The sequence below is a fragment of the Protopterus annectens genome, chromosome 2.part1 (assembly GCF_019279795.1).
Source record: "Protopterus annectens isolate FY-2018-M chromosome 2.part1, PAN1.0, whole genome shotgun sequence".
In the NCBI taxonomy this organism is placed as follows: Eukaryota; Metazoa; Chordata; order Ceratodontiformes; family Protopteridae; genus Protopterus; species Protopterus annectens.
The window spans coordinates 1,333,189,075-1,333,261,163 of NC_056729.1; positions in this window are offsets into that span (position 1 = coordinate 1,333,189,075).

Genomic DNA, 72,089 nt, shown 5'->3' on the forward strand with positions numbered 1-72,089 from the left:
TAGCTTTATAGGATATTCAAGCTAATATTCTAATTCTAGTTTCCATTTATTGATAAATGGTAATGTGTCACAAGTAGGTGCAACAGTAGAGGAAAAATGGCAGGACTGCCTCAGGTTTATGCATGATAAAAGTGGTGGAAATGGCATATGGGAGGGCTGAGGAGATGTTACTGTTCTGTAGGCCTGAGCAGGCACAACCTTGAGACACACACTTCATAGCCCATGCAGCCTGTTTGTTTTCAGCTCAGGAGCAAGTGAGTAGGGCTAAATATTCCTTCACTGAGGTGCAGACTGCTGGCTCCAGACCTGATCTGTTCCACTCTGCAATGCCAGCAAGTGCATCTCCTAACATCCTCAAAATGGAGGTGGGCCCTCATTATTCTGGAGTACTCCTGTAAAAGGGACCCTCTGACTGTGTGTCACACCAGAGATTCTGCCCTGGTGTGAGAACTACAAAGGGTGAGACTATATTCACCTAGCATAGAAGGACTTTGAAGTCAAGAGTGGGTGGGATGAAAAAATATAACAAAAATAAAATAAATGGGATCACAGGAAAGTCAAAGGATTTCACAAGGGCAAGAGACAGTTTCCTGAGAATGGAGGTCAAGTTCTGAGATCAGTTACTGCAAGATCTTCAATCAACACCTTAAGACACTAGAGAACCATGAAATTGTGCACAAGTCAGAGTGAAGCTGTGCTGAAACCAGCATTAGTAGTAGCCAGGCAGTAGCCATTCATGCGACTCTCCTCTTTTCATCATTCTTGACAAGCTAATTATTTTTCAGTAATTACTGCTTGATTTCTTCCTAACTTTAGAATATCTGCCTAAATACTTCATCCTTAAATTTTCAGAGTCCACGTATTAGTTTCCCCTTAAGTGTTTGGCAGTGCTCTGTACAGACTCAGACAATCTGAGTGACACTTTTCCTGTAAAAAGCTTTAGTACTTAATATATTGAGCTCATATTCAGGCATGTCTAAAGGTCAGTTCCCTGTGCTTACTCCTGTTAACCTGGTGAACTTGGGCATCCTGAGGCAATGTACCAACTGCCTCATGTACACAGACAACCCTCTCCTCTTACCTCCCAACACTATTACTTGTAAGAGATGCACATATATAGCCAAATTGGAAGCCAAGCACTCTCCACCCAAGACTGCATTAGCCAGTCAGGAGGAGAAGGTTAATACCTGCACCACACCACATTCAACACACAGCCCTCCAGAACTTACACCACCACAACCCTCACATAGTAACACAAAACACACACCTACTTTCATGGAGGCTCTCAATAAAAATCTGCCCAAACAACAGAGACCTCAGAGGCAGAAACACAAATAACCACCACATCCCAGCACAAACCATAGACACATAGCTCACATAAACAGTGTGCCACTCAACCAGAGCCCATAAGGCAAAACAACTTACCCAATACACTAGTCATAGGTGACTCAATCGTAAGGCACACTGATGTACCACTCACTAGGTTCAGTGAGGAGAAAGTTACGGTCGGCTGCCTGTCTGGTGCCAGGATCTGCCACATAATGCACGCACTTAGGTCACTCCACAACAGGTACAAATATGACTCTGTCATTGTCCATGTTGGTGTGAATGACCTGAGATGTACCTCCCTGAACTACATGAAAAGAGACATAGAGGAGCTCTCAGATCTTGTAGCCCAGGCAGGTATGACTCTAGCTCTGAGTAGCGTCCTACTGTCACCCAGAATTATACCACAGTACAAGCAGAAAATGACTGACTTCAACAATTGGCTAAGTTTCTGGTGTCATTCTAAGGGGATCCAGGATCTGCCTGGGAAGACATGATCGACAGACCTTGATGCTCCGCCAGAGATGGCCTGCACCTGTCACCCCAGGGATTCCAAATACTGGCCAAGGCTCTTGCTACCCCTATAGTGCCTTTTTAGGCAATGCACTGAAGACAAAATTACCACCATAACAGCTACAAGCAAATTAAATTTGGGGGTTATGCTACTCAACGCTAGAAGACTAAATCTCAAAATGCACTCGCTCGAAGCACTCCTTAAAATGGAGAACATTGACATCTGTGCAGTGACCATGACCTGGTTCAAGGCTCCAGAGAGCACTCCAGCACTACCCAGCTATAATTCATACCACATCTTTTGGCCCCTAAACCTGGACCGAAGCACCAAAGGTGGTGGTGTCTCCATATTCATACAGGATATGCACACCTCCAGACTAGTAGCACAACATAACACATCAGAGATACTTCAGATACAACTAACACTGGGTAAAACTGCAATCCAGGTTGTAGTCTGCTACAGATCCCCCATCATGTCCCAAGACTCCCACTTCACATTCCTAAACACACTGGAAAATATTAGGGTACAACCTAATAACCTTATACTAGGAGATTTTAACTACCCCTCCATTAACTGGGAAAATTACTCATGTACCAACACACTTGCTCAATGTTTTCTGGAATTCATTAATTCCAATGCCCTGGACCAACTCATTCTTACCCCCACCAGGGATAGAAACATCCTTGACCTGGTCATTACTAACATGGGCGACCGTTGCTCTACACCATTAATCATCTCCTCTGTGGTCAGATCTGACCACAAGCTAATCACAATGGATGTCCACATCCCACCCTCACCCCCCCCCAAAGGAAACCACAGTAAAAAAAATTCTCCAAAGCCAATTTTGGACTTCTAAAAACAGAGGTGGCTAACTTTACAACACCCATGCAAATGGAAAATAGGTGCATGACTGCTGTCATACACCAATGCACTGTATGAGCACATACACAAGTGCATGGAATGGGCCATACCAAACAGAACCAAGATGTTCTCCTCCAAAAAAAGGAAGTCAATCTGGTGGTCCCCCACCTTAAACAAACTACAACAGAAGGAAAAAAACTGTTGCAGAAAAGGGTGAAATCCCAAGACTGGAAAAACTCCCTTGTTATCCTCAGCAAAAAACTGAGATCCATCATCAAACCCTCTAAAGTTAGCTACGAAAATAAAATTGCTGCATATTCTAAAGACAACCACAAGGCATTCTATAGCTATGTCAAGAATCTACATGGCAAAACTCAGATCTTCTCTGAGGTACAGCACAATGATAATACATATACAGAACCAAATGATATTGCCAACATATTGGCCAGCAGGTTCAGTGTGAACTTTTCCCCCATTTTACCCCCTAAAGGGCCTAGCACAATACCTGAGGAATGCCAATTCTCCATTATCACAACTACCCAGGTAAAAACCACACTGTCCAAAACCAAGAATATAGCTTCCATGGGACCTGATAATATCTCTGGCTGTGTTCTACATGAATTACAAAGTGAACTGGCACCACATCTGAGTACCCTGTTCAATCATAGCCTCATTTCAGGCTTTGTTCCTACCGAATGATGCACTGCTATAGTCATCCCACTCCACAAAGGGAGAGCAACTACAGACACTGGGAACTACCGCCCCATTAGTCTGATGAGTCTGATATGTAAGGCTATCGAGCACATTCATGGACCTTATAAATAAGGACATAGGGAATCTCCAAACTCTGGACCCCATGCAGTTTGGGTTTGTCAAAGGTAGATCATGCCTGTGCAACCTGATAGACTACTTCGAGTTTCTCACCAGAGCTGTGGATGAGGGCAAGGTAGTTCACACAGCCTACCTAGATCTTGCCAAGGCCTTCGACAGCATCCCTCACTCAGGAATCATAGATAGACTCACTAAACTAGGCATAAACCCCTATGTCATAAGATGAGTAGTCAACTGGCTCAGTGCTAGAACCCGCACTGTGAAAGTAGAGGACTCCAAATCTGACTACCGACCAGTTACAAGTGGTATCCCACAGGGATCGGTCCTAGGTCCTCTCCTGTTTGGCATCTACTTCTCTGAAGTTCAAGCCAACACAAAGGGACTCTGGCTGACCAAGTTCACAGATGATTGCAAACTGGGAGCCATTATTGATTCTCCAACTGATGTAGACATTCTACAAAAAGGCCTCACTGACACCAGTGACTGGTGCCAGAACCATGGCCTTAAGCTCAGTGCCAAAAAGTGCATTGTCATTCCCTTTGGGAAAAATTTGGTGCCCATGAACTACCACATAGGTGGTAGTCCATTAAACACTGAAGGTGTGATAAGAGATCTGGGGACACAGGTTGACAGCAACCTCTCCTTTGATAACCACATTGACACTGTGGTCAGAAAGTCCTTCTATTTGGCACATCTCACTGCAAAAGGTTTCTCATCCAGGAAGAGAGAGGTCAGAATCCCTCTCTACTCGCCCCTCATTAGACCTTTTATAGAATACAACACCCCATTTGGTATGTACCTCACTAGACACCTAAAACAACTGGAAAGGCCACAAAAATACCTCACTAAGAGGATCTTAGGCCTTAGACACATGCCCTATATGGACAGACTCAAAAAACTCCAGCTATAATCTGCTCTTATCGCCTACTTAGAGGCAATTTCTGCTTGACCTACAAAGCAATGTCTGACTCAGAGCTGCTTTATATGTTATACCTAAAGAAATCCTAGTCCCTCCATACCACATGCTCTAGGGACCTAAACATCATTATCACAATGCACAGAACATGCTGGAGGGACAGGTTCCTAACCCAGAGACTTCCCATACTCTGAAACAAACTTCCCATTCACGTCAAGCAGAGCACTTCACTGGCCCCTCTAACAGAAATCTTGACAAGTGGATGGGCAATAGGAAGTTCACCCCGGGTGTGAAGGCTGCCAGCCTAGCCAGATAGAATTTGGTATACGAGTCTGTCATTTGTAAATATGAATGGAAACTACAAGCTTGTTTTCTTAAATGAAAGAATATACTGTGAAATGTTGAACTTAAAACAATGTAGCAACATTGCTCTCTGCCGTAAAGAAAGCTAAGTCAAGCATTTCTTGCCTGTCCTTTGAAGTTAGAATTATAGTCGATGAGTCTGGAGTGAAGCATCTTGCCTATTGTTTTAACTTAAGGAATAATTACTAGAGTTTACATGTGGAATGTCTTTTATTGATGTTTCCTGCAGGTGCAAGATAATAATTATGTAGTTTCTGTTAGCCTAGGAATACCAGGAAAGTGTGAAATGATGTAATGGGAACAAGGACTGAAAAAGCAATGTAAACAGAATCAGAAGGCATTAAGCATTTTTGTCTTGACCATCCAACTCACAGCACTGTCTTGCTCATATGTAAGTTATCTTAAACTTGTGTTTTTTTAGAAATAGCTAAAAACTAGAAAGATTACACTAAGTGTTTTTCTGTGATGTCAGAACTGTACTACTGAATTATTTTAAGTATTTCTCTGTGATCTCTGAACTCTTGACTAGCACTGTGTAGTAAGTAATATTGTCATGTGTTTTTGTCATTTATTATTAAATATTTTAAAACCTTTCAACTGTGGCTGTTTTGTGTAGAGATAATTTAAGCTCTAGGGTACATTGCATATTTATAGAGTTTACTGTATCAAGTCACTCTAATAAGCCTTGACTGTTTTAGTTATACTACCAATTGGATAATAATATTGCCCAGTAATAATTGGACACCCTTTTAAGGGCCTTTGAATAGCTGATAAATATTAGCTGGGTGGTGGCAGGGATTTCTACCGTATAGTCTGGGTAAAAGGGGAACAGTTGGAGAACCTGTGCCAGCCTTTCCCAGGAGTGTCCGTGTGGTTGTATAAACTTATCTTAAAGTGTGTGTGTGTGTGTGTGTGTGTGTGTGTGTGAGCTATTGAGCAGGCATACGAAGCCCTGGTTAGACAGAGAGGGTGCTGGAGATTTTGGCTTGACCAGCTGGCTGAGATCAGGACCTTATAGCTGTGCCAGTGGGGAGCCTTATTGGAGACCTGGAGAGCAAGGGAGTGACCAGCCCCAGACTGACTGTGATCTCTGTGTGCTCTTAAGGGAAATTGCACTTTACTGTGTGTATTTGTTATCCTTTCCTCATATATGAGACGCCCTCTCATGTTAGTGGTGAGGATTGAGGCTCCTTGATTGCTGGGCCAGGGCAGAGGCATCACACCGGGGATAACTTCAGTGGCCTTGCTTCACAGGGGCACTGGGAACTAACTTTGGGCAGCATGATGCCAAGGAATCTTCTTGGGCTAGGCTTGTATAGGCTCCAGGGCCGTTAGCCTAGTACACACCTATGAACCTACAAGTTACCAAGCTCCCAGTGGTAAGCATGTAAACAGCTAAATGAGATACAGTAAAATACTTAACCTTTTAAGAATATTAACAGTAATACGGGCCCTTTGAAGAAATGAGCTGGCATAAAGAAGGGTGGGAAAAACTGCATTTATCAAGGTATGTGTTTAAAAAGAGAGCAATCTATGTCTAGTGGCCTTTATTGAGTTAGTTAGTTGTGGAGGAGGGTAGAAATTTCTAAGACTAAATGATATGACATTTCAAAAAAGGTAAAATGGTTTAGGGGATAGCCCAAAGTCTGGGGTTAGCAAAGGAAAATTTTTCACTGCTGATATCGTACCCCTAAGAGGAGATTTAGAGATGGAAGGAAATCTAATGGCACATATTGGAGATGTTGACATGCAGATCCAGGGCTCTTCATATGACTTAGTATTATACAACACTGAGAAGGTATTGGTAGAAAAGGAGCAAAAAAAAAACAGATTACTGTCCACCCATGTCCAGTAATCTGGCCTGCTCCATAATGCCCAACTTTCACTGGGGATCAGAGGGCTGATGGGGGGTCCCAGGCAGAAACAAATGATCCATAGGGATCTCACATGGCCCAGGAATACCCAGTTCCCATTCTGCTAGAACCAACAGACCAATTCACAGAATGAAGAAGAGGAATCTGTAAGGTCTCAAAGGGGAGCAAAAAAAAACTGTTTCCACCCCTACAACATGGAAATCTTATCTTTTTGGTCTAAAGGATTGCAGTGTAGGTTGTGGAAGTAGGCAGTCTAACAAAGTAATCGAAAATGAGCATCACTATTCCATTACTACAACAGTGCACAACTTGTCGGAAATGTGCAGGTACAAAATTAATCAATTTGAAGGTTGATGCAGCAGAAAGTGACAGGGCAAAGTCTTTTCAAGTTATTGGTGTAAAGATATCATTAGGCTGTAATTTTACCTTATAAAGTAAGTGTTTCTCACTATAAGATGAGATTTACTCTTTACTTCAGTAATAAATACAGAATGTATAGTGTTCTCTAGGAACGCTGGATAAGCAACGTTATTAAAGATGGCTGAAATCATGCCATCTATCTTGGTTTACTAAGGAACATTAAATTTGTTACATAAGCTTTTATGACCTTATTAAGAGAGTGAGTTCACTATTTCCACTAAGGTCAGGGATGGGCAAAATGGCTAAGGTGTTTACCTCATAAAGTTTGACACTCACTTTTGTTCACTGTCTGGTTATTGGCTAGGCATATAATAGTTACAGACTAACTGTCATGTATTTACACCTATCTGTGTGACACAAGCTGCAAATATATTGAGTTGGGAGCAACAGCAGAGATTAGGGTGGTTTCAAATTTAGATTAGTAGATAGGTTTGGCATAATGTTCAAGGTTTTCACCTTACAGGCACAAGGTACACAATTTACATCAAACCTCCGGTTAGTGGCTAGACTTAAAATGGCCCTTCATGGCAGTTAGCCTAGACTTCACTTATAAAATGATGTAATGTGTAGGTCTCCACTGTGATGATGAAGTAGTTGACTTTAACAGACTATCTATATAATGCATTGTTTATCTTTGGTTAACTATGCTAGATTGTTCATAGAAAACCGTAAGTTGTATTGTGACAACTTACACCTACGATGCATGTACATTCTGAATGCTTCACACATCCTTACCTTGTACATCAAGTTAGATTACTGCAAATATCTTTGTGTTTCAGACTGTATGCCATTTAACTGCATCATTGCTAAACTTATAAGCTGATCATAACTGTAGTGTTTGTACCTGGGTCATGGCTGAAAAGAATGAATATACAGGTCCGCCCACCTGGTTATGAAATCATAAAATAAATAAAAAAAATATTTGTTTGCTTGTTTAACTTGTTTTCTAAGAATTGTTCATGATTAAATGTAACTTATATTAGTTTCTTTAACTTGTTTTCTTAAAAATTAATAAAAACTGAAAAAAAAACGACACCAAAAACTAAATTAATCAGTGAAAATCAAATGAGAAAGGTTATGTATGGTGGAAATAAATTCTCTTACCTTAGAATAAACTTTCCTTAATGTCTTCGTCAATTAAATAATATTTCTTTCAAAATTCTGCCATAACTGAGTTTAAAAACCTGAGTTATTTTTGCAGGGTGTTAGAAGATGGTGTTTAATCAACAAATAACCAAAAGGCAGGATTTTTCATTTTTTTCTCACATGCACTGTCATCAGATCCAGCAGTACTCCAGGAACTGATATCCATTTTGAGATAAACAGATTGATTCAGGAACCTTTACAGAAAATAATACGTATACCATGAACTATGCAAGACACAAACCTTTGTATTAAACAGATTCCTTGTTAGTTTCTGAATGTGATACCTTCAGTAAACACAACAGGGGCACACACACAGGACACCACATGGTCACTCTCCAATTCTGCTGGACATCCAGTAATTGCTTTCCATCTCAGCATCTAGACTCTGGTACGTACATGAACCTGTTTTTAGCAGAGCTGTAACAAGGCAATTTGCTGTCAATGTAACATACTTCTGTTAGCCCCTCCCACCCTTGCTGACTAAGTGATTGTGCGCTTTATGACAACTTGCACAAATTGTTATACTTTTTAAGGTAGCAGCAATTATGTTGCTAAATTAATAGACACACTTTTTATAGTAATATATACACTTTCTGTAAACTACCTCTGCTGTTATTAAGCATGACAGCATAGACAACTAAGAGAAATATATTTATTATGCAACAATTTAATGCGTCATTGTTACTTTTGAAGAAAAAAAATGCAAACTGTAAAACTGTTCAGTTTCTAGGCTGCCAAACCCTTCTTTTTTATTATGGTTCAGATATAAATTAGCACACTCTACAAGCTGACAATCAATACACCTATTCTCTTCCCCACCCACCCTTTCTACAGCTGTGGTGTACAGTAATGAGTTTTCAAAATGAGGCTGAAGTAATCATTAAAGAAATGTTTAATTACCCTAGGAGCTCAGGCACCCTTCAATACAAATGCAGCAAAACTAAGCAGTGGCCTTTAAATATTACATTTATCCTTGAGTAAGACACCAAAAACACTGACCATTGCATATAAAGAAGTAGGGTGATCCAGATGCCCATATGTTCAGAACAGATACTAAGGGAGAAACAAGCTGAAACTACAACTCTCCGTACTGGCAGCTTATATCATCATGAGAGTAAAGTAACAGCACTTTTCTCCCACAAAGGCCTAAAATCCCATCCAAACCCTCTCAAAAATGAGACGATAATCATCAAACTTCGGAAGAAGAAACGGTAACTGTAAATTTGCAATGTAATAGATATCCATAACAGAAATCCTGCAGGTCTCTTTAGAACTGTCTAGGTCTTCCAGTTATCTCTAGTTTAGTAGAACAATGTCTCAGTAACCTTCATCCTTTTTCTCAAAAGAAAAAAAAACCTTAATGCCAATTTCACCAGCTGACTTCCACAAAATCTATAGGGAAACAGAAAAACAACTAAAGCACCTGGGCTACAAAGGCTTTCTTATTCCTTCTACAAAATGTTCATCTCCTTACTAAGTGATATTCTTCTCAAATTATTTAATTTCTTCCTAAATAGTCAATTTATACATTTATCCCCGGGAATCAATAACACCTACACTACGTATACACAAGTGTTCACCATTCTGAGTCGTCAGCACAGGCATAACTCACACCTTCTTCCTCCTATGTTTAGTTTTCCTAGTGATCTTCTTGCAGCTTTAAATACTGAGAGAGATTCATAAAGGTTACCACAAAGTCTTAGACTACATGTGCACTTAGTGTAATCTTTCTGAATGACTAGAAAGCACAAAACATGTGGTAGGGATGTTTTTGAATACATCTTGTATACGAATATATGCATTTATTCCTCCTTATTAATTGGCTCCATGGTGCATGGGATGGATCCCTTACTGTAACCCAGACTATCTACCTTTGACTGGCAGACTTAGTCCCTGTGGAATTAGACAGGAATAGTAATGAGTATTAATGTTGCCCGTTTTTGCATCCTCAGGAGGAAACTGTATTGCTCATGGTGGAATTAAGGGAGGTTCCAAGCTTGTTGCATGAATTGGGGAACACACTGGATGACTGCTGTGGCTGGACTGGATGGATATTATTGCATGTGGACAGCACACTGTCTCCAGTCTGTATCACAGTTACCCCAGCCAGTGACAAAGCAAATGGGTTAAAAAATGAGTGGTTGGGGCTTAATTGTCTGGATTCTAAGGATAAAAAATGTTTTGCCTTACCCATGAAGGAAATATACACTATCAATAGTGTATTAACCTATAAGATAAGCTTTAAAATTCAACTATCTTCTCCCATGGTATGTCCAGTAGCTAAACATTCTTAAATAATGGGAGATGTTAGGAAGTTCACAAACTCTATTGAACTTAAGATTCAAATATAGCAATGATTCGGCCAGCTCTGTGATATACATGTGATCTGACTACTGCTTGAGACCTTGTTGGCCATTTCTGTGATAGTTCGCTGTTTAAATTCTGCCTTCGTTTATTTTACTAACTCAGAACATCAAGAGTTCATTATTTTCTAATCTACAGGCAGCTAGATTTATTTATATGGCTTTGGTAGACATTTTCTTTTAATAGTCTTGACTGTATGACTGTTCTTTGTCTTTCTCTGTGCAGCACTCTGACCTCTGTGTAGTTAATCTGTACCAATAATATTTTCTTTATTAACTAAAGTTTTAATTATTCACTTCTAAACTCTTGTGGCTGGTATTTACTGTTTATATAGGATTACTTATTTGCTGTTTGAAAAGGGGGTTTTGAATATTGCAGGTCAGAAGCTGAGACATCCATCTTAATTTAACTAAATCACTTGAGCCTACTACTACTAGTGAAAAACACTACTGTTATAATTCATATTTAAATAAAGCAAGAGTTGTCCAGTGAGAGGTGGTCTTTGTTCAGTGGCAGTGCTATACTGACAGGAAGAAAGATGTTGGGAACTGGACAATTTTATCAGTCTTCCCTGGGAATTGTGTGCGTATGTGTGTCTGCAAAAAGAACCGTCATACAAGGAAACAGTCTAGTTTAAAAAACAGTACCAAATAACTTTAGCAGTTAGGAAGGTCTAATTTCTCAGAATATTATATTAATTTAATAAAACTGTGCTCAGCTACTGATAATCTTCACAGGTATCTGTCAGAACTTAAAGCAGGTCAATGTATTGTCTCTGATTCCCTCTGTTGTCTAAACCTCAGCCTGTGAAACATGATTATCTAGCACTAATGTATTCTAAGGTATTATCTTATTCTCTTGGTAATCATAATACATCACTATGACCTGGTCATTATGATTTACTATTAAGACAGAGAAAAGCATTTCTTGTTTTCCTTTTCTGGATTTATACAACTTTCCGACACTTCTTTTTATTGAGATTATTTTCTATTAAATGTCAACGTAGTTAACTTGAGCTGTTTGCTTCCTTTTGGAAGGCCACAACCAGGTTTTCTAAAGTTTTAGATGTTCTCCCTTTCTCTCTCCCTCACACACACACACACACACAGAGTTTGTCTGAGGTATAGCTGTCATATCAAACATTCAAGATATACATATGTTTGCTTGCTGGCATTTTCAAGTATATTTTTAGTCAGTGAGAAAAAAATTAAGTACTTCCTTTTGTAGACACAAGTGGATATTATAGCACAGTATATAACATCAGCAACATTATAACTCTCACTCTAAGACTTGTGCTAACCCAAAAGCTTAAGTGACTGTCAAAGTTATGTTGATTCAATAAAAGGGCACTATGGTGTTCCAGTGGGTTTTTTTTTTTTTACAGTGTGTAACACATTCAGACAGTAGCCGACTGCTGACCGTCAGTGGTGGAAGGCCAACTAACTCTCAATCTCTCGTTCCCTTCCCTTCCTTTCTCTTACTTTATATGGATTAAAGTCAGCAGAAGCACATGCATATCACATGACATACAAAGTAAGTAACACTCTATCCCAGACACCATTACCTGACCTTCACCATGGGACAACAACAAAGTAGTGGGGCAAACTATTTCTACATGACCACAGCACTAAATCAGGAAGTTCAACTATCTCCTCTGCCTGAAATTGCCTGGCAACCTTAAAGTGCTCCTTACTCTACGTCACAGGGTGTGCTATGAGACATCACATATTACACCTGAGACATCAATATTACTCAAGCACCCTACATAGGCATTCTTAACTGATCTACTATTGTACTTAAGAAAGGGAGGGTTTGACATGATGGTTAAGGTCTTTACCTCACAAATACAAGATACAGGGTTTGTTTCTAACCTCAGGTTCTTGGCTAGGCTTGTAATAATCTGCAGACTGATAGCCTAGTATTTACCTGTGTCTTTGAAGAATTTTCATGTCAACTTGTTTTATGAAACTGTTGACTTTTGCTATACTATATTATTGTATTCTTTTTTGCTCCTATCACTCATACCAGTCCATGGGGCAAGTATTGCAATGACAAATACTGCCATTCATTCCCTCTGTGGGGCAATAGATGAGTGGCTGGCACCCAGGAACAGCAAAGTAAAATAGTTAGATGTTTGATGGAATACTGGCTGTTCTCACTACTCACCTCACAGCTACAAGGATGTAAAAGCAAAATTGCAAACTGGGTGCACACGTTTTACCACACATGTGCCTTTCTCCCACAGTTTGACTTACACTGCTTTTTGTTGCTGTGAAGTCCATATGAGCTCTTTCACCCACCATCTCCACAGGAAGAAACAAAAGTTCACTCTTGGTTACTCCCTCCTACAACTGTCCCTGTAGCACCTGGGCCCCTGAAAGAACTCAGGACTCTGGCATGATGTACATACACACTACTGCAGCAGTCACTGGACGCTTGCATGTTTGTGATCCTACATCTACTTTTCTGCCCGAATTCACATTTAGAAACAAACTACGGTTCAATGTGTTTCATTAAGTAACAAAATGTCAAAATAAGTCTTACTTCAAAGTAAGGGACTTTTCTGCAGTTACTGTATCTATTTTGTTCCTCTATGATGCAACTTTAGAGCTTCAAAAATTGTTACATAAAAGTCTAACTCTCAAACTGCTCATTACAAAGTCTCTAAAGAATGTGTAACACTGTAGCTTAAGAATGCATTCAGTACAATGTGGAAATAGTGCTACTTGCATCATTAGCATTTGTAAGACTACAAGGTACAGAAAAGTCAAATGGTTCAAATTTTACTGTTTTTTTAATTGGTCTTTCCTAACCAAAACCCAGGCTACCAGTGACCAATTGTTCCCTTATTGTTTCACCCTTTATCTCTTCATATACTTTTCCAGTCAGAATGCGTCCTTCTGTGCCTTGTAAAGTCATCAGGCAGTGTGAGCAATAGTTGTCATCCACAGCTGCCTTGGCTTTCTGCTTAGCCCACATGAACCCCTATAGATGCAACCTTTCTTTCATGGCAAGGTGTATAAAACCAGATCTCTGGATTAATCCTTCACAGATCAGCTACAACACAGAACTTCCTCACTGCTGGGCATAACAGAGCAACTGCATACTGTCCAGTTCCTTATTGCATGAAGTGCTATTTAGCTTCCACTTGGCAGCACTCAAGCAGTGGGTCTAAATGTTATGAACCCCTTAGATGGATGGATGGATGAGCACAAGTGCTACTCAAATCAAGGCTTTACAGCTGCAGTCAAGACTCCATAGCACTCATCCTCTTCATTCAAAAAGAGTAAGGGACAAAGCCTAAAATAATATGGGTCAAAGGTCCAAAATGAGAGAAATTTTGATTTATAGGTATTATTCATAGGTAGGTACTAGGCTATTAGCCCTAGGGTCTATATAAGCCTAGTCAAAAGGTACCCTGGCTTTCACCACCCAAGAAAATTATTTTCCTGTGCCACTGTCGAGCAAAGCCACAGAGTGCTAATGAGGAGCTTTGTTTGATATAGATAGGTAGTTTGTTCCAGAGTACGAGAAGTCTCTGGGACAGGAATCTATATCTCCAGCATGTTCTGTTTATTGTGGTGACAAGATTTAGGTCCATAGAGCATGTAGCTCAGAGAGATTGGGATTTCTTTAAGTGGAGCATGTCCAAAAGCTCTGGGTTTAACATAGCTTTATATGTTAGGTAGAGATCGCCTCTGGGTAGGCGATATGTGACGGAGTAAGGCTGCAGTTTTTTTGAGATGGTCTGCGTAGGGTATCTGTTTGAGGCCAGTAATCCTCTTTGTGAGGTATTTCTGCAGCCTTTCTAGTTGCTGTAGATGTATTGCGAGGTACATACCAAAGGGGCATTGTACTCTATAATGGGTCTAATGAGTGATGAGTAGAGTGGAACAATGACCTCCTTTTTCCTGGATGAGAAACCTTTTGTGATGAGGTGTGTCACATAGAAGGATTTCCTGACTACTGTGGCGATGTGATTATCAAAGGAGAGACTACTGTCCACCTGTGTCCCAAGGTCTCATCACACTTTCGGTGTTATGTAGACTACCGCCTATGTGGTAGTTCATGGGTACAGAGTTTTTACCAAAAGGGATGACAATGCACTTTTTGGCATTGAGCTTGAGGCCATGGCTTTGACACCAGGCATCTGTCTCAGCGAGGCCCTTTTGTAGGATGTCCACATCTTTTGGAGTTTTGATTATGGCTCCAAGTTCACAGTCATCTGTGAACTTCATTAGCCCAAAGACCTTCTGTGTTAGCCTCTACTTCAGAGAAGTAGATACCAAACAGGAGAGGACCCAGGACCGAACTCTGTGGTACTCCACTTGTCACTGGTCTGAAGTTGGATCTGGAGTCTGCTACTTTCACAGTGTGGGTTCTGTCAGTGAGCCAGTTGGCAACCCATCTTGTGACATAGGGATTTATACCTAGTTTAGTGAGTTTATCTATAATTCCAGAGTGGGGGATGGTGTCAAAAGCCTTGGCGAGATCTAGATAGGCTGTGTGAACCACCTTAACCTCATCTACAGCTTTGGTCATCACTTCAAAGTCTATCAGGTTTAGGAGACATGATCTGCCATTTATAAACCCAAACTGGGTGGGTCTAGAGTTTGGAGATGACCAATGTCATTGTTTATAAGTTCCATGATGATACGTTCCATAGCCTTGCAGACCAGGCTCCCCCTTTGTGGAGTGGGATAACCATTGCTGTACGCCATTCAGTGGGCACATAGTCTGAGGTGAGGCTATGATTGAACATGGTACTTAGGTGGGGTGCCAGTTCATTCTGTAGTTCATGTAGAATGCAGCCTGGGATGTTGTCAGGTCCCATGGATGCTGTGTTCTTGGCTTTGGAGAGTGTGGTTTTCACCTGTGCAGCCATGATTACAGGAACTTTGCTTTTTTCCGGTATAGAGATGGACCCTTTAGGGGATGAGAGGGGGGGTAAAGTTAGCACTGAGCCTATCTGCCAGGATGTTGGCAATATCAGCTGGTTCTGTATATTAAGTGCCATTGTGCTATAACTTAGAGCAGATCTGAGCGTTGCCATTGAGATTCTTGACATAGCTATAGAATGCTTTGTGGCTGTTTTTAGAGTCAGTGGCGATTTTGTTTTCGTAACTAGCTTTGGAGGATTTTATGAGGGATCGCAGCTTCTTACTGAGGCTGACCAGGGAGTTCCTCCAATCATAGAATTTCTTCTATTGCAGAGTTTGTTTATGGCAGGGGACCACCTGATTGGCTTCATTTTTTGGAGGATAGCATCTTGGTTTTGTTAGGGATTGCACGATCCATGCACTTGTGTAAGTGCTTATAAAGTGCATTTGTGGCGAAAGCCACATAACTATGGGCTAGGCTTACAAATGCCCTTGGGCAGATAGCCTAGTATGAACCTATGAACCTATGAACCTATTTGTGTAGAATTCAGCAGTCATACCTCTATTTTCTGTCAGCATGGGTGTCATGAAGTTTGCTGCTTCTGTCTTAAGAAGCATGAAGTTGGCTTTGGAGAAATTTTTTACGGTGGTTTCCCTAATGGAGGGTGGGGGAGGGATGTGGATGTCTAGGATGATTAGCTTGTGGTCAGATCTGACCAACGAGAAATTGACCTCTGCTGTGGAGCACCGGTTGCCCATGTTGGTAATGACCAGGTCTAGGATACTGCTGCCCCTGGTGGGGATGTGGATAAGTTGATAGAAGGCATTGGAATTCATAAATTCCAGAAAACGCTGAGCACAAGAGTTAGTACATGAGTAGTTTTCACAGTTAATGGTGGGGTAGTTGAAATTGCCCATTATTAGGGTGTTAGGTTGTACCCTAATATTTTCCAGTGTATCAAGAAATGAGGAGTGGGAATCTTGGGGCATGGTGGGGGATCTGTAGCAAGCTAAATTTGGATTGCGGTCTTGCCCAGAGTTAGTTGCACTTGGATAATCTCGGATGCATTATGCTGAGCAACTAGCCTGGAGGTGTGGATATCCTTAATGAATATGGACACACCTCCGCCTTTAGTGTTTCGGTCCAGGTTAAGTGGCCAAAAGGTGTGGTATGAATTATAGCCTGGTAATGCAGGAGTAACTCTCTGGATCCTTGTATAAGGTCTATGTCACTGCACAGATGTCGATATTCTCCATTTTAAGGAGTGTCTCGAGTGAGTGCATTTTGAAGTTTAGACTTCTAGCACTGAGTAGCAATACCCTCAGATTTTGCTTGCTTGTACCTGTTACAGTGGTGAATTTGTCATTTGAACCTTGCCTAAAAAAGGCACTATAGTGGTGGCTACATCCTTAGCCAGTATCCAGAATCCCAGGGGTGACAGGAGTAGGCCATCTCTGGCAAAGCATTGTGGTTTGTTGATCATGACATCTCAGGCAGAGAGATACTGGATCCCCTTAGAATGACACCAGAAGCTTAGCCAATTGTTGAAGTCAATCATTTTGTCCTTGCACTGTGGATTCGTTCTGGGTGATGACAGGATACTCAGGGCTAGGGTCATACCTGCCTGGGCTACAAGATTGAATAGCTCCTCCATGTCCCTTTTCATGTAGTCCAGGGAGGTACGTCTCAGGTCATTCACACCAACATGGACAATGACAGAGTCATATTTGTACTTGCTGTGGAGTGACCCGAGTGCATGCGTTATGTGGCAGATCCTGGCACCCGACAGGCAGCTGACAGTAACATTCTCCTCGTTTAGGCTGGTGAGTGGAACATCAGTGTGCCTGACTATAGAGTCACCTATGAGTAGAGTGTTGGGTACATGGTTATGTCTTATGGGCTGTGGTGGAGAGGCACACTGAGTTTGTGGGCTTTGTGTCATTTGGGTTGTGTTGGGGGGGGTGGAGGTTGCTTGTGTTTCTGCTTTGGAGGTCCCTGTTGCTTGTGCAGATTTTTACTGAGAGCTTCCGTGAATGTAGGTGTGTGTTTTGTGTTTCTGTGGGTGTGTTTTGGTGGTGTAGGTTTTGAGGGACTATGTGATGAGTGTGGTGTGGTGCAAGTGTTTACCTTCTCCTCTTGACTGTCTAGTCCAATCTTGGGTGAAGAGAGTTTTGCTTCCAGTTTGGTTATATCAGTGCATCTCTCACAGGTTATAGTGTTGGGTGGTAGGAGGAGAGGGTTGTCTGTGTACATGAGGCAATTGTTGCATTGCCCCAAGATGCCCAGATTCATCAGGTAGACAGGAGAAAACACCCTTAGAGCTGACCCTTAGACATGCCTAGATAGGTGCTTATTTATTAAGTACTAGAAACGGTTTTCCTCTAGACAAATGAGGAAAGTTGAGTGCTGTAGTAATTTTCCAGCTTATTTAGTGCTTACAATGAGTTCTAAACAAGTGCTGAGCTCAAAGAAACAGACTTAAGTGCAGAAACTAAAAAAATGGCTAATTCTAAGAAACAAAATTAAGCTAGAAATCTTCCCTCCAACACAGAAAGGCTTGGGGGCTCAGAAGCCCAAAACAGTCCTGGACACAGCAAATCTGTATCCGGACTAGACTACCCACAGGAAAGGCAGGAAACAAGCTTAGAATTTTTTTTTTTTTAAGTGGAAAGAGAGAAAGGAGGAGCAGAAACTAAGTGGATTGGCCTTCTCAAATGTTCTCCCTGTATTAGGTAAATGAGGTAATAACAGTACTTCATTTAAGAAAGCTGTTAAAATGTGTGAATTTCCATTACTCTGCATTTTGTGAAGAACAAAAAGCCTCTAAATAAAATTATTCATGTTATGTAGTGATCGTATTTATTTATTTATTTGTTTTATTTCCAGTTTGATGACCGGGAAAGTCCACTGGGCCAAGCAGAGCCTATTTTCAGTATAGGCCAGGGGAGAAAAGCTCCAAAAGCAGTTAACAGAATATAACACAAGTAAAGTATAGAATATGCAGTATACAAATGCATAAATATACAATTTAAAATACAAATACAAAATCAGGGAGTATACATTTAAAAAACACAAATGTTAAAATATAAAGTCAAAATAATACAGATAATATAATTAAAAGTCCATGTCAAAGTGTTTATACAAGTTTAGTGTTTATTCTAACAATGTTAGTGATCAGAGGTGATAGCAGATGAGATTGAAGGGAAATTTGATGGGAGGATTTCTCACTGTTTTGCTACCAAATCATACATTTTATGAGAGGCAGAGCAAACTCTTTCTCTTTCATCCGCACAACTGGTCCTCCAACTAACCTACATCCTTAACCCACTCCTACAAATGCCTCCTCCTTACTCACCCCATCATCTTATCTATCTACTGGTATCTCAACCTCTCTTCTCTCGGAATGTTTTCTTCTTATGTTTTTCTTGATTATTTCTGCTAATACCCTTTCACCTCCTCTATTTTCTGTTCCTTCTCTAATGACATCCTACCTCAGAAATGTACATGTACGGATCCCTATGTGCATTATCGCTGCTCTTGTATCTTCAGCTATTACATGTTGACAAGTCTTTGACTTATGTAAAATAACATAACTTCTAAAGTATACTATAAACGTCTTTACTATTTGTCAAATATGCAAAGTAACGATTAGAATGTTTCATTTTTATTGTTGTTCATTGTAAACATGTAATTTATGTAGAGCTTTTCTCCCTTTCCTCCATTTAAAATGGGACTTGTGACCAGTCAGACAAGTAAACAAAAGAAAATAAAAAGATAAATAAAATTCAGGGATATCCTTAAAAATCAAGTACAGCTGATGTACCTACCTGTCCCATGAAGTCAGAATGGCTCAGATACTTACGGACAGTATTCACCATTATTACGGATGGTATTCACTGTTATTATACTTGCACATAAAGGCAATCCATGCAGGTCAAGCCGGAGTGCAGTTATGGCACGATTCATAGAGGCCAGATGCACTTAAATATAGTATCCTTTAATGAATGTATGTAAATGAAGAGTTAATTAGATTCAAGTGAGAAACAGTGTAGAACGTCCTGTGCTAATAAGCTCTCTTTCTGCCTGGATCAGACTCACAGCTGTTTTTTAATGCTTTTCAGAGCTGTGCATACAGGCGTTACTAAAGGTAAAATCAAACCTTTTCTACAAACTTTGCATTTGGTGAAGATTCTTGCTGTTGCTGCCAACCTTGTTTTTTCCCAGTCGGGAGATACTTTTCTTCCCTGAGCCAAAACCACTTGCATCCAGTGTCATTCACCAGTCAAGAAGGTGCAGATATAGACTAAGAATAATTCATTATAACTTTGATAATCAAGGAGTATGTTATTTATATATTTAACATTTATTTACCGCAAAAGTCCAACTTGGAACGAGCCAATTTTCAGTGGAGGCTTGGGGAGAAACACTCCAGATGCATGCGTTTGTAACGTGGGAAGAAACCGAACCACCCAGAGGAAACCCACACAAATGCAGTGAGAACCTCTTGCTGTCAGGTGACAATGCAAACCACTGCTCCATCCATTGTAAGGGCTTGAGTGAGTATGTATAGCCCACAAACAGGAACTGGGGGAGGTGGGTGCATGGCCTACCTATAGCTGTGGATACTAAGGAATGTATAAGCCCTCACTATACTTGACAAAGGAGCCTTCCAGAGACATTCTGGGGACCTGCTGAGTAAACCTCCGACTTCTGCCTCCAGGATATATCAGTAGTTTCCTGATATACCTCTGGTATGTATAGATCAGTATAATTATTATCTAGTGTCACTGCTGAATCAAGCCAGCACCATGACTGCCTTCTATGGGTTAGCACATTTCCCTGAGGTTTTTGGTGTAATAGATTGTGCCCTAGTTGTCATTAGGGCCCATCAGGACCACGGAGGAAGTGGTACCAAAACAGGAAGGGCCACCATTATATCAACTGTCAGGTAATTTGTGATGCATGGGGTTCATCACCAATACATGTAGGAGAAGCTCTCATTCGAGGTCTTGGTCACACAGCAACAGGTTGGCCAACATCCTGGCTCTGTCCATGCTTCTCATAGCTGGTACACAAGCTCTCTTTAAGCTGTTGTACTATTTAACTGAGCTTGAAGTAATTGTGAATATTTAACCATGTACTGTTGCTGCATCCACCTTGCAGCTTTCAGAAGGTACTCCTTTCCACCAGAATGGTAAACTGTATAACATTTCTGGAGGTGTGTTCTAATGCTTCTCTACTTTTTTCTGATAAATTAAGACATTTTTTTCTCTTAAGTTGCTGCACATCACATTAATTAATTTTGCCATGCACACCAACCCTTGTGTCATCAGAGGTAATATCAGTCATTTGTCCAGTGCAGAGGGCAGAGTGATAACAGGCTAGTATTGATGGCGGTGTTAGTGTTACTCACGTAATCATTTGTTCCTGCTGTATGTTAGCCCCTTTATAGTGCTATGTTTTGCAGTGTGCTACTCCCCTTCACCTTTTTAAAAATTTTTGTAATTATTTTCCGTTATTGTAAACATTAGCATTAATCAATTAAAAAATATGCTGCTGAACTGTCCCTTAATAAGGTTCTACATTTCAATCTTCAGATCCCCACAACCTTTTTTTTTTTTCACATTTCCTTTCACTTTAACCAGTGACAGTAGTGTACTGACACACATGCTGGTGAAGTTTCACATGCGATACTTTCAATAGTTGCACTGTCCACCATGACTTACAGTAGGTCAAATGTGTCACACAAAATGCCCCCTACGGACAGTGGGGTTGATGGTGTCTGTGATCATGAGGAAGTGCCAGCATGTGAGCTTAATGATGACTTGCTGCAATGACATGTCCTACTAGATGCAGATGATCCTACAGATAGTGATGTCACAGTGCTGTGTGACCAAGACCTCAAAGGAGTGCTTCTTGTACACATAGATAAATGCTATGAGGCTTACCTGACTTCTTTTGTGTTATGCCCCCCTCCCCCCAATTTTTTCCAGTACTTTCCTGGGAAACACAGAGTGTGCAACCTACTATGTCTCCATGTGTCTGGACAGTACGTCATCCTCATCTCCAGCCATCATTATTTCTTACATGAGGCAGGTAAGTCCTGACTAGTGTATGCATGAGGGTAGAGATAAATGCTGTGTGCGCCACCATACTGCACATGAGTGTGACTATGGCATTATCCCTACACTCTCCACCATTTCCATTTACTGGTGGACATTCTCATATACATCCTGCAGTACTCTGACCATATCTAGCTTCTCGATCAAAATTTGCAAACCAACTTCAAAACCAAGACAGCAAGCGTATAAAAATGTTGGTACCTCTTCAATCACAAGCCAGCATATGAATAAAAAACTTTTTATTGTTAGCGCTTTCGAAGGGATCTGTGAATATTGTTTGACAATATCAATGTGACAAGTTTTTTTGTATTTATTTATTATATATGTTTCATGTGTGTTTAACTAATTTCCATTATAAAGAGCATGAATAAGCACAACTATACCTTACATAAGGGGTTTACAAAATTAAAAAATGTGTGTGTTGTTTACATTCAGTTTTGGATTAGTTAAACACAGTTATAGAATTAGTAACAGGTAGCTTTTGTGTATATAGGGTGAAAAATATTTTCACATTTTAAGCAATGCAGTTTTACTTTTAATACTGATTTTTAGGTGATATAATTAATGTTTTATTTATTGCATAATTGGACACTTATATCCAATTAGGGTGCATATATAAGGTGTGTTTTAACGATTGTAACTTTGTCTGATGAAGTTGGGACACAGATCCTTTCGAAAGCGCTAACAATAAAAAGTTTTTTATTCATATGCTGGCTTGTGATTGAAGAGGTACCAACATTTTTATACGCATATCTAGCTTCTGCTCTGTTGCAGTAGACTGAGCCTGAGCAATATCCTGGTCCATTTGCTGTTGGGCAGCTGATGGCTTTCATGTTTATGGAGGTAGTTGTGACATGTGCATGTACCTGACACCCCTGTGCACTGGTATTACACTCGACACTGCTACCTCTGAGATTGTACTGTCCACCAGATACATGGGGCCTCTCTCCCTGTAGATCCTGCAATGTAATGTCATCTACTTGACTTCATAATCCAGTGTCACCTTCTGAAGAGTTATGTATCTGCTGTGGGGTGTGTGATCTTACCATTACATTTGGTGACTATGTGCCACTGTCCTCAGACTGTATCGTAAATATTACTGTTATGTTGTCATTGTCAAAAGCCATTCTGCTATTGACATCTTGTTTCTGCTGCCAACCCTGTGTAGGAATAAATGATGACATTAATACCGTGTCCTTGAAGCTCACCATAAGATGTGGTGGACACTTAACATGCACACTCAGACCACCTTCCTGATGGATATAAACTGAGGGCTCACCTGTAGATAAGCATTGTCATGTGTTACTTGTAGATAACCTCTGCTGTAACCTTCAATGTGTGAATTTGTCAAGGGGGATGCACTAACCTTCCCGACTGGATGACTGCGGTTGTTGCTGCGGTGGGTAACTGCCACAGTCAACACCACCTCTGACTATGGTTATCACAATTATGGTTATTATTATCTGCACTGGTGTCACAGTCATCTCTCCATACAGAGAGGAGGTTATTCCAATTGGGTGCTAAAGGGATATGTGTAGGAGGTCCCCACCAGTACTGTAATGGGCAACTGCATTATGCCTATCCTTTGTTCTGGTATTTCTCATGTTCTTGTCCATTTTTCTGCACTGCATCAATATGCATTCCACCCAACACCACCACTTGGTTCCAGACCTTTGCCAAATGGGCACTAGCCCTAATGACTGAGTGCTTCCATGCAGGTTTTGCCCAGAGCTGAAGCTTCCTTAAATCTGTCTGGATTCCTGCTGCTACATCATATACTGAACTAAAACAACATACAGGAGTAGCCCTAGTGAAGCTTGACTTACACAAATGAAACCCATTCATCACCCACTGCAGCAAAGCACTGAAAACATCTTCAAAAGCAAATGTATTACTGCACCTTTGCAGTCTTAACACATTCTATGAACACCTTCAGGAATGCATGGATCATGCAATCCCAAATAAAACCAAAACCCAATCCTCCAAAGGCAGACATCCTGTCTGGTGTACCCCGGCCATAACCAAACTATACAATAGAAGGAGGAAGCTACTACATGATAGAGCAAAATCCCAAAAATGGAAGGCATCTCTGATCAGTATTAGCAAAAAGCTACGGGCACTCATAAAATCGTCTAAGGCCAGCTTTGAGAGAACAATTGCACAAGACACTAAGGATAATCACAAGGCTTTCTTTAGTTATGTTAGGAACCTGGGTGGGAATTCCCAGATATGCTCAGAATTAGTCCAAAATGACAAAAAACACACCGAACCCACAGACATTGCCAACATCCTAGCTGACAGGTTCAGTGCAAACTTCTCCCCCCCCCCACCAAAAGGGCAAATATCTATCCCAGCAGAGTGCTGCCCCCCTGACATCTCAGATGCTCAGGTAAGAGCCGCCCTCTCCAAAGCAACAAACACAGCATCAATGGGACCAGACGGTGTCCCACGCTACGTCCTACATGAACTCCAAGAAGAGCTAAACCCAAACATAAAACTACTGTTCAATCTTAGCCTTACTACAGGATATGTACCCAAAGAGTGGTGTACAGCAACGGTGGTCCCTCTCCAGAAAGGTGGTGCCTCAATGGATCCTGGAAACTATCGCCCCATAAGCCTGACTAGCTTGGTCTGCAAAGCTATGGAAAGGATCATCATGGACCTTATAAATAAAGATATTGGGGACCTACAGACACTGGATCCTACCCAGTTCGGCTTTGTTAAGGGCAGATCCTGCCTCTTAAACCTGGTTGATTTCTTTGAAACAGTCACCAAGGCCATTGACGAGGGGAAGGTGGTCCACACAGCCTACCTGGACCTCGCAAAAGCCTTCAATACAATACGCCACTCGGGCATTATAGATAAGCTTACCAGCTTAAATATAAACCCCTATGTCACTAGATGGGTTGCAAACTAGCTCAAGGACAGAACCCACATGGTTAGAATTGCTGGAGCCATGTCAGACTCCAAACCAGTTACAAGTGGCATCCCACAAGGCTCAGTCCTGGGACCTCTCTTGTTCGGAATATATTTCTCAGAGGTACAGGCCAACACAGAAGGACCGCGGCTGACCAAGTTCACAGATGACTGCAAACTGGGCACCATAATCGACTCTCCAGCCGACACAAGCATCCTCCAAAAGGGCCTCATAGAAACAGACAACTGGTGCCAGAGCCATGGCCTCAAGCTAAACACCAAAAAGTGTATAGTCATCCCCTTTGACAAACGCCCTAATACTGGGTGATTTTAACTACCCTACCATTAACTGGGAAAACTACTCATGTCCCAACACCTTTGCGCAACGGTTCTTGGAATTCATAAATTCCAATGCCCTGGATCAACTAATCCATAGTCCCACCAGGGGCTCCAATATCCTAGACCTGGTCATTACCAACATGGGAAATCAATGCTCCATACCTATGGTCACCCCCTCATTAGTCATGTCTGACCATAAGCTAATCACCCTTAACATCCACATCCCACCCCCACCCCCCAATAAAGAAACCACCATAAAACACTTCTCCAAAGCCAACTTCATGCTACTCAAGTCAGAAGTGACAAAGTTCATGACACCCATGCAGACGGGAACTGAAAGCTCAACTGCTGAATCCTACACTAAGACACTGTACGAGCACATCCACTCATGCATGAATCGTGCCATCCCAAATAGAACCAAAATGCTCTCATCCAAAAAAAGGAAGCCAATCTGGTGGTCCCCTGCCATAAACAAACTTTACAACAAAAGGAAGAAACTTTTGCAGAAAAGAGGAAAATCCCAGGATGCAAAAAACTCCCTCACTAGCCTCAGTAAAAAACTGAGATACCTCATAAAATCCTCCAAAGCTAGTTACGAAAATAAAATTGCCAAAGATTCCAAAGACAACCACAAAGCATTCTATAACTATGTCAAGAATCTAAATGGCAATGCTCAGATCTGCTCTGAGCTAAAACAGAATGGCATTAAATATACTGATCCGAAGGATATTGCCAATATCATGGCAGATCGATTCAGTGCCAACTTCACCCCCTCTCACCCCCTAAATGGCCCATCTCAATACCGGAAGATTGCCAAATTCCAGTAATAACGGCCACACAGGTACAAAACGCACTCTCTAAAGCCAACAATACAGAATCCATGGGACCAGATGACATCCCAGGCTGTGTACTACATGAACTACAATATGAACTGGCACCTCACCTAAGTGTCATGTTTAATCATAGCCTCACCTCAGGTTTCGTGCCCACTGAGTGGCGCAGAGCTACAGTTATCCCAATCCACAAGGGGGGATCCACCGTGGATCCTGGAAACTACCGTCCCATCAGTCTGACAAGCCTTATCTGCAAGGCCATGGAGCGTATTATCATGGAACTTATAAACAAAGACATTGGCAACCTTCAAACACTGGACCCCACCCAGTTTGGGTTTGTGAAGGGCCGATCTTGTCTCTTGAACCTGATTGACTTCTTTGAATCAGTCTCCAGAGCCATGGAAAAGGGTAAGGTGGTCCACACAGCCTATCTAGACCTTGCCAAGGCCTTTGACATCATCCCCCACTACTAGGCTATCTGCCCTAGGGCATTTATAAGCCTAGCCAGAATGTGTTTGGCTTTCGCCACCCATTTTAAATTTATTTTGCTATGCCCTTTTTTGAGGTTAGTATACTGTGCCTCTGTCTAACAGTGACACAGAAGTGATACCCGGGGTAAACCTACGATCTCCCATCCACTCATCAAGATTCCTCTTGAAGACAGTTAATGAGGGACTCTGCCTAACCTGGACTGGGATTATATTCCAGAGTGAAGGGAGCCTCTGGGTTATGAATCTGTCCCTCCAGCATGTCCTATTTATTTCAGTGCTGAGGTTCAAGTCTCTCAAGCGCGTAGCTCGATGGGATTTGGATTTTCTGAGGTGCAGCATGTCCATTAATTCCGGGTTGGACATGGCTTTATACATCAGGCACAGATCGCCTCTGAACAGGCGGTATGCCACTGAGTAGAGCTGGAGTTTCTTTAACCGGGCAGCATATGACATCTGCTTGAGCCCTTTGATCCTCTTGGTGAGGTACTTTTGGGGTCTTTCCAGTTGCTGCAGGTGTCTGGTAAGGTACATCCCAAAAGGGTCATTGTACTCAATTATGGGCTTGGTGAGGGATGAGTAAAGAGGCATGATGACCTCCCCTGATCTAGATGTGAATCCCTTCATGATTAGGTGGGCTATATAAAATGTTTTTCTAACCACTTTGGCCACGTGGATGTCAAATGAGAGATTGCTATCAACTTGGGTCCCCAGGTCCCTAATTACTTCTTCTGTACTTAATGGATTACCACCTATGTGGTAATTTGTGGGCACTTTGTTTCTGCCAAAGGGGATGACTATACACTTTTTGGCATTTAGCTTGAGGCCATGGCTCTGGCACCAGTTATCTGTTTCTATGAGGCCCTTTTGGAGGATGCTTGTGTCGGCTGGAGAGTCGATTATGGTGCCCAGTTTGCAGTCATCTGCAAACTTGGTAAGCCACAGTCCTTCCGTGTTGGCCTGTACCTCCGAGAAATATATACCGAACAAGAGAGGTTCCAGGACTGAGCCTTGTGGGGCACCACTTGTAACTGGTTTGGAGTCTGACATGGCTCCAGCAATTCTAACCATGTGGGTTCTGTCCTTGAGCCAGTTTGCAACCTATCTAGTGACATAGGGGTTTATATTTAAGCTGGTGAGCTTATCTATAATGCCCGAGTGGGGTATTGTATCGAAAGCCTTTGCAAGGTCCAGGTAGGCTGTGTGGACCACCTTCCCCTCGTCAATGGCCTTGGTGACTGTTTCAAAGAAATCAACCAGGTTTAAGAGGCAGGATCTGCCCTTAACAAAGCCGAGCTGGGTAGGATCCAGTGTCTGTAGGTCCCCAATATCTTTATTTATGAGGTCCATGATGATCCTTTCCATAGCTTTGCAGACCAAGCTAGTCAGGCTTATGGGGCGATAGTTTCCAGGATCCGTTGAGGCACCACCTTTATGGAGAGGGACCACTGTTGCTGTACGCCACTCTTTGGGCACATATCCTGTATTAAGGCTGAGATTGAACAGTAGTTTTATGTTTGGGTTTAGCTCTTCTTGGAGATCATGTAGGACGCAGCCTGGGACACAGTCTGGTCCCATTGATGTTGTTTTTTTTTTGCTTTGGAGAGGGCGGCTCTTACCTGAGCATCTCAGATGTCAGGGTGGCAGCACTCTGCTGGGATAGATATTTGCCCTTTCGCTGGGGAGTTTGCACTGAACATGTCAGCTAGGATGTTGGCAATGTCTGTGGGTTCAGTGTATTTTTTGTAATTTTGGACTAATTCTGAGCATATCTGGGAATTACCACCCAGGTTCCTAACATAACTAAAGAAAGCCTTGTGATTATCCTTAGTGTCCTGTGCAATTTTTCTCTCGAAGCTGGCCTTAGACAATTTTATGAGTGCCCGTAGTTTTTTGCTAATACTGATCAGTGATGCCTTCCCTTTTTGGGATTTTGCTCTATCATTTAGTAGCTTCCTCCTTCTATTGTATAGTTTGTTTATGGCTGGGGTCCACCAGACAGGACGTCTGCCTTTGGAGGATTGTGTCTTGGTTTTATTTGGGAGTGCATGATCCATGCATTCCTGAAGGTGTTCATAGAATGTGTTTATAAAGGATTCTGCGGTCTGGGCCATATTTTCCACAGGCCCGGGGGCTTTGAAGGATTCCACCTCAGTTTTGAGGAGTGTGAAATTTGCTTTAGAGAAGTTTTTCACTGTGGTTTTCTGGGAGGGGGTGGGGTCGGGATGTGAATATCCAGTGAGATTAGTTTATGGTCTGATCTTACCAGTGAGGGATACACTTCTGGTATGGAGCATAGAGTCCCCATGTTGGTGATGATCAGGTCCAGTATGTTTTCCCCTCTTGTGGAAGTGGTAATAAGTTGTTCTATAGCATTTGAGTTTATAAATTCTAGGAACCTTTGGGCTAGGGTGTTGGAGCTAGAGTAATGCTCCCAGTCTATGTTTGGAGTCGCCCAATATAATGGTGTTTGGAGAGACCTTCATATTTTCCAGTGTTCTCAGAAAGGCCGAGTGGGGTTCCTGGGTTTGGGAGGGTGGTCTGTAGCAGGCTATAAACTGGAAGGCAGTTTTACCCACTGTTAGTTGCACATGGATAGTCTCTGATGCTTCGTGCTTTGCCACCAACCTGGAGGTGTGGGTATCTTTGATGAATATCGATACTCCCCCTCCTTTTGTGGTTCGGTCTAAGTTTTGGGGCCGAAAAGCATGGTATGAGGTATAACCTGGTAGTGCTGGGGTGCTCTCAGGAGCCCTGAACCAGGTTTCTGTTACTGCACAGATATCGATGTTCTCCATGCTAAGGAGAGTTTCGAGTGCGTGCATCTTGAGGTTTAGACTTCTGGAGTTGAGTAGCATTACTCTTAGTTTCTTATCCCTTGTGATACCTATGGAGGTGGGTTTGTCTTTTGAGCCTTGCCTAAAAAAGGCACTATGGGGGTAGCAAGAACCTTTGCCAATATCCGAAAGCCCAGGGGTGACAGGTGCAAGCCGTCCCTAGCGAAGCAATGTGGCTTGTTGAGCATATCATCCCAAGCTGACAGGCATTGGATCCCCTTTGAATGACACCAGTACTTAAGCCAATTGTTGAAATTGATCATCTTGTCTTCATACTGTGGCATCATTCTTGGTGAGGGTAAGATGCTACTCAAGGTCAGGGTCATACCGGTGTGGGCTACATGCTCAGAGAGCTCCTTTATGTCTCTTTTCATGTAGTCCAAGGAGGTACGTCTCAGGTCATTCACACCAGCATGGACAATGACTGAGTCATATTTGTACTTGCCTTGGAGTGACCTGAGTGCTTGTGTTATGTGGCGGATCCTAGCGCCCGACAGGCTGCTCACCGTGACCCTCTCCTTGTTCAGCATGGTGAGTGGGACGTCAGTGTGCCTGACGATAGAGTTACCTATTACAAGTGTATCAGGTGTGTTGTTTAGTCTTAAGGGCTGTGACTGTTCGGCATATTGGCTTTGTGAGATATGTGTTGCATGTGTTTTGTTTTGGGGTAGCAGTTGCTTGGGTGTCTGCTTTGGAGGTCTCTGCTGCTTAGGCAGATCTTTATTTAGAGCCTCAGAGTATGTTTTTGTGTGATTATGTGTTTGGTTTGCTGTCGTGGTAGGTCTATGTGAGACTGCAATTGTAGTGAGTGTGGTTTCCTTCTCCTCCTGACTGGTTATGCCGGTACTGAGTTGAGAGAGCTTAGCCTCCAGTTTGGCTATATGGTTGCATCTCTCACATGTGTGGGAATTTGTTGGGAGGAGGAGAGGGTTGTCTGTGTACATGAGGCAGTTGTAACATTGCCTCAAGATTCCCAGATTCACCAGCTGGACCGGAGAGGAGATTGACAACTGACCTTTGGACATGCTAGAATAATATTGGGAATTCCTTAATAATTGAAAACAAGGGCCAGTGGGGAGTGAGGGTGTAGTGCTTTTAATTTTTAGTGCTGACTTATATAATTGCATTAGCACGCAAGTGCCAGGTAACTTAAGTGCAATGTGTTACAGGTAACTTAAATGCAAAAACGACAAACAGTAACTTTCTTTCAAGTGAAACAAGGAAATAAGTACAGTAAGCAATGCAGATATCACTAGTGATCCACAGAAGCGCTGAGAAGCCGCGTATTAGGTGGAATTAGCGTTCCAGGGAAATAACAAGCAAACAAACAACAAGCATATAAACAAAGCTAGATTCAGCAGGCCTGGATCTAGTCTATGCTACAGCAAACAAGGTGTACCAATTTCAGTAAGATACAGTTCAAATATTCAGGTACTATAAACCTTTAACCAGAAATTTCCAGCTCAGAAGGGCAGAGTCCAGCCTCTTCTCCCACAAGAGTGCAGACCACGAACCTTCTTAATGTAAAATAACTGGCCTGAAGCCCAAGTGCCTAAACCAGAACTAATCTTCTTTAAGAATAACAGACACTGGGCTCTCAATCAGCAGTTCCAAACTTAGAAGGATGAAAGATACCTGTCCTGCCACCACAGTGCATGCCACAAACCTTCCTAATGTAAAACTGGTCTGAAGCCCAAGTGCTTAATCCAAAAGACTTAGAATGATAGCTACACTTTAATCAAGTTATTACCAAGCAGTAATAAATACAATTGAATACTTTAGAGAATGCCTGGATTAGTGCTCAAGTTACACAAACAAAGCTAGATCCAGCAGGCCCGAATCCAGTCTATGCCACAGCAAACAAGGCGCACCAACTTCAGTAAGAAGCAGTTCAGATATGCATGCACTATAAGCCTTTAACCAGAAATTCCCAGCTCAGAAGGGCAGAGTCCAGACTCTCCTCCCACAAGAGTGCAGACCTCTCCAGTTACTGTAAAAACAACAGGTTTCTTCAAAGTACATTGTCCACTGACTTTGCATAGTTTGCTAATAATTTGTCAGTGTAAGGTATTTTTTAGCATACATTAAAACATTTTACACTTTGGGAAGTTGCATAATGGTTAAGGTGTTTACCTTACAGATGCAAGCTGCAGGGTTTATTTCTCACATGGGGCAATTGGCTAGATGTAAAATAGCCCACAAGGAAAATTATCTAGTAATAATCGATGAAACTCAAACTTTCCCACAGCAACAACTGCAGAACTTGGCTGAAAGGAGTTAAAATAGTGACTTTACAGTTAGTGATGGAAAGTCAGGGCCATTTTTGCATTTTTCTTGCAAATTAAGCTCAGCCAAGCTAATCTCTATGAATTAGACGTTATGTACCTACCATAACGTTCCATGTTAGTTGTCTTCTCTCGCCTTCTTTCTTGCTGGATGGGTTCGGGATTCGGCACTTGCTTTAGCTTGAGAACTCCTTTTACCAGCTCGAGGCAACCCTATATCCCATGATGCAAGGCGGAACTACCTCAGATCTCGTTTGGTAGCTAACCTACCCTGCTAAGGACTAACCTAACATAATTAGGAAAACTAGTTCATAATAAGAGTCCTCATATGAAGGCTCAGGAGGAAAACAACCTGATAGGAACTCTTCAAGATCTGTCCAGGCCAGGGGGAAGGAGGGAGGGACGCAAGAAAGAAGGCGAGAGAAGACAACTAACATGGAACGTTATGGTAGGTACATAACTTCTAAATGTTAAGTTGTCAATCTCGCCTTCATTCTTGCTGGATGGGACCGTCCTAGCACCTGTATCCCGGTGGCTCAATGGAACAGACTCTTGAGAACTGTGGAACCAAAACTGGCCCTATCTCTGGAGGCCAAGTCCAACTTGTAATGAGAGACAAAGGTATGAGGCGTGGCCCAAGTAGCTGCTGCACAAATGGTATCAATGGGTAGTCTATCCTGAAAGGCTGCAGAAGTGGATAGACTCCTGGTTGAGTGTGCTTTTGGTTTAGAAGATAGCTGCTTGCCACTGAGAGAGTACACATAGGAAATGGTGGAAGTCAACCATCTGGATAAGGTCACTTTAGAAACTGGAAGACCTATCCTGTTTTCTGCATAGGAGACAAATAATTGGTCCGATTTCCTGAATTGTTTAGTTCTATGCAAATAGTACCTGAGCTGACGATGGACATCCAAAAAATGAAGCTTCTGTTCAGCTCTGTCGGAATAGTTTGGGAAAAAGACTGGTAGATCTATAGATTGGTTAATATTGGTTTGAGACACAACTTTGGGGAGAAAGGACGGGTTCGTTCTTAATGATACCCTGTCCTTATGAAAAGCCAAGTAAGGGGAACGAATGCAGAGAGCTTGAATCTCGGAAACCCTTCTTGCTGAAGTGACAGCCACTAAGAATATAGTTTTCAAGGTCAATAACTTCAAAGAACATGAAGCAGACGGTTCGAAGGGAGGTAGCATCAAGGATGCCAACATTAAGTTTAGATCCCATTGCGGAGGAGGATGCTTTATAGGCGGCTTTAGGAGAAAAACTCCTCTCAGAAAGGCCTTGCATAATCTATGAGACATAATGTTATTGTCATGCAAGCCAACATGATACTTGGAAATAGCAGCCAGTTGTACTTTAACTGTAGATGACGAGGATCCTGAATGAAAAATCTCTGCCAGGAAATCTAAAACAGAATGTACAGGAGCAGTAAAGGGATCAATATTCCTGGAATTTGCCCAAATAGAAAAACGTCGCCACTTGCTAGCATAAACAGTCCTAGTGGACGACTTTAAAGAAGACACTAAGATGTCTCTGACTGAGTCAGAGATCATCGGTAGCCTGGCTAGGGAAGGAAATGGAGCAACCAAGCAGTGAGGTTGAGAGAATGAATGGCCCGGTGCTGCTGACCCGACTGGTGGATCAAGAGATCCGGAACTGGGTCCAGATGCCAGGGCTGCACCAGAAGGTGACGATGCAGAGACGGAAACCAAATTTGTCGAGGCCAATAAGGGGCAATGAGAATCAACTTGGCCCTCAAAATGGTGGCTTTCTGAATGACTTGTGGAATCAAGGGAAAAGGAGGAAAAGCGTACAGAAGTCCCCGGGCCAATCCTGGGTTAGAGAGTCTCTCAGGGGTTGGCCTGGAAGGGAAAGAGTGTGAAAAATTCGTGGCACTTGTTGTTTTGAGGAGTAGCAAAAAGTTCGCAACAAGGAGTGCCCCACTTCAGAAAAATCTGATCCACTACAGATTGATTGAGAGACCACTCGTGAGGCATCAGAATGGATCTGCTCAGCCTGTCCGCCAAGAGGTTGGACCTGCCGGGGATGTGCGTTGCTATCAGAAACCGATGAGAGGAGATTGCCCATTGCCAAAGTCTGAGAGCTTCTCGACACAACGGATAGGACCTGGTCCCGCCCTGCTTGTTGATGTACCAGACCATGGACATGTTGTCCGTTTGTACTGCAATAGTCCCCGTGGGAAGAAAGTCATTGAGGGCCTGCAACGTTAAAAGCACTGCTCTCATCTCCAGGACATTTATGTGCAGATGGTATTCTATGGGTTGCCACGTCCCGTGGACCATCCTGCCCTGATAATGCCCCCCCACCCGATCAGAGAGGCATCCGTAGTGACTGTGGCAACTGGAGGAGGGGGAACAAAGGGTCGGCCCTGATGAAGAAGAAGGAAAGATATCCACCAATTCAGATGAGTTCTGCACGACTGTGTGACTAAGATTTCGTGCCTCATCGGGAGACTGTGGTACGACCACTGAGTGAATAGCATCCACTGCAGAAGACGCATGTGGAAGCGAGCCAGTGGTAGAAGAACAATGGCCGCAGCCATAAGACCTAGAACCTTCAGTATAAATCTGGCTTTGACCTTGTTGCTCTGCAATAGAATCCGAACGAATTTTTGGATGTCCAGAATTCTTTGATCTGTTAGTCTGGCTAACATTTTGACGGTGTTTAATTCTGCGCCTATAAAGGTGATAGATTGGCAAGGCAGCAGAGAAGATTTTTCGAAATTTACTGAAATTCCCAAATTCCTGCAAAGCTGCAGAGTGTAGTCTCTGGTCTGAAGAAGCTGACACCTGGTGGTGGCGGAGAGGAGCCAGTCGTCCAAATAAGGAAACACCTGGAATCCTTGACGTCTCAGATGAGCTGTGACCACTGCCATGCATTTGGTAAACACTCTGGGGGCTGAAGTGAGGCCAAAGGGCAGGGCTCTGAATTGGTAATGACTGGTCCCTAGCCGAAAGCGGAGAAACCTTCTGGAGCACCTGTGAATCTTTATGTGATAGTACGCGTCCTGAAGGTCTATAGAGCACATCCAGTTGTCCTTGCCCAGAAAGGGCAGAATGGACTGAAGCGTGACCATCCGGAATCTTGCCTTCTTGACAAATCTGTTTAGACTGCTCAGGTCTAATATTGGTCTCCAATCGTCCTTTTGGGGACCAAAAAGAATCTCGAGTAGACGCCGGATCCTACCTGGTCTGCCGGCACAGTCTGGACGGCTCTTTTTCCTAGGAGCTTTGAAACCTCCCTGTTCTGCCAAATCCCTTTGACCGGGTGAGATGTCTGGAAGGGATTGTTGAGGTACGGGATACCTTTCGAAGGGGATTTTGTAACCCTCGGATATGATCGACTGTACCCACATATCTTGTGAGAGGGAATGCCAGGCTACTGGGTACAGCAAAATCCTTTCCCCGACTGCCTCCAAGGGTGGACAGTCGGGCAACACCTCAAGGATGCTGAAAGGGCTTCTCAGGAAGAGACTCCCTGTTGCCCTGGTTCTGAGGACCCCCCCTGCCTCTAGGGCGGCGTCTATTATTGTTACCCCCTCTGCCTCTGGGGGTAAACTGACCACGTGTGTCCGGTGTAGCTCCTTGGGCTTTGCAGAACCACATCTTCCCTCCCTTCTGACCCTTGGGATATGGTCTAGAAGGGGTGGAAAAATGGACTCCAACGGCAGAAAGAGTTTTACCGTCCTGCTCACACCTGGTCAAGGTATCCTTCACCTGAGGTCCGAACAAAGCCGAACCATCAAAGGGGGTATTAGTGAAGGACGCCTTAAAGGGGTCCGCAAAATTACAAAGCCGCATCCAGGCTTGGCGTCTAAGAGCAACTCCTGTGCCTGCGGCCCTGCTCGCTCCATCGGCCGCATAGGATATGAGCTGCATGGAGGAGTTGGATAGGGAATTCAGGATTGCTAGCTGTGAGGCAATCTTTTCTTGAGCCCCAGCAGCAGAAGGATCCTGGACCACTTCACCCAGTTCTTTGAGAATATCTCTTTGAAGCCTGGTGAAGTGACAAAGGTAGTTCAGCGAACGCATAGCAAAGGTCGCTGAAGAAAACATCTGCTTTCCATACCTGTCCATGGTCCTAGAATCCTTGTTAGGAGGATGGACAGGTACTGAAGGATCCGCCAGTTCCTTCTTAGTGGCCGCTGCCACCACCATAGCATCCACAGAGACGCCCTTGGAAAGAAACTGTTTGTCCGTAGGGGCCGTGATAAACTTGGATGGTCTCCTGGGGACAGGTTCCACAGAATCTGGAGCCACCCACGCCTTCCGAGCCACTACCTGCATAAGTGGGTCGAAAGGCGGAGACACCCAGGAGGTGGAGGGTCGGGATCCAAAAGCCTCCAGGTATACCGACTCATCCTCGGAGGGATCAATGGATGGCCAATTCCCCCTCTGTTTGAGGAGCTCAAGGATGTCTGAAAAGGAGACATCCTCAGAGGGGGATCGTGGGGAACCCTCCGACTCATCTAAGTCGGTATCAGATGTAGTAGACACGGGGGAGTCTGTGTGTTTCCTCTTACACGTCCTCTTCTGAGGGGGTTCACCTGCCGGATCAGGAGAAACTTCGGAAGAGGAGGAAATTCCCAATGGGGAAACCTGGGGCGATGGATCCCTGGGCCTGAGAGCAAGAGGCTGGCAAGAGGTGTCTACAGGCACCGAAGAGGGAGGAGCTAGAGGGATGGACCGTTGACCTGGCTCAGTAGCCAGGACACTCCTCATCACCTCAAAGGCTCCCCTCCCCGGGAGGCCGGAATATCCCGATCCGAGGATACAGGAATTCCCGGCTCCACTGAGAGGAAGGCTCCGAGGCCGATGTCGGTGCCGAGCTTACCAAAGCCGAAGCCCCGAGAGGGAGAGCGGGGTCGGACAAGGGTCCGATGCCACTAGCCCCCTCGGAGCCGACAAGGGAAACCCGACGACCGGATCCCTCCAAGGAAGGCCTCAAGGAGGAGATCGGAGCCGAGGACGACGGAGCCGAAGGATGTATCGGCTCCGGCGCCGAAACAGTCGCTGTCCCGAGAAGCTCCGGCTCCGAACTCTGGTGTGGAGTCGGAGGAGGAAGTTCAAGGGGTGAAACAATAGCCGAAGTCTGCTGAGACGGGCTATGGAGCATTTGGGCCAGTGCCTGCGACTTCAACAGCCTGCTTACCACCCTCTCTAAGTCGTGGTCAGACAGCCTGGAAGATCTCGAAGATCGGCTCCGATGGCTCCGCTCCGACAAAAGAGGAGACCCCGGAGCCGAGTGGATACTCTGCAAGGAAGGGGACAGAGATCTCTTTCGGGACGAAGCCATCGGAGCCGAAGTCCCTGAATTCCAGATGGAGCCGAAGGTTTCTCGGCTCCGATGCTGGATAAGGTGTCGGCTCCAGCCGGAGCCGACAAGGCCACAGTAGACCGGGTGTCGGAACCAATCGGTGCCGAACCCACTACTTTGGAAGCAGATAGGTCGGTTCCAGCCGGAGCCACCGGAGGAGGCTTGGATACTGTAGCCTGAACCTTCGGTGGCTTAGAAGGTTTACCAGACCCTGTTTTAGAGGGAGAACCTTCTGGCTTAAGTAAGCCACGGAGGATCAACTTATTCCTCCGTTCCTGCAGGACTCTCTGGCTAAAAGAGTGACACAAAGCACAGGAGTCCTGTAGGTGCAAAAGGCCCCAGGCAGTAAACACAAGAAGTGTGACCGTCTGTCAGAGACATTTTCTGACAGCACGAGTCACACTTCTTGAAGCCTGAGACCTTGCCTTCCTTTGACATATTTCTAAGGAAGAAGACACACACAAACCCCAACAAACACACACAATTAATCCCCTAACACACAGACACACAGGTAGGGATTAACCAATGGGGTCTAGGCCTAACTAAACTTTTATACAATTACCAAAGGAATTTAAAAGTTTTGAACTATAAGGGAATAGGGTGGGCTGTAAACACACTACAGACTATGAAAGTGGAAACAAGGGGGAAATAAATCCCTAACTAAGCTTTTTTCTCTTTTGACAAAAAATTACTTACCTCAGCTGGCAAAGGAGACCTCTTTCACTAAGCGGCAAACGAGATCTGAGGTAGTTCCGCCTTGCATCATGGGATATAGGGTTGCCTCGAGCTGGTAAAAGGAGTTCTCAATCTAAAGCAAGTGCTGAGTCGGAGCCGAGGATCGGCTCCGAACCCATCCAGCAAGAATGAAGGCGAGATTGACAACTTAACATACACAGTTATATGCATTGGTGCATGTGATCCCACATGCACAGAAAGACTTTGGCTGGTCGACTGGTCATGTATACGTTGCATCAGTGGCACTGGCTGGGGAATTGTCAGCTCCTTTGAGTACAGTGGCACCGCTGGCCATGTGAATGGGCAGCAGGGTTCCATGATATATAACCATGCCAGAGCATTTAGATGTATATATGCAGTAAGTTAACATTTAAGCTGGAGTTTCCTGAATCTTAATGCACATGTATCCATCACAATATGCCACAACTTAACACTCAATTACTTTAACAAAAGATAATAAAATAAAAATACCCACTCGATTCAACAGTAAACATGATAAGATAAACAAAACCAAGTGTTCCCCACGGCTACTGCATAAACAGTTTATTACAAATCAACAGGATAAGCGTTTTCACACCAGATAGTGCTTCTTCAGATCCATAAAAACAACTAAGAAGTAATCACTTTCCCCAGGATTTACTAATCTTCTGTGTAAGACTAGATTAGTCTTACACGGAAGCACCAGTCTAAGAGTATGACGGCAGCGCGCCATGCATATTAATGAGAGCGCACTGCCTCAACTCTAAAGCTTACACGGAGCATGGACGAGTCTAGGGGGCATGTCGGACTGCCGAGCAGTCCAAAAATTCACACCCCTGCAATGTCGAAACTCGAGAAATGTCGAGTTACATGAGCGAGTCCGCTCACATGTGTACATTGTAACACTACACTCCCCCATATATTAAACCTCATACAAATTTAAAAGTTAAAAGAAATGTATTTATTTTTTTTGTTTTATTTCCGATATAGCTGCCCGTGTTTGCCCATTGCTTAGCTAGTTAGCAGCTTAGACACCGAAGAGGATAATAAGAAAAACATATGCAAATTAAGCAAAATAGCAATAGTGTAGTGGTTAGAGCCTTCCCACAAAGAGGAGGCATTCCCGGTTCGAGTCCCACTACCGCACGTTCCATTTTCTGTTGGAAATCTGTATACAAAAATATTTCCTGACATTTAACATGTATAAGTTTTGTAAAAAGCATTCAAGTGTAGTAGTGAACTAATTTTTTATATATATATACATATGATAGATAGATATATATGAAGGTAAAATGGTTATGCATTCTGAGGCATGAGTAACTTATTTTAAGCAATATAAAGCACTGCTAAGCACATTTTACCAGTATTGAGCATATTTAAATCCAACTGCTCTTAGCTGAGCACCGCGTTAACAAGTGCAATGTCTTTGTGCGCAGCTGCACACCGTGCCAACCAGCGCAACTACAACATATTTGCGTGTAGCTACGCAACGCGCTAACCAGAGCAACGTTGGGCAAAGTCAGGCAAAGTTGAACAAAGTCGGCTAAACACGGCCACACCTCCTTTACTGTGCCTTAACCATTCAGGTCTGGCCAGTAGTAAAATAAAAGGCAGTGACAGGGCTCGAACTCAGGATACTGTGCACTATAGTCACAGTACATAACCACTAAGCCATGACAGCATTTCATAACCATGCAATTTCAACAGACACATAGCTATCAAAGGAATTTTAAACATTGCCAACATCAGCTAAGCAGGTGTGCCTACAGCTGAGTTTTTTCAAAACTAGCCAATCACAAATAAGTGGGGGAAATGAGGCATATTTAAGCTCCACAGGCGGGAATAGTTGCCATAACTGGCTGTAGCTCCCTTCAGCAGTCATCATGGCTGGTGTTGGAGAAGGCACTTGATTTTGAGCACAATGCTCGGGCATTGATGAGTCCAAAGTAATGGTTTGGCTCCTTGTCCACAATCATGAGGAAAGACTCCCCTGCGGGGCCAGTACCAGGGCACCCAATATAAAACGGAGGCCTGGACCAGTCTTGCTCGTGATCTCACCAGTGCCACTGGCCTTCCTTGGCCTGGTGAGCAGGTCAGGCACCATTATTCTGACCTGAAGTGATGTAAGGAGGATCAACTGGACCAGTGGATCCAGGAATCCCATGCGATACCTAATGCCCCAGTACTGAGTAAGTAGCCATTGTATTACGTAGTTAAGAATTGCTATGCTTGCCTATACTATGGATATGTATGTCTCAATATCACTGCATTTACTTCACAGCTGCAGGTGTCCGGGCTATGAATCAGCAAGCCCATGAAGATAGGTTGCAAAGGCTGTGTCATCAGGCAGGTTAGTAATTATTCTGCATGCACTGTTATATAAAATAAATGAGAAAGCCTTCAAAAAGTGTTTTAACCCAATAAATAAAGGTGTAATAATCCTTTAATAAATGTATAATTCCTGAGTGCGTCTGTGTCATTTTCTTTGATATGTTGTTGTACTGTTGCATTTTACAAATAGTACTGTTGTATTAAGCAGTGTTAACCCACACTTGGGTAGGCCCATATAACGTGGATGAACGGAGTGCCAGTAGCTTCTATGCATATTTACAGCCCTCAACTGTTGGTTCATGCCCAGCATGTACAGGTTAATCTGGCACATGAGTAGCTTGGTATTGTGTTCCCCAGAAATGTCAGTGTGCTGCCAGAAATGTAGGGAGCTGTTAACATATAACTGACACTTTCACCTGAACATATCTAGATAATTATATGAAAGTAGAGTTGTCAGTGTACCATCTTAGCAGTAGTGTGTGTGAACAACTCTCAAAAAATGTAGCAGTAACATCTGCATCTTGGACAGTTTGTATGTAAGATACAGCTGATATATATAATGATCTAGCAAAATCCAATTGCACAATATAAGGACATTGGGTAGTGTAATAATACATGTAAGGGACATATAACTGCAGTTAATAGGAATGTAGTGAAAATTAGAAGGATATATAAGTTGTTAATTGAGCTATCTTTTTCCAGCCTACTGTATGTGCATAAAAAATGTGATTCCACACCTTAATCGGTATGTCTAATCTCAAAACATTTGTTGGGACATATGTCCTATTGGTTTATAAATATTTGCATTTATTTCTATGCATGTGCACTGTTAAAATACCACAATATTGGTGGCCTGTTGCCATCAATTCAACCTGCATGCTGTTGTAATGTCCACTATTGTTCTATATATGCATGTGTTATGCTTGCTTTTCAACTGTTGAAAATCTGGTGTGCTGGGTTAATGGGAATACTTCTGCATGCTGTTATAACCAATAGGGAATGCTGTTGATTGTTACTAACCCATATCTTTATTAAACTCTCCAAAACATAGTTCGTATGGGAAGGCCAGTCCCAGTGGACCCACCTGTCCCACCTCAGCTGGCCATGGCACTTGGCACCAGCAGGTCCGGTGCCCAGCCTGGGACCTCCTCCTCTATTGGCCCTGTGCCACCTTCGGGTGGAAGCACTGCAGGGGATGGGGCTCTGCCCCACGTGCAAGCATGGGTGGAAGAGGGCCACCTATCACCCTTCAAATGGTCTGGGCTGTGGTGCGTAGAGAGATTGAATGTTCTGTTGCAGAACCTCTATGCCAGCTTGAGGCACGAGTGGTGCAACTCCCAGGTCAGCCTGCCCCTCCTACACAGCCCCCAGCACAGTCACCCTCTGGGCTGTGAAGATGCAGTGGTGACTGCCAATGGGTGGGGACCTCAGTCCCACTGTTTCCATCTGTAGGCTCATGGGCTTGCGATTTCCAAACATCCTTCCCAGTCAAAGGTGTTCAACCACATGTCATATACCGCCCCTGTATGCGTCTTGTCCTGTCTACCTCCCCAACCTACCTCCCCAAATATACCTACTTCCCCTACCCCACATTCCACTCTCACCTGAAAAAAAAAGGGCAATCTGCTCCCAAAAAAGAAAATTATGCCCCATACATAGCTGCCCATTTTGCACACATGTCCACTGGACACATACAATGTAATTTAATTGGCATTACAACATACTTTGTTGTCCTCACCCCTCTCTCATGGGTTGAAGGTTTCATATCTACCTCCAAATTTATTGCATATGCACAGCTGTTGCTGTTGAAGAAATGGGCAGCTATGGACCTTCCCTACACCCGTCCTGCACATCCTGAGCTATTTTCCATACTGTATTTCCCTCTTTGTGCCCCTTTTTCACCATTTTCCTATCTCCCCATTTTTCTTTTCTTTCAAAGAAATGAGCACGGGGGTTTGCGGGAGTAAGCACTATTAAGCAGTAGTTAGCGGGTTTGTGCGAGTTTGCACTTAGCTAAGCATTGCTAAGCATTGCACAAGCCCGCGCAAACCCGCTTACAACTGCTTAAAAGTGCCTTAGTCACTCGGTATGTGAGGGCCCTTGTTCTGCTCAGGAACAAAATAAAACACCTCTGTCATTCTCGAATCCTGGACCTTGCAAGAATTCCAAAGACAACACTAAAGCTTTCTTTAGTGTTGTTCATAATCTACAGGGGAAATCTCAGATCAGGTCACAGTTAATGTAAATGGTCACAAAGTACACTTATCTGACTGACATTACCAATTCCTCGTCAGACAGTTTGAATGTGGATTTCACCACCCTGTCATTACACAAGAGCCACATTTCCAGACCTGAAGAATGTAAAACCTGATGATTCACAGACACTCTAGTTAAAACATCTCTTTAACAAAGTACACACCACAGTGGCAATGGTACTGGACAGTGTCCCTGGCTGTATCATACACAAACTGACATATGAAGTCACCACTCACCCTAAACGCTCTGTCCAGATGCAGCCTCTATACAGGTTACATACTTGTGGAATGACACACGGTAATGGTGTTCACAGTCCACAAGGGTTGAGCTACGTCTTCTTCTTTTACTTTTCCTTTTGGATGCTCACATTAGGGGTTGCCACACTACATCATCTGTTTCCATTTCTTCTTGTGCTGTCATACCATCCACCTGCATGTCCGCTCTCACTACAGCCATAAACCTCATCTTAGTCATTCCTCTTTTCCTGTAACCTGGCGGCTTCATCCTTAGCATCTATTTCACAATAAACTCTGCATCCCTCCTCAGCACATGTACAAACCAACTTAATCCTGCCTATCTGGCTTGGTCTACTAACCTTCAAACCTGGCCTGACCCTCTAATATACTTATTCTTAAACCTGTCCACCCTCGTCACACCCAGTGCAAATGTTAACATACATTGATTAAGAGTAGAACTACAGCAGGTCCTGGAAACTCTCATCCTATAAGCCAGACAAATGTTATCTGGAAGGCTATGGAGCACAGCATTATGTAACTTATTAACAGAGACATTATGAACCTGCAAACACTGCGCCATACCCACTTAGGTTCTCTAAAGGCCAGATCATGGCTCCTACACCTAGTAGACTTCAAGCCAGTCAACAAGGCTATAGGTGAGGGAGGGGAGGTCAACACAGCCAAGCTATAGCTCACCAGCAATTCATACCCATCCCACATACTGGTATTATACATAACCTCAACAGACTGACCATAAACAATTGTTAGATGATGGCCTGACAACTGATGCACATATGTAGAACACACAGTAACATTTGCAGACTCCATGTACTATTCTATGCCAGTAACAAGTGGTATTCACCTGCACTCAGTCCTGGGACCACTCCTGTTTGGCATATAGCTTTCTTAAGTACAAGGAAACACAGTAGGGATATGTCTGCCCATGTTTGATGACAATCCATACTGTGGGCTATACTTTATTCTCCAGATGGCTAGGCTTAAAATGGCTCTCAAGGGCAGTTAGCTTAGTACTAATCTATGAACCTATGAGATGACATACACATCCTCCAAAAGGGTATCATACAAACAGATACCTGGTGCCAAACCCATGCTGTAAAGCTATAAGCCAAAGAAAGCATAGTTATCTACTTTTAGAAAACAAAGTATTCCCAGAGTACCACATAGGAAGTAGCCCCAAAATGTGGAACAGGTACTAATGTATACATAGAGACATGTGTTAAGTCATCTCTCCGTTGATAATCACATTATCAAAGGGTTTTGGAAATCCCTCTGTGGAGCACATAAGCAATAAAGGGTTTGCATGCAGATCCACAGAGGTTGTTGCACATCTATAATGATTAGTCATCTTTGCCAGACTTTACTTGCTTTGGAACAGGTTTCAAATATACCTCAAGCATAAACCGTCACTCACACTCTTCAATAGAAACCGTGATGAGTAGATGTGAAACAGTTGACGTAGCCCATGGATCACTGCAGTGCCTAAGCTTGTCACAAGCATACAGAAGTGACTGAAGGTCTGCAAAGTGCCAGCACGCTCTGGCAAAGATAACAGATGTGTTCAAGGAGAAAGCAGAGTACCCACCTATGAAATAATAGAGGTCACATGTATGTATATGGATTTGCCCCACAGTTACCTTACATGTGTAATGCACATACAGTTGTCACTGTGATATGTCATACACTAGAAAAATCAAAACCCACTCCACATTGGCCAATGGTGTCACACACCTGGAGCCCACACACACACACACACCCACCCACCCACACACAGTCAGCAAGTGTGAGATTCAAACTCCTTCCTAACTACATTATGATACTATAACAGTATGCATTTACACAACACGCTATACACATTAATGGGGTTTCACCTTTCCACAGGTATATTTGTAGGATGGTGACATCATCAGATTTGTCAAAGATGAGTATACCACTTTTAAGGTGTGTGAGTAGTCTCCAAAAAGGTTGCTCCTCCCCAGGGAGAGAGACACACACACAGTTGGCAAATGCAGGAGTCAAAGCCCTACCTAACTACATTATGATACTACAGCAGTATGCATTTACACGACGCGCTATACATATTACTGGGATTTCACCTTTCCACAGGCATATTTGTTGGATGGTGACATCATCAGATTTGTCAAAGATGAGTATACCACTTTTAAGGTGTGTGAGTAGTCTCCAAAAAGGTTGCTCCTCCCCAGGGAGACACACACACACACACACACACACACACACACACAGTTGGCAAATGCAGGATTCAACAACCTACCTAACTACATTATGATACTACAGCAGTATGTATTTACACGATGTGCTATACACATTACTGGGATTTCACCTTTCCACAAGTATATTTGTAGGATGGTGACATCATGAGACTTGACACGGATGAGCATACCACTTTTAAGGGGTGTGAGTAGTCTCCAGAAAGGTTGCAACTCCCCAGGGAGACACACACACAGTTGGCAAGTGCAGGATTCAAACCCCTACCTAGCTACATTATGATACTACAGCAGTACACATTTACACAATGCGCTATACACATTACTGGGATTTATCCTTTCCACCGGTATATTTGTAGGATGGTGACGTCATGAGACTTGACAAAGATAAGTATACCACTTTTAAGGGGTGTGAGTAGTCTCCAAAAAGGTTGCTCCTCCCCAGGGAGGGACACACACTCTCACACACACAGTTGGCAAGTGCAGGATTCAAACCCCTACCTAACTACATTATGATACTACAGCAGTACGCATTTACACAACGTGCTATACACATTACTGGGATTTCTCTTTTCCACAGGTATATTTGTAGGATGGTGACATCATGAGACTTGACAAAGATGAGTATACCACTTTTAAGGGGTGTGAGTAGTCTCTAAAAAGGTTACTCTCTCCCCAGGGAGAGAAAGAGACACACACACAGTTGGCAAGTGCAGTGTTCTTAATCCAAACTAAGTACGTCTTTACACTTCAGCAAGCAATATGGAGTTACAGGGTGCAATACAGACATTACTTGCTGAAAGTTTGCCCAAAATTTTTTTTCACATTTGCTAACCTCAGCAGGCTTATCATACTAGGTGTATTGTGAGTGTACTGTATGCATAGGCCATGACCATATCATATATGTGTTGATGCACCACATGCTGGCACACACAGCGTCAAACCGGTGGCTAAGCTCTGTCAACCCAATACTGGACAATACAGTCAGGAGGAGTAGTGTCATACAACCACAACACCAACTGTCTCACATAGACCTACAATATAAGCAACAGCAAAACATACACATAAATACATATTACCATACTTAGAGAATACAAATATTAATCTGAAAAAGAGAGAGTGTTGAGTGTTCTCCTAAGCAGACAAGCAAGCAACATGCACCTCCAAGCACACGCCAGAAAATGCATAATACACCAAAGCAGTGTGCCTCACAACAGGCCCTAAGGCAAAACAACATACCCAACACATTAGTAATAGGTGACTTCACAGTCAGGCACACAGATGTTCCACTCACTCGGCTGGACAAGGGGAAGATTACTGTCAGTTGTCTGTCAGGTGCTATGATCCATAACACAAGCACTTACATCACTCCAGAACAGGTACATATATGACGTGTTCTTTGTACATGTCAGTGTGAATGATCTGAGACATACCTCCCAGGACAACATGACAAGAGATATATGTTAGCTCTATGATCATGTAGCCCAGGCTGGTATGACCCTGACCTTGAGTAGCATCTTACCTTCACCTACATGATACTGCAATATAACAGAAAGACGATAAACTTCAACAATTGGCTGAGCTTCTGGTGTCTTTCAAAGGGGATCTAGTCTCTGTCTGCCTGTGATGACATGACAGACAAGCCGTGTTGCTTCACTACAGATGGTTTGCACCTGTTGCCCTATGCTTCTGAATACTGGCCAAGGCTCTTGGTGTCCCCATATTACCTTTTTTAGGCAAGGCTCAAAGGTTCATAGGTAGGTACTAGGCTATCTGCCCACGGGCATTTATAAGCCTAGCCATAATGTGTTGGCTTTTGCCTTTCTTTTAAATTAGTTTCCTGGGCCTCTGTCTAGCAGGGCCACTGAAGTGATCCCAGGAGGTAAATTTACAATTTCCCATCCACTCGTCAAGATTCCTCTTGAAGAGACTCAGCGAGGGGCTCTGCCTAACATCAACTGGGATTCTATTCCAGAGCGAGGGAAGTCTCTGGGACAGGAATCTATCCTTCCAGTATGTCCTGTTTATTGCTATGCTGAGGTTTAATTTACTGGAGCATGTGGCTCTAAAAGATTTGGTTTTCTTGAGGTGGAGCATGTCCATTAATTCCAGGTTGGACATGGCCTTATACGTCAGGCATAGATCACCTCTGAGCAGGCAGTAAGCAACCGAGTAGAGCTGGAGTTTCTTCAGTCGAGCTGCATAGGGCATCTCTTTGAGGCCCATGATCCTCTTGGTGAGGTACTTCTGTGGTCTTACCAGCTGTTGCATGTGCTGATTAAGGTACATACCAAATGGGGCATTGTACTCTATTATGGGCCTAATGAGTGATGAGTAGAGGGGCACAATGACCTCTCTTGATCTAGAGGTGAACCCTTTCATGATTAGGTGGGCTACATAGAAGGAATATCTAAACACTTTGGCAATGGATTATCAAAGGAGAGTCTACTGTCCACCTGTGTCCCAAGGTCTCTTATCACACTTTCAGTGTTAAGTATACTACCGCCTATGCTGTAGTTCATGGGTACAGATTTTTTACCAAAGGGGATGACAATGCACTTTTTGGCATTGAGCTTGAGGCCATGGCTTTGACACCAGGCATCTGTCTCAGTGAGGCCCTTTTGTAGGATATCCACATCGTTAGTAGTTTCGATTATGGCTCCTAGTTTGCAGTCATCTGGGAACTTCATTAGGCAAAGACCTTCTGTGTTAGCCTGTACTTCAGGGAAGTAGATACCAAACAGGACAGGACACAGGACTGAACCTGTGGTACTCCACTTGTCACTGGTCTGAAGTCGGACTTGGAGTCTGCTACTTTCACAGTGTGGGTTCCGTCAGTGAGCCAGTTAGCAACCCATCTTGTGACATAGGGATTTATACCTAGTTTAGTGCGTTTATCTATAATTCCAGAGTTGGGGATGGTGTCGAAAGCCTTGGCAAGATCTACATAGGCTGTGTGAACCACCTTACCCTTGTCTACGGCTTTGGTGACTGCTTCAAAGACGTCTATCAGGTTTAGGAGACATGATCTGCCTTTTACAAACCCAAAATGGTTGTGGTCCAGAGTTTGGAGATTACCAATGTCTTTTTGTTTATAAGTTCCATGATGATACATTCCATGGCCTTGCAGACCAGGCTCATCAGGCTAATGGGGCACTAGTTCCCAGGGTCCATGGTGGCTCTCCCCTTGTGTAGTGGGATAACCATCGCTGTGCACCATTCAGCAGGCACAAAGCCTGAGGTGAGGCTATGATTGAACATGGTACATAGGTGTGGTGCCAGTTCATTCTGTAGTTCATGTAGAACACAGCCTGGGATGTTATCTGGTCCCATGGATGCTGTGTTCCTGGCTTTGGAGAGTGGTTTTTACCTGTGCAGCCATGATGACAGCAACTTTGCATTCTTCCGGTATAGAGATGGGCTCTTTCATGGGTGAGAGGGGGGTAAAGTTAGCACTGATCCTATCTGCCAGGATGTTGGTAATATCAGTTGGGTCTGTATATTTAGTGCCATTGTGCTGTAACTTTGAGCAGATCTGAGTGTTGCTATTAAGATTCTTGACATCGCTGTAGAATGCTTGTGGCTGTCTTTAGAATCAGTGGTGATTTTGTTTTCGTAACTAGCTTTGGAGGATTTTATCAGGGATCGCGGCTTCTTACTGAGGCTGACCAGGGAGCTCCTCCACTCATGGGATTTTACCCTCTTTTTGCAACAGTTTCTTCCTTCTGTTGTGCAACTGTATTGTCCATCTGCATGGGTGTCCTGAAGTTCACCACTTCTGTCTTAACTCATTCCCTCTAGTAGAGCTCTTTTAAGTGTATACCTTTAACTCCCAGTGGGTGTGGCTTCAGCATTTAAAAAATGAAGTTATCACCTTACATTTTTAACAAATACCCATTGACAGAGGTCATATATCAGTACAATTCTGTTAGCCATCATTTATGTTTCAAGATAAAATTTTCTCATACCTTCTACGTAACATGGTTTTGCAATTATTAAAGAAAATATGAACAGGCAATATTTGATGCCTAGAGGCGCAGTAGGAGGTAAACTGCAGAAACACCTGATGATGTCACTCGGCTGTAATGAGTTAAGAAGCATGAAGTTGGCTTTGGAGAAATATTTTAACATGGTTTCCTTAATGGGGGGGGTGGGGCCAGAATGTAGATATGTAGGGTAATTAGCTTATGGTCAGATGGGACCAATGAGGCATTGACTTCAGGTGTGGAACACCGGTCACTCAGGACAAACCAAACCCCATAACCAACACAAATAACCACAAAGTGAGCTAAATGCTACTCATTGCCAGAAGTCTCAGCCTCCAAATGCACACACTCGAGGCACTTCTCAGTATGGAGAATGTTGATATCTGTGCAGTAACAGAAACCTAGTTCAAGGCTCCAGCGAGCAAACCAGCACTACCAGGATACTACTCATTCCATACCTTCTAGCATCATAAACTGGATCATAGCACATAGGGTGGGGATGTATCCATATTCATCAAGGATACCTACACCTCTCTCTACATCCTCTCTACAGAATATGTACCCATATAATGATGCACAGCAATGTTCTTCCCACTCCACTGGGGTGGGGCCACAAAAGACCATTGGCATTCACGCTCTATGAGCCTGACGAGTCTGCTCTGCAATGCAATGGAGCCAATCATAATGGAAGTCACAATAAAGACATTGGGAACCTTCACACAGTTGAGCACACCCAGTTTGGCTTCGGCAAATGCAGATCACGCCTCCTGAACTGGGTGGATTTCTTTGAGACAGTTACCCAGGCTACAGATGATTGAAATGAGCTCCACACAGCCTACCTATACCTAGCTAAGGCCTTTGACACCATTCCCCAGTCAGGTATCATAGATGAACTCACCAACCTGGGCATGAATCCATACATCACAAGATGGATTGCAAACTGGCTCACAGATAGATCCCACAAATTAAGAGTTGCTGGCTACATGTCAGACTCTACACCAGTAACAACTGGTGTCCCCCAGGGTTCAGTCCTGGGGTTCCTCCTGTTTGGTATAGACTTCTCAAAAAACTAAGTTTGCTGTGAACTTTAAAGTGTTTGCCATAATAGATTCCCTGGATGACACAAATATTCTCCAGAAGGGATTCTATGAGACAGATGTATGGTGTCAGAATCATGGTGTCAAGCTCACTGTAAAAGAATGCATAGTAATCCCCTTTGGTGGAAACAAAATACCCACAAACTACCACATAGGTGTTACCCCCTAAAAACTGACAAGGTAATAAGGGATCTGGGGACACAAGTAGGTAGTCATCTTTCCTTTGACAACCATGTTGCCAAAATGATTAGGAAATCCTATGTGGCCCACCTACTCAACAAAGGGTTTGCATCAGGATCAAAAGAGGTAGTGGTGGCCCTCTACTCTTAAGTCATCAGACCCATCATTGAGTACAATGCACCATTTTGGATGTACTCGACTAAGCATATCCAGCAGCTGTAGAGACCACAGAGGTACCTCACCAAGAGGATTACTGGCCTCAAACAGTTGTGTTATGCAACACAACTGGTAAAACTAAATCTGTTCTCCGTTGCGTACCACCTACTCAGAGGCACACTCTGCCTAACATACAGAGCCATGTCCAACACAACTGTTGAACATGCTCCATCTATGGAAAACAAAATTGAGTCACACTACACACTCCAGGGATATGAACCTCATCACAACATGCTGGTGGGATAGAGTACCATCCCAGACACTTGCCTTACTGTGAAACAGAGTCCCAATGTACATCAGACAGAGCCCCTCATGGACACTCTTCAATAGGAACCTTGATGAGTGGATGGAAAACAGACAATTCACCCCAGGCATCACATCATCAGCCCCACTAGAAAGGGGCTTAGGGTATTAACTATTAGAACTAGGGATTAGGAGACTACCCAATGGGGTGGTGAAAGTGGCACAACTTGCCTAGGCTAATATATGCTTTCGTGAAGATAGTCTACTACATACCTATGAACCTATGTGACAGGTACATGTCTACAAATAGTAGATGTGTACTTCACTGTACAGTCATGTTGTACAGTAGGCACATGGACCACATACACTGTAATGCTTACAGATAATGGTAGCTGTTATGTGCAGTGGGTGAGATGTGCACCTCATATCTTCTGTGCCATTGGGATGTGTGCTGGGTGGGACAGTCCTGGATGGCTCCCTGTCATGGTCACCCTCTTGCACACATCTCTGCCCATCCATTTTTGGCTTATTATACTGTGTTCCCACTATATATATATATATATATATATATATATATATATATACATATACATACATATATATATATATATATATATATATACACATATATATATAGGTACATAGGTGGGTAATAGGCTATCTGCCTGAAGGCATCTATTAGTATGGCCAGAGTGTGCAGCTATCACCACACATGGGGTTAGTTCCCTAGGCCTCTGTGTAGTAGAGCTGATGAAGTGATCCATGGTGTGACAGTTCAGTTTCACATACACTCATCAAGGCTCCTCTGGAAGAGTGTCAGTGAGAGACTTAGCTTAATGTAGGTTGGGAGCCTGTTCCAAAGCAAGGGAAGTCTGTAAGTTAGTCATGTATCCCTCCAACATGTTCTATTTATTGTTGTGATGATGATATCCATAGAGCATGTGGCACAGTGAGCTTGGGTTTACTTCAGATACAGCATGTACATCAGTTCTGCATTGGACATGGACCTGTCTGTTGGGCAGAGATCGCCTGAGTAGACAGTATGCAACAGAGTACAGATTGAGTTAACTTCAGTCTTGTCACATGGGGCAACTGTTTGAGGCCAGTAGTCCTCTTGCTGAGGTACATCAGTGGTCTTTCCAGCTCCTGAAGGTGCCTAGTCAGATTTATCGCAAGTGTGCTGTGATACTCTCTGATGGGTCTGATGAGTAGAGGGAACCTCCTTTGACCTACACGCAAAGACCTTGGCAAATTATGGGAACACATAGCATGCTTTTCTAACCACTTTGTGAATGTGTTTCTGGAAGTAGAGATAACTATCCACATGTGTCCATAGATCTCTTATTATTACCTCCATATTTAGGGTGTTAGCACCTATGTGGTATATGTATGACTGTAGCTAGAGGCCATAATTTTGACACCACATCTGTCTGGGACCCTTTTTAAGGATGTCTCTGTTGTCCCAAACATCAATTATGACAACCTTTTTGCAGTCATCCACAAACTTTGCTAACCATAGCCCTCGTGTGTTTGACTGTATTTCTGAAAACTATACACAAGACGAGAGGACTGAGCCATGGGGGGCAGCAGTTGTTACCAGCTTACAGTCCAACAGGAAGACCACAATTCTTACCTTGTGGGATCTATTTGTGCCCCAGTTGGCAATCCATCAGATGACATACGTGTTTATGCACAGGTTGTTAATTTTGTGGATACGACATGTGTGTGGGATGTTGGAAAAGGGCTTTTCAAGGTCTATGTAGGCCGTGTGTAGCTCATTTCATTGATGTATGCCCTGGGCAACTGCCTTGAAAACTGTCTAGCAGGTTTAGGAACCATGATCTGCCCCTGACAAACCAAAATGGGTAGGGTTGGGAGTTTGTAGGCTCCCAATAGCTCTGTTTATGAGTGCCATAATGATGGACTCCATGGCCTTGCAGATCAGGCTTATTAGGCTTAGAAGACAATAGTTCCCATGGTCTGTTGTGCACCAACACTTGTGGAGTGTGCCAAACATTGCTGTAACCCATTCAACAGTTTCATATCCTGTACAGAGGGCGAGTCTCAACAGACTGTTCAGGTGCAGGGTCTGTTTGTTTTGGAGTTCACATATGACACAGCCAGGGAAACCATGTCATCCCATAGACGCCATGTTTTAAGGTTTGGATAGAGCTGTTTAACCATTGTATATGTGATTTCTGGGTTTTTACAATCTCCAGGTATGGTAATGGGCCCTTTTGTCAGTGAGAGGGGGTAAATATGTATGAACCTGTCTTACAAGATGTTGGCAATGTCAGTCATGTAACATGTATTCATTTACACTTTGCACTGACTCAGAACATATATGAATTTACATTGATATTCATGACATAGCAAAAGAAAGCTTCATGGTTCTCTATGGACTCTTTGGCAATATTTTTGCCAGAATATGGCTTGGATAATGTTAGGAGTGGTCATTGTTTCTTGATGATACTGATCGGAGATTTATTGATCTTCTTTGGATTTTAACTTTCTTTGAACAACTTAAGTACTTGTAGTATAGTTTGATTATGACAGGGGTCCAATATATTATATGGGTCTGTTTTCATATCACTGTGTGCGCAAGGCAAGATTGGTGAATAGTGACAAGTGTCTGGAGTATGAACTGCAACTGCCAGATATGTGTGGCCCACTGCTGTACTCAGACATGGCCTAAGTATGTGAGCATGCCCAGTATGACCTTTCAGCATGGTGCTGACTGAAATTTGCTAAATTTGTTCAAGTGTGTGAGCATGCCCACTATGGGCATATATACTATATGTGTGTGAAAAATCAAGTTGGTTTTTACTTCAGGGCTCACGGTTGTGTTGTACATTGACAGGAAGCACGCTGTGCCTGCAGGGCGTCCATGAGTCAATTTGCATAGACTTATTAACATTTCTACATACAGGGGGGACAGCTATTATTTGAACATTTCTACCCGGGGGGAGGGCACATCTGATTGTTACTCTGGGTGTACATAGGATGAGGGGTACACCTGACACTTACACACATTTGCTAGGCCTGCACTGCTATGTCAGGTGCTCCATTTCAGTCTGTACTGTTGCCTATCGTACTGGCTTGAGGCATACCACTGTACCACAGACCTTAACTTCCAATTACACGCATATTAGTTTGTGACTTCATAGCTTACCCAACCCACATCACACTGCCTGGCCTGCTGTTATCTGCCTGCATAGGCCTGGGGGGAGGTTACTCATATGCCTCTTCAGAGGGCATGATACAGCATTTGTTTGTGTTTGCATTTGTCTACAATTGTCCTGCTGGCTGTGACTGTTAGGTATGTGACCCCCCCCCCAACTGGTATGTGTGAGTGACTTAAGCTGTGTCTGTGCCAGTGAAATGCTGTCATGGCTTAATGGTTCAGTACTGTGACTATTAGTGCACAGTATCCTGAGTTTGAGCCCTGTCACTGCTTTTTAATTTCCTGCTGGGCAGACCTGACTGGTTAAGGAACAGTAAAGCAGGTGTGAGCGTGTTTACCCAACATTGCTCGACTCTGCCCAACTTTGTCCGACATTGTACTGGTTAGCTCGGTGCGCAGCTACACGCAATTGTTTTTAAATATGCTCAATACTGGAAAAATTTGCTTAGCAGTGCTTTTTATTGCTTAAAATAGGGAGTCATGCCTCAGGTGGTGCTGCAGGGCTGCCTATGTTGGATGCACATATTACACTCCCTATACATGTTTGAAAACAGGTAGTGTCAAGTTAGGCATCCCTTTTACTGTATGTGCGAGTCAGAGAGAGGTGTCATTTCCAGGGTTCCTACTGAGTCAGTGTATGTGCTGTGTGTTGCGTCTTTGCTAAGGCCAGGGCATACTGGGCATGCCTCCTTCTGCCTACTGGGGCAGGCTTAGGTTGTTCCTCCTCCGAGTCACGCTGTGCCTGTGCAGGCCTTGGCAATGGTGGGGGGCTGTTTGGTCCTGCCCAATGTTGTTCCTGCTGCAGCTGTTTCTGCAGGATCATATTGTGTAGCATGGCACATACCATGACAATTTGGGTACATGTAGTTGGTGAGTACTGCAAGGCTCCACCAGATGTGTCCAGGCACCGGAACCTTGACTTTTGTATCCCAAACACACGCTCAATTATGTTTCTTGTTTGTGCATGTGCCTCATTATGGAGTTCTTGTTCGGGTGTGTGTGCATTTCTGATGGGTGTCATCAGCCATGGCTCCAGTGCTTATCCAGCATCCCCCACTAGGTGACCATCAGGGATGTCCCCATTGGCAAATCTCTGATGCAGCTGCGTCAGATGCCAGATGTGGGAATCGTGATAGCTTCCAGGGCAGCCAGCACACACATTCATTATTATGCCCTGGGCATTGCACACAACCTGGCAGTTGATGGAGGGGAAGCCCTTGCGGTTGATGTAGACCCTACCCCGCTCACTGGGTGGTGCTTTGATGTGTATGTGCGTGCAGTCTATTGCACCCACTACCTCAGGGTATTCAGCTATTTGGTGGAAAAGATGCATAATGCTGGCCAATGCCTCACGGGAATTGGGGAAACATACATGCTCACTGACATGTGTTGACATGACATCCAGGAACTGGTGCAGTACCCTGGATGCTGATGCCTGTGAAATCCCCATCATATCACCAGTTGGTCTGTGGAAGGTACCTGTAGCTAGTATTCTTAGGCCAACACATACCTTGGTATCCACTGGGATGGGTTCCCCTCTGTTGGTTCTGTGTGTGAGGCGTGGTATGTTACCCTGGGTCTGTGCACTCTTCTCCGTCTCCTCACTGTGGGTTGCTCAGTAGCATTCACAACATCACCACCCTCAGAACCTTGCACATGTTGGTTTATGATAGCAAGAGCAGCCCCTTACATTTTGTCTGACTTAAGTTTTTAACCTTTCCCTCTTTGTATACTGCAGTGTTGCAGAGTTCTTTGGAAAAAACAGGGAAGAATGCTGTTTGCAGAGTTTAAAGTGCTGGGCTGGGCTACTCTGCTGCCTGTGTAATTGGCTGATTCTGATATATTTCACCTGGCAGCTCTGCTAGTTCTCCTTGGTTAACTTCCTACTACTTTATTCCCTTCCTTTTCCCTTTCTGTTTCCGCCCATGGAAGCACTGTGCAAACACGCGCACACGCTGTGTGCACATTTGCAAGAAATTTCAGATATTTTCAGAGTGTGCACCTTTGGTTTCTGGTTTTCAAAAAGGACAACTGTAGACATGCCTCTTGCAATCCTGAGCCACTCAGGGCAAACACAAGACACTGTGTTCCAATTAGCTTACAGCCTTTCTGACACACCCTCATGATGTTACCTATATTCTACTCTACTACTCACCTACTTCTACACTTACACTCTTGGGACATGCTGGGGAAAATTGGGATTCACTATCCTTATCCTCATTTGCATAGGATTGCCTACTAATGCATGGTTACATCTCTCACACTGAGCTTCCCCCCTTAGCAACCAGTACTCAGTGGGCATGTTGTCTTCAGCCTGCCATTCACCTGCATGGCAGGATAAACTTTTTAGTGAAAATGGCTATTTTTAAATTATTTTCTTGTTTTTAAAGCGCTGCACGTTTGAGTGGTGCTGCGCTTAAACATCAGAGATCAGGGGGAAAAAAGTTAGATTTTAATAATTTTAAACATTTATAAATGGCAATGGCCTTATATTTGGCCATTGGCATGCTTCCTCAACTGTATGCATCCTTTATTTGGAGCTGTCACAGCTCCATTTAGCTATTTGCAGAACAGTACTCCATTACCAACGGAGTACATTTCTGCAGATAACACTAATCTTCAGGTTAGTGTTTCCTGGATTGACAAATGAAACATTTTAAAGTTACAAATGCTGTTAATATAAAACTTAATGATTTAAAACCAGACATACTGTATTAGCAGCAACCAGTTAAATTCAAATCATGCAAGCATAATAATTAGTTCTGATAAAAATAAATATAATGATAATTAAAAACATATACAAATTAATCGTGAATGATAAACCAGAAAAACAATATAGAGACAATAATAAGATTAATAATAATGAAAAATCACCCATTCCTCCATTTCTAAAATTAGTAATAGGTTAAATTCTTATATTTGCATGATAATTTTAAAATTAAAAAAAAAAATATATATATATATATATATATATATATATATATATATATTTATGTATATAATTATTATATAATTATTTGTCAATCAGGTGACATGATGGAGGTTATTTAAACATGATTTAAATGGTATCAAAAGCTTTTCTTTTGTCTGAAGAAGTCCAGCGATTCTGTCGGACGAAAAGCGTTTTTAAACGAGCGTTTTATCTGAATAAAATCTTTTTGTACAGAAGAACTCAGCGGTCTAGTGGATTTCTTATGGATTAGTTGGTGTCCAAGTATCGTGGTTTGTGTAGTCGTTTGTGTATACTACTATGGCCAACGTTTCTTTTGACTTAACACCGGCTGTGTTAAAGGACACTAACACAGAACCAGACTCTATGGGTAAATTAACTATGTTGGTTCAACTTTTATCTCAAAAGGTAGAGACCTTAAATGCTCGTTTGGAAGCTGTCACGACCGCCCAGCAGCAACAATAGGACCGAATGGTCACGCAGGATTCGCTCCAACCAGGACAACATGTGCCAGTAAATTTAACATCAACAGCACCATCGGAACAAACAGGTATTTCTTTAAATATGAACACTGAGCCTTTTAATGAGACAAATGCAATTAAGAGGAACATCAGTTATGATGAATGCAGGAATTCTAAATGCTAATGCAAATGTTAATATGCCTTTATTACATGGTGCACTTCAACAGCAGCAACAGCAGGAGCAGACACTTACTTCGGGGCTAATGCAAGCGCCGAATTTGAAAGATTGATTAATAACACCAATAGGATTGTCTGCAGCTAATAATTATACCAATGGGCAAATAAAAGAGGCGGCAGTTAATCTATCACTATCAGAATTATTGAATCAATTAGATCGGAATATGTTAAAATATAAAAAACTAAGCTTATAGACAGAATATTTTCAAGAATGTCTGAAATTGGAAATAGTTCCTAAAGGATTAAGAAGCTGGCGATACCCTACAGGCTTGATTTCAGGTTCCAAATTTCATAAAGACCTCATAAGAGGTACTACAATTACTTCAGATGATGGTAAAAAACTATACCATCATCATAAAAGAACTTGCTGAACAGATTGAACAACTCGAAAGCCAGATCAAACAACACAATGATTTTGGAAGGTACAAATATGACTATTTGCGCTCTTTTCAAAGTATTGAGCAGCATTTGGCAAAAATACAGCAAGCCAAAATAAGAAAACTTGAAAGAGATTGTTTACAGTATTCCACAGGGTCAGCCTACCCCCCCACCCCCATATATACTCAACTTAGACGAGACTGTTGAAATTGTTACTGCACACGGACTGCAGCTTTGCAGAGTCCATCTGAAAATAAAATGTTCAAAAACCACCTTCATTCTATCATTCATGCTTCAGAAGTTTCACACCCTTTGTTCTCTATCAGGTCAAAGCCAGCATCAGCAGAAAAAAAATGCCTATACTTAAAAGATCAGTAGTAAAATTTACAGATTCTCAGAACAATATAGAAATATCTGACTGAAAACGTAAAGGGAATGAATCCCGGTTGCCATTCTCTGTGGTCATACGTTCATAGGTTGGTACTAGGCTATCGGCCCTAGGGCCTATGCAAGCCTAGCCATAACAATTCCCTGGATATTTTTTCCCACAATATTTATTTCTCTGGACCCCTGTCTAGCAGGGAGACTGACATGATCCCAGGGGTGAATTTCCTATATCCCATGCAGTCATCAAGGTTCCTTTTGAAGAGGGCCAAGGAGGCACTCTGCTTGACATGTATGAGCAGTCTATTCCAGAGTACGGGGAGTCTCTAGCTCAGGAACCTATCCCTCCAGCATGTTTTGTTCATTGTGATGAAAGGTTTAGATCCCTGGAGTGTGTGGCTCTGAGGGATTGGGATTTCTTTAAGTGGAGCATGTCCAACAGCTCAGGGTTTGACATGGCCTTGTATGTTAAGCAGAGATCACCTCTGAGTTGACGATATGCCACAGAGTATAGCTGGAGGTTTTTAGACAGTCAACATATGGCATCTGCTTTCAGCATATGGCATCTGCTTTAGGCCTGTGATTCTTTTAGTGAGGTATTTCTGTGGCCTTTCCAGCTGTTGCAGATGTCTTGTGAGGTACTGAGGGATTGGGATTTCTTTAAGTGGAGCATGTCCAACAGCTCAGGGTTTGACATGGCCTTGTATGTTAAGCAGAGATCACCTCTGAGTTGACGATATGCCACAGAGTATAGCTGGAGGTTTTTAGACAGTCAACATATGGCATCTGCTTTCAGCATATGGCATCTGCTTTAGGCCTGTGATTCTTTTAGTGAGGTATTTCTGTGGCCTTTCCAGCTGTTGCAGATGTCTTGTGAGGTACATACCAAATGGGGCATTATACTCTATAATGGGTCTAATGAGGGATAAGTACAGTTGGACAATGACCTCCCTTTTTCTGGATGAAAAGCCCTTAGTGATGAGGTGTGCCACATAGAAGGATTTCCTGACTGTTGTGGTGATGTGCTTATCAAAAGTGAGACCACTATCCACCTGTGTCCCTACGTCTCTCATCACACTTTCGATGTTTAGTGTCCTGCCACCTATGTGGTAATTCATGGGTACATGTTTTTTTCCAAAGGGGATAACTATACATTTCTTGGCATTAAGCTTGAGCCCATGGCTCTGGCACCAGGTCATTTAAGGATTCAATAATGGCTCCCAGTTTGCAGTTATCTGCAAACTTTGTTAGCCAGAGTCCCTTAGTGTTGGCCTGTACTTCAGAGAAGTAGATGCCAAACAAGAGTGGTCCCAGGACTGAACCCTGAGGTACTCCACTTGTCTGGAGCTGGATTTGGAGTCGGCTACTTTTACAGTCTGGGTTCTGTCAGTAAGCCAGTTGGCAACCCATCGAGTGACGTAGGAATTTATGCCCAGCTCAGTAAGTTTATCTATGATTCCAGAGTGGGGGATGGTGTTGAAGGCCTTGGCGAGGTCCAGATAGGCTGTGTGGACCACCTTACCCTTGTCCACATCTCTGATTCAAAGAAGTCAATCAGATTCAGGAGACAAGATGGGCCCTTCACAAACCCAAACTGGATGGGGTCCAGTGTTTGAAAGTTGCCAATGTCTTTGTTTATAAGTTCCATGATAATGCGTTCCATGCCCTTGCAGATCAGGCCAGACCTCCCAACCATACCGAATTACTCGGTATTTACCGAGTTTTGGGGTCCAAATGAAGGGGTGCCACGATTCCTGATTGGCACCCCTTCATTTCCGATTTTTTTGCTTTATTATTTTTTTTTTTTTTAAAAATCGCGCTGTCGGAGCTGACGTCATCACGTGCCGTCAGGGCTACTAGCCAGTCGAAATTGAGCTCAAGAGCTCACGTCATTATTTCCGACTGTCTGCGAGCGGGAATACAGCAGCAAGCAACCCTAATGGCAGTAATGTTTGTTTTATTTTTTTACAAGCTGGCTGCAAGCAGGAACCAGGAATACAGCAACAATGAGAATTACAGGGAGTCGCAGCAGTACTATCGGTTCAGTTTGGTTTTATATTTCCAAGTGGTAAGCAGCAGGCAGCGCGAGCGGGTAAACGTGGGACGGATAAAGCACCCGGTTAATTAGGTAAGAAACAAAGGTGTGTCTGTGTGTGTGTGTACAAATATACATAAATATTTCTGTATTGTACTGACTACTGATATTGATTTGAGAGTATAGTGTGTTCATATAATGTGTTTGTGTTCACACTACAGTCTCTCAAACGAATATCAGTACAATGCAGAAATATTTATGTATTTGCTTTTTCACTTGATGGCCTTGATAGTGCAGCTAAGTAGATGTTAGAGCAAATGGCAATTGGCTTTACTTGTGGAAACTAAGCAACCCTGAGAAGGTTGCTGATGTGGTTGTTGGGGAGTGTTTGAAGTCTTGTGCAGTGGAATGAAACTTTGGGCTATGTTATTAGGCTATTTTTTGTACTCAAGAATTTGATTCTACTGTGTGGCTCTGAGTGGGTTGCTTAGTTGGACAATGCTGTGGGGCTTTTGGGGGCTAGAATAGTATCCTCTGTGGTCTCTTCGACTGCATATCAGATTTTTTTGTATTAAGAGTTGAGAGCTATGGTGAGAAGTGAGAGCACAATTTATATTCCCCCATTATTGGCTTTGTTGTTTATCCAGGTTTTTTGTGCTAAGAGTTTGAGCGAGTTATAGTGAGAAGTGAGAACTGAATTCACTAAATGATCGCCATTAAGTTTCAGTCTTCCTATTTTTCAAGCTGCTGATTTAACACACTGGTATGTTGCACTGACTGTAGTATATAGGGTTCTGGTTTCAAGACTTGTCAGTAAAGTACAGTTGTGTATACCTACCATAAATGTAGATGTTCGAGTGTCTTCACTGTTGCAGTCATAACTGTAGGGTACTCCTGCCGGCAGGCAGCCCGAGGTCGGCCAGAATATCAAAGTCTGGGTCCGGCGTCGGCTGTATCAGCTGGAACCCTGACGTCAGAATGCATGGGTATAAAGCTGACAGCCGACGCCATCTTCTCCAGCCTTTCTTGCCCCTGATGTCAGAAGCCCCCATAAAAACAAAAGGTGTCCCAAGGGAAACACAAATACACCAGAAAGGTAGTGGAAAAGAAAACACAGTAAGCAAATAGAAAGAAGAGGGGCCTGGAGGGAGGGAAACACCGACTGCAACAGTGAAGACACTCGAACATCTACATTTATGGTAGGTATACACAACTGTACTATATTCTTCGTGTTTCACTGTTGCAGTCATAACTGTAGGGTAGAATCCCAAAGCAGAGCATACGGGAGGAGGTTATGAAGAAGAAGGAGCAGCTAGAAGACCCTGCAAGACAGCAGAGGCAAAGCCTGCCCTAGACTTAGAGTACAAAGGGAGGTTATAGTGCTTGGAAAAAGTATGCACAGAGCTCCAAGTGGCAGCCTCCAGAATGTCCTTGGTAGAAACTCCTCTGAGGAAGGCTGCTGAAGTGGCAGCTGCTCTAGTAGAATGAGTCCTGACGGTATCTGCTGGAATCTGTTTTCCATAAAGAGAGTAACAATATCTTATTCCATGAGCAATCCATTTGGAAATAGTTTGCTTAGAAATAGCTTTACCTAGAGAACTGGAAGCAAAAGAAATAAGCAATTGATCTGATTTTCTGAAACTTTTAGTTTTGTCCAGGTAAAAACGTAGTTGCCTGTGTACGTCCAATGAATGCAAAATCCTTACCCCCTTATTTTGGGGTTTTGGAAAAAAAGGTAGGAAGGTGGATAGTCTGATTTAGAGCCACTCTAGAAAGTACCTTAGGCATAAAAGTAGGATTGGTCCTCAAGGAAACTCTGTCCTGATGGAAGATGAGGTATGGCTCCACGGCGATGAGGGCTTGTAACTCAGACACCCTTCTGGCAGAAGTCAAGACCAACAAGATAGCTGTCTTCCAGGATAAGAACTTAATGTCCGCAGAAGCAGCAGGCTCAAAAGGAGGCAAAGTAAGCTTTTCCAAGACATAGTTGAGATCCCAAGGAGGGACAGGAGGAGTTCTAGGAGGTTTTAAATTCTTAGCTCCTCTCAGAAATTGCCTAACCAGCTGATGTGAAAAAATGGGAGGATCACAATTGAAATGAGCCGAAATAGCAGAAGCATGAATTTTAATGGAAGAAAATGAAAGACCTTTAATCAAAAGGTCTGAGAGATAAAGCAGAATAGATGAAATATCAGGTATTAAAGGATCAGAGCCTCGATCCTGCATCCAAATACAAAATCTTTTCCATTTAGAAGCATAAGATTTCCTTGTACTAGGACGCCTAGCTTCCAAAAGAACATCCAAAACTTGTTTAGGAAGAGAAGAAGGAATCAACTGCCTTTGATAAGCCAAGCTGCCAGGCAGAGAGTCTTGATTTGAGAGTGAAATACCTGACCCTGATGCTGGGACAGTAGAGAATGGGACAGAGGAAGACTCCAAGGAGGTTCCAAGCAAAGGTGCAGAAGAGTAGGGTACCAAAACTGACAAGGCCATTTTGGGGCTATCAAAATGATCAGTCTTGGTTTGTCTAGCTTTATCTTTAGCAATACCCGAGGCAGAAGAGGAAGAGGAGGGAAGGCATATCCCGAAAGATTCATCCAGCTGAAGGACAGGGCATCCACTTTCCAAGCTGTCTTGTGGAAGGATCTGGTGCAGAAGAGAGGCAACTGATGGTTGAGATGGGATGCAAACAGATCTATCTGAGGACAGCCCCAAACTGCAGTTATCTTGCTGAATACGTTGGGGTCCAACATCCATTCGTGAGGATCCAAAATGTTTCTGCTTAGGCTGTCTGCTAAGAGATTTTGTTTTCCAGGAATGAACTGTGCCTGAAGATCCAGATTCAAATTTAGAGCTGTGTCCCATAAGGTCATGGCAAGTCTGCAAAGGGGGTAAGAGTGAGAGCCCCTTTGCTTGTTTATGTACCACATGACTGTGGTATTGTCTGTTCGAATTAGCAGAGGCCCTGGCTTCAAAAGAGTCTGGAAGGCTAGAAGAGCATTTTGGACTGCTAACATTTCTTTCAAGTTGATGTGCCATAGAAGGTGTTTGTTTGTCCAAGAACCCTGTTGGCATTTGTCTAGAAAATGAGCTCCCCATGCATAATCCGAGGCGTCCGTGGTTATGATCTGAGTAGGATGAGGTAGACAAAAGGGCTTGCCTTCATTCAAAACACACACCCTGGACCACCAAAGGAATTCCTTCTGGAGGCAGGGAATCAGTGGAATCATTGTATCCAGACTGTGGCAATGTTGAGACCATACACTCTTTAGGTACCATTGAAGTTTCCTCATGTGAAGCCTCACATTTGGAATCAACAGGATGCAAGAGGCCATGTTGCCCAGAGCCTGCAGGAATTTCCTTGCAGTGAGCTGAGTCAATGCTGCCAAGGTCTTGAAAATTGTAGCCAGCTGTAACTGTTTTTCTGGAGTAAGGAAGGCCTTCTGTAAACTTGTGTCCAAAAGAGCTCCCAAGAAGGTCATTCGTTGAGAAGGAATCAAATGTGACTTTTTTGTGTTCACTGAGAATCCCAGTAGAAGAAGAAGACTTTGAACAAAATGCAGATGTTGAAGTAGAAGGTCCTTGCTGTCTGCCTGAATTAGACAGTCGTCCAGATAGGGGTAAATCTGAATCTCCTGAAGTCTGCAGTAAGCTACTACTGGAGCCAGGCATTTGGTAAAAACTCTGGGCGCAGTAGATAAGCCAAATGGCAGTACAGAGAATTGGAAGTGTCTCGAGCCTGCCTTGAATCTGAGGTACTTTCTGCATTGAAGCCTTATGGGGACGTGTAAGCAAGCCTCTTTTAAGTCCAATGTTACCATCCAAGCATCTTGTGAGAGCATTGGAAGAAGTTGTTGAAGTGTAAGCGTCTTGAATTTTGGAATCTCCAAAAAGGTGTTTAATATTGAGAGGTCCAGAATAGGTCTCCAGGAGTTTTGTTTTCTTGGGACCAGAAAAAGTCTTGAGTAAAAACCTTTCCCCACCTCTAAAGGTGGAACAGGTGCTATGGCTCTTAAGGCTAATAAAGCGTCCACTTGATTTAAGGCCTCTGTCCATTGATGTTTTGGCAGATCTGGCCAGCCGGAAGGCCTTGGCAGAGTGTGAAAGTGGAATATGTAATCTTTCAAAATCACGTCTAACACCCATTTGTCCTGAGTAATGTGAGTCCAATTTTGGTAAAAAAGAGAAAGTTTTCCTCCGAGAGGGGTATCCAGGAAAGGAGGACCTGAAGCCCAACAGAGGGAGTCATTGAGTCTGCTTTCTTTGGGTTTGGGATCTGTCTTCTCCCCTTCTAGGTGAAGAAGCAGTCCACTGTCTAGATCTGTAAGAGGCCTGTGCCTCCGACCGACCTCTGGAGCGTCTATATCTTCCCCTTTGAGGCCTGTCAGAGGTGGGAAAAGACCAATTTTTGGAGGGCCAATTTCTGGAAAATCTAGGAGGCTGTACTTGCAAGAAATCTTTTACAGTCTGCATAGACTTGGCTTTTTCTTCCATCTTTTTAATAACCTCCTCAGCCTTAGACCCAAATAAGACATCATGCTGAACAGGGGCATCAAGCAATTTTGCCTTAACTTGTTCAGGTAAATTCTGCTCACGAAGCCAAGCATGTCTCCTGATAACAGTCCCAGAGGCAGCCGCCCTGCAAGAAGCCTCTAAGGCATCAAAACCACAATGTAAACTATGTTTGCTAACCTGTTCAGTAGCATGCAACACATCCTGTAATTCTTTGTCCTCAGCACATGCAGGAAAAGTAGAAATCCTTTGTTTTAAAACAGATAAAAGAAACTGTTGATACTTAAACATGTGAAACTGGCAATTTAAAGCTCTAATAGAAAGAGTAGCTTAAGTATAAACCTTTTTGCCCCACCTGTCCAAGGCACGAGAATCCTTTTCAGAGGGTATAAGATTCTTAGAGGAGGCGGCCTTAGCAGCCTTGGAACCCTGCGAAATAGTTTCAGGATCAGCAGAAGGGTTCTTGAATAAGAACTGATGGGAATCAGGAACCCTGTAAAATCTATCAGGCTTAGAAGGAGCAGGCGGCATGGAATCAGGATTCAAGTTAGCTTCAGAGAAGGCATCATCCACAATGTCAAGTACAGGAGGAATAGCTAAAGGCCTGTGCTGAGGAAGAAGGAGAAATTCCCTGAGTCTCTTTTTGGAAGCAGAATAATCCTGACCTTCCCAATGAAAATGCTCCCTCATCTCATGCAAGGTCTCCCCAAAAGAGAAATCTTCAGGGGGAGAGGCAGAGGGAACAGAATCCTCTGCATCCGAATCCTCATAAGGAGGAAAGGAGTAATCCTGATCAGAGGAAGAAACAGAAGATACAGAAGCCTGATCAGAAGAATCGTAAGGGATATCTTGTCTGGGCCTTTTCTCAGGAGGAGGGTGAGAGCCCCTAATCATAGTTAATAAATCCTCAGCCATCCGAAGTAATTGCTTCTGAGTCTTAGGAGCTGAATCCGAAGAAGCTTGAGCAGAAAGTCTGGGTTTAACAGGAGTCTTTGACTTGGCTTTTGTCTTTGTGGAAAAAGACATGTGTGAAGGCCTGAAGACCCCCTCAGAAGCCGGTACCTGCACAGCGGTTCCGGACCCATCTGAAGGAGCGACGTCCGAAGGTCCTGCAGCAGACAAATTACTAGGCCTAGTTGGCTCACCATGCGAGTCCGTGTCGGCCATCGGTTCTGAAGTGGCGGACGACAGGGGCTGCAAAAGCGCCTCACTGACGACCGCCGAACCCGAAGCTGGCTCCGGCTGCAAAGTATCCTGTTTGGACCTCGGAGGCCTGTCCTTGTCTTTGCGCTTCTTCTGTAATCCGGTAGTCGGTAAAGTATCCGACGACATCCTATAATTAAATCGTCTACCGAAGTAATTCAAGGCCCAATCGTACCTACGCTTGATAGTGCGAGAATTAAACCTGGCACAGAACCGACAACAAGAAACGTCGTGGTCAGGGCCTAAGCAAGGTAGACAGTAAGAGTGGAAATCTTTATGAGGTATTTGTTTTCCACATGATACACAATTATTAACTTTTTCTGACATCGGAGGAGCAAAGAAAAAGTTTCCCCAACGGGGTACTTAGCTTTGAGAAGAGAAGTAGAAAACTTCAGACCAACGACAATCACTCCACGCTGTCTTGAAAACGCCAACCAACAACTAGCGAACTGCTTTGCACCGCACGGCAAAAAAGACTGGAGAAGATGGCGTCGGCTGTCCGCTTTATACCCATGCGTTCTGACATCAGGGTTCCAGCTGATACAGCCGACGCTGGACCCAGACTTTGATATTCTGGCCGACCTCGGGCTGCCTGCTGGCAGGAGTACCCTACAGTTATGACTGCAACAGTGAAACACGAAGAACATCATGTATGGTGATAGCACAAAATTTTATTCTAGCAACTTTCCAAAATTATACAAGCAATGTTTAAAATGTGTCCCTGGTTTTTGACCCTTTGCCCCCCACCACCAAAAAAAAACTATATGAAAATAAGTGCAAGAAGCTGTGCAAGATGCCTATGGCTTACACTACTGTTCTGTTTATAGTTTGGGAGTGGAAGTAGACTTTTATGATAGAAATGTTCTGAATTGGGCAGTTTTGTAATTACTGGTTCATGCATTTTTTTCATTGCCTACAGTACAGCCTACTGGAAAAATATTCATTCAAACAAGAAATTTAAAATGCACTAACAAGTGTGCTGTATTATACAAGGAATATAACTTAGTCAGGAAGGTGTATCAAAGAAAAGAACACATGTATGTTTCTTGTTTTGTGTGCAACGGACCAATGATTTGAAAACAGCCCAAAGGTAATCTTTATCCACCACTGGCCAGATGCATTTTCTTTGTATGTGGTGTGGGTTTCAGTGCTGTTTCACTGAAAGTGAGTTTCAAGGGCAGAGAAGTTTTAATGTCAAGTCTCTTTTCATTGTGAGACAGTATTGTTTTGTTTATCAAATGTCTGTCAGTGTTTGTGCATTGATGAGCTGCAAAATGTAAAAATAAAATCCAAATAATCATTGATTGTAGACGTAAAGCAGTATGCACACAAAAGTGCTTATGGTAAATGGGGCGAAATAGCCAGGTAATAGGACATTGGAATCTGGTGCCATATTTTGTTTGAATTGTTCTTCAGTTTCCGTTTGAAAGCTGGTATCCCAAAATTCCATCGGAGTGGGTGGGGTTACATAATTATGTATGCAAATTAGATGTTAATCAGCGTACAGATTTGTACCTATTTTTCATGGGCCTTGTCCAGATTTTTGATGTTTCCAGGTTGAGAGGTATGGATCAGGCTTGTCAGACTGATGGGACTGTAGTTCCTGGGATCCAAGGCAGATCCTCCCTTGTGGAGTGGGATAACTGTAGCTGTGCACCACTCAGTGGGCACGAAGCCTGAGGTGAGGCTATGATTAAACATGCCACTTAGGTGAGTTGCCAGTTCATTTTGTAGTTCATGTAGTACACAGCCTGGGATGTCTTCTGGTCCCATGGATGCTGTATTGTTAGCTTTGGAGAGTGCGGTTTCTACCTGTGTGGCCGTGATTATCGGAATTTGGCAATCTTTTGGTATTGAGATGGGCCCTTTAGTGGGTGAGAGGGGGGTGAAGTTGGCACTAAATCGATCTGTCAGTATATTGGCAATATCCTTGGGATCAGTATATTTAATGCCATTCTGTTGTAGCTCAGAGCAAATCTGAGCATTGCCATTTAGATTCTTGACATAACTATAGAATGCCTTGTGGTTATCTTTGGCAATTTTATTTTCATAACTAGCTTTTGAGGATTTTATGAGGGATCTCAGCTTCTTACTGAGGCTGGTGAGGGAGTTTTTTTGCATCCTGGGATTTCCCTCTTTTCTGCAACAGTTTCTTCCTTCTGTTGTATAGTTTGTTTATAGCAGGGGGCCACCAGATGGACTTTTTTGGAGAAGAGCATATTGGTTCTATTTGGGATGGCATGATTCATGCATGAGTGGATGTGCTTGTACAGTGCTTTAGTATAGGATTCTGCAGTCGAACTTCCAGATCCCATCTGCCTGGGTGTTGTGAAGTTTGTCACTTCTGACTTAAGTAGCATGAAGTTGGCTTTGGAGAAGTTTTTTAAGGAGGTTTCCTTACTGGGGGGGGTGGGGTTGGGATGTGGATGTCAAAGGTGATTTGCCTATGGTCAGACATGACCAATGAGGGGGTGACCACTGGTGTGGAGCATCTATCTCCCATGTTGGTAATGACCAGGTCTAGGATATTGGAGCCCCTGGTGGGACAATGGATTAGTTGATCCAGGGCACTGGAATTTATGAATTCCAAGAACTGTTAGGAAAAAGAGTTGGTACCTGAGTAGTTTTCCCAATTAATGGCAGGGTAGTTGAAATCACCTAGTATTAGGGTATTTGGTTCTATTTTAATATTTTCCTGTATGTTTAGAAAGGTGTAGTGAGAATCTTGGGGCATGCTGGGGGATCTGTAGCAAGCTACAGTTTGGATTGCAGTCTTACCTAGTGTTAGTTGCACCTGGAGAATTTCAGATGCATTGTGTTGGGCAACTAGCCTGGAGGTGTGAATATCCTTGGTGAATATGGACACTCCTCCACCTTTAGTGTTTCGGTCCTGGTTTTGTGGCCAAAAAGTGTGGTAAGAATTGTAGCCTGGTACTGCAGTGGTGCTCTCTGGATCCTTGAACCAGGTCTCAGTTCTGACCTCTAGCTCATGCCTAACATTTGTTTCAATTTACATAAATCATTTAGAGATTCAGGATGGAAATATCGACTGATACAAGATCAGGCAAATAAACAGTTTGCTAGTCTTATGATCTGTTTGGTGGGGCCAAAATGCCTGATTCCACTGCTTAAAAGCAGATTACAGTTAGTACCAGAACTGTGCTGACAAGTGTATAAAATAAGTAATATGACTGCTAATTTTAGTTGCTGCTTTGCATGGTAGTTGCCATCCTACATTTCTGAGAGAAACATAAATAAAAGGGCAGAAAATGCAGACAATGTAGGAATCTTTCATGTACACGGTGATTTCATACCCAGACCTAGATATCTTTGGTCAACCACTGGCACGCAGACAACAAAGAACTGAACACGTCTGATGAATAGTGTGACTGTATTCCGATACTATTTATGTCACCTATTTCTTCCCACAGATCAAGCAATTTCCTTCACTCACACAGACGGGAAGAGTTCAAATGTTTGTACATAATGTTGCAAAAATGGAAATGCAACAGTGCCACCTGCAGGTAGAGCTGGTGCATAGATAGGAAAAATTGCGTACTGTCAAGCACAGTGAGTCAATAAAGGAAAAACCCAAAACAACAACAACAAAAAGTTTTTACAAGCCTTTTTTGATAGCCACATTGGGACACAAATGACAAATTAGAGAAAGACGATTAGATGGTAAATACAAAGGAACTTTCCAAAGAAGAAATAAGGGAGATTCAAAGAACATTAGGTGAAACTGCAAAAAATTATGATTGCTGTCCAATAAAGTTTTGCATTATAAACCACTAAGCTGCAGCATTCAGGCTGAAAGGCAGAAACAGGCCTTGAAAATAGAGCTGTATGGAAGGGTTAGTAATTCATATAAGCATACACTTTTGAACAGTACAGAAAGATAACTGTGCCTTCGATGAATAAATTGATGTGGTGCAGAGTCATGTGTACAATTAAACATCAATATAAGACTTTCTTGGGGGATAGAGAAGTGGGACAGATGTAGATATGCTAATAAAACACCAATGGTCTAAATAGGCAGAAAATTCATGCTGCACTGTTGCCTTTTCCATCATCATATCAGCAATAAGTAAGTGAAATTATAATGACAAGTTGCTATGAAGAAAATGCAAATGTGATTATTTTAATGCACATTAATGTCAGTGTTAACTGAATATTTTTTAATGAGAAAACTGTAACTGGATTAAATATAAAAAAAAGTGCTAAAGTAGGACAAAGAAATTGCACTCTGCTATTTTAGGTAAAAAAAAAATGTGTGCATTTGCTTTTCATTGACCAGGATATTCATGCCAGGCACACACATCTAAAAATAGACTGAATATTTCAGTAACAGTTGAAATAGTAGAAGGAAGTGCAGTCAGTGCAGAATGCTGGCTTGCACATCTAATCCACTGCAGCAATACAAGAGAAGGAATGGATAGAACAAAATATTAGTAGCTCATGTCAGACAAAACATTCTGTAATAATTAAATGAGTAGTGTTAACTCTTCATGCACATGGACTGTAAAAATGCAATGACAAAAGATCAAACTAAATGCTGCAGTTGTGTTCATCATGGTTCATATTGTAAGGAGCATAACATTGGATTATGTCACTCAAAAGACAGAAAGGGGAAAAAAAAAGAAATGAAAACAAAATATTTCAGTTTCAAACTCAAAATACAAAAAGGAAAAAAAAGAAATGAAAACAAAATATTTTATTTTCAAAGCAAAATGAGTAACATTAAATGTAGAATAGAAACGATTCTGCTTCGGGCACTGCGCGGCAAGAAAGACTAAATAAAATGGCGTCGGTTGCATGTTTTGTCCTGATGACCTGATGTCATGGAAGAGGAGACAGCAACCGACGCAGGACCCAAGACTTTGTTATTCAAGTCGACTGAGGGCAACCTGCCAGCAGATTACCCAAATGTAATGACTGCAACAGTGAAACACGAAGAACATCCATATATTCTCATTAAAATGTGACTTTTGTATATGATTTTTATACACAAAATGATGTGTAGAAGAATTTCTTTTTTTTTTGCAACCCCATGAAAAGAACATCATTGTGGCTTCACGTTTAGTTCCATTTTTGAATGCCTTATTTCTGTGCACTACATGCATATGCTTTCTTTCTCACAATTAAATACTGTATTGATGCTCCAAAGAATATTGGAAGTCAAATATATACAGCAATTAACATGCATGCACTATTACAGCAAACATTTACATACATTATTTTTGACTTATCAGTAGGACTGCAAGAGGGAATCTCTGTGCAGTAAAATTTTATCGTGGTTGATACTGCAGCAACTAAACTGGGAAACTGACTACTTTTGTTAACTTTTTGGCAGTGACCCAAATGGCAAGTGTACAGACAAAAAATTTAGCATAAACCCACATGGACATAGAGAGACAGAACATGAAAACCACACTGACAGTAAATGAAGATAAGGAACAAATACCAGACTGTGGAGTTGTGCGCCACCAACATTAACCACTGTGGAACACTTTAGTGGGTGACAACTGAAATAATTTATGAAACAGAAAGGATGGTTTGGACAACATGTACTATAAATCTGCGAATTAACAATGAGCATGAACCTGGAAGATGGGAGGAGATGTCTCTGAATGATCATTACCAAACAAATTTAGGTGGTGGAAGGAAATTACCTTTGTCAAGAAGTACCCCAGAAAATGAGCAATGGATATGAGTTTACTAGAAGGGGAGTGAACACATAGCCAATACATAATGAACGGGTACTTGAGACATAAGACTGCAACAATAATGCATTTGTTCACAAAGTGTTGTCCCACACATCAAATTTTCTGCACTTGATATAGAAATGCTCAAGTTTAGTAAAGGTACAAGGAAATGTTTACCACATTACTTTCATATGTTTACCACATTACTTTCATAATTACTATCTCATTAGTCTGCTGTAGGAAGTCTGAAGTATGACTATACAAGTAAAGTTAATCAGAAAGTCATATTTTTGGTAGTAAGTAATAATTTGGAACAAAAATGTTAGAACACTTGTACTCCTATATCATGGAGAATAAATTATTACTTTAGTAACTTTTTAAACATATCAACAGTGCTGACAGACAATATGAAGTATCCTGAATTTGATCCATGTAAAGACCTTTTATTCAAAGCCTTATCTGTTAAATCATTTAATGGTGTAATAACTAAAATATCAGGAGGATAGATTTTCACCATATTTATTTATTAGGCACTATTATTTTACAAAAAAAAAAAAACGTTGCTAATAAGAACGGCTTTGACTAGAAAGTCAACACAAAGGTGGTTTCAGAATCTGCACTGTCAGACTTCTAGAAGCTCAGTCTATCAGCATTTACCTTATACATCTCTAGCAGACTTTCCTTTTTTATGGTGCTTGTGGGTATTTTTAGCATTTAAGTAAATCCACAAAAAAGCTCACACCAGGTGTAGTGCAGCAAGCAAAACTGTAGTCCAAATTCAAACACAACCCAGCAAACAACAGTGATGCAGCAAGCAGAGATAAATCCAACTTTGTACTCCAAGTTTAATCCAAATTAAAAACGTAAGCACTTTCATCCCTTAAA